Source organism: Myripristis murdjan, chromosome 4 (assembly GCF_902150065.1).
Source record: "Myripristis murdjan chromosome 4, fMyrMur1.1, whole genome shotgun sequence".
Classification (NCBI taxonomy): Eukaryota; Metazoa; Chordata; class Actinopteri; order Holocentriformes; family Holocentridae; genus Myripristis; species Myripristis murdjan.
In genome coordinates this window covers 35,369,583-35,441,671 of record NC_043983.1, presented here as the reverse complement: position 1 = coordinate 35,441,671, position 72,089 = coordinate 35,369,583, and the positions used below count along the sequence as shown (strand labels likewise).

The following is a 72,089-nucleotide window of genomic DNA, read 5'->3' as shown; positions in this document are numbered from 1 at the left end:
CATGTTTCAAACATTTGTGTTTCCAGAGGTTCCTGCCACAGAGCAGAGTCTGCAGTGTCCAGCTGTCTGTCCATGAAGAGTGACTGGTCTAAAGAACATCCTCCACACTTCAGTGCTGAACCTGGACCTCCAGACACAAAGTAAGACAGCTGTTAGACTGTGAGTCTGATGGAATATGATGACATGAGATTATATAGCAGAGCAAGTAGTGAGGAGATCAAGAAAAGAGACTGCAAAGAGAGAAATGACTGCTCCCTGCTCTGCAATCCAGCTGTTCAACCAAAACACATCTGGCTCTGTGCTGTTTTCCACAAACTATGATGCTGTTTGATGTTTTGCACCAAAACACCTGAGAACATTTCCACGTGTACCTGCACTCACAAGTTCTTCACACACCTGAGTCTGAAGTTTAGATTCACATTGACTGACAGAGAAATCTGATCCTGTGCTGCTCAGACTGATGTGCATGTGATGCACCATGGCTCACGTCTCTCACACACACACACACACACACACACACACACACACACACACACACACACACAGTGCGGTAGTGAGCAGTGGTGGCCAAAGTCCACAAGCCCATGGCTCGAGTTCAAGTGGAGATCCTCCTGGTCAAATGTTACTGCTCTGCCAGTGGAAGTTGCTCAGTCAAATGTTTTACTTGAGTTAAAGTAATCTCTTTTAAAAATACTGAATTATTCAAAAGTACATTTTCATTTCAACATCAAGGTTCAAGGTAAAAAACACAAGGTTCAACACATTGCTGTATTATTTTCACAATGCATTTACAGAACCTGAGAACTCTGAAAAAAATATTGTTTCTAACTTTGGCTAAATTTTAGCTTTTTTTTTAACCTCTGACCTCCAGCTGTGTGAATGAAAATGGGTTCTCTGGGCAGCCACGGCTCTCCCCTTTGTAGACACGCCCACCTTCTGCTAATCCCATGCAGTTTGGGCCCCAAAGCCTGCAGTCCACATGTGTTCTTGCGGCCTGTTGTAAAATGGTGTGTTTGTGCAGACTGGGGCCTAAACAGTCTTGGAGCTGCATCAGTTGGCTTTGACTGGAAAGCTGAGACTCTTGAACGCTGTAGAAAATGACCTCTAGTGACCTCTAGGAGAATCACAGCCTCATCAAACTTTACAGACACAAACTAGAGAGCGAGGCCGTTCAGAGGAGCTCTGCTTCTCCAGCTGGACTGACAGTAAGGGCCAGTTTCTGACACATTTACACAACGAGGATAAGAGGATACTTAAGAATCTCAATATGTATTGATCAGCTCCCAGGTGTTATGATAGTATCGATCAGGAGATAAGCATATTGTCCCAGCCTGAGTGTTGTAATACCTGACTTCTGGTCCTGGAACCAGACATGAGCACTGGAACCCAGCATGAAAACCCACCTGGATGTGGAGGGGATTCAGACATTTGTTATGGGGTCTTCACTGGAGTTGTAACCATGGTGACTAATCTCAGGGTTAAGTCAAGGGGGTGTGGTCTTCTTTTGCTTGTTGAAAGCTTGTTGCAGTGAGTTTCCTCCTCACGCTGTATTGTGGAGATTTTTTGCTTTTGTTGTTGGTTGGCTTTTCTTTTACGGACTGACAATTATAAAAAAAAACAAAAAAAAAAAACATGAGCTGTCAAGCTCTTGGATTGCTGTATTTGTCATAATCTGCTGCAGAAACTCAAAGTGGATGTCATGCTGCTTACATGGATATTTAGTCTTGTAAATACTATCTTAATTGCGTTAATATTAGAATATTGCAATCCATGTAAATGTAGCCACAGAAAATGACATGAGACCACTTATGACATTTTATAAAAGATTTTAAGATTTCAGTTAAAACATAATGTTATCTCAACATAACAAACTGCTTTCATCTCCACAGGGACAGGAAGAGGAGTCGAGGTGATGTGAAGGAGCAGCTGTCCTGCTGTGCTTTGTGTCAGGAGCTCCTGAGGGATCCAGTCTCCACCAGCTGTGGACACTGGTTCTGCAGACAGTGCATCACCTCATACTGGGACCAGTCTGATCCATCAGGAGACTCTGCCTGTCCCCAGTGTGGAAAAAGATCCAGAACAAGACCCGGACTGCAGACACTCAGTCAAGCCAGCACAGTGGACGGCGGACTACAGGAGGTTTTAGACGAGCATAAGACCAGTCTGAGGAGGAGATGTGAATTTGTGACAGAAGGAACTGCTGCAGCAGGAACTGGAACCCCCCTCAACAGGATCTACACTGAGCTCTACATCACACAGGGACGGAGGGAAGGGGTTAATACCCAACATGAGGTGTGGCAGCTGGAGACAACATCCAAGATGGAGACCCTCCATGACACTCCAATCAAGTGCCAGGACATCTTTAAACCCTTACCTGGCCAAGACACACACATCAGAGTAGTTGTGACGCAGGGCGTTGCCGGGATTGGAAAAACCTTCTCAGTGCAGAAGTTCACTCTGGACTGGGCAGAGGGCTTGGAAAACCAACATGTCAGTCTTGTGGTTCTGCTTTCGTTCCGGGAGCTGAACTTGATCAAAGATGAGCGCTACAGTCTTCTCCAGCTGCTCCGTGTTTTCCATCCAACATTACAGACGGTCACAGCAGAGAAGCTCGCCGTCTGTAAAGTCGTGTTCATCTTTGATGGCCTGGATGAAAGCAGGTTTTTATTGGATTTCCAGAACAATGAGGTCGTGTCTGATGTCACACAGACATCATCAGTAGACGTGCTATTGACAAACCTCATCAAGGGGAGTCTGCTTCCCTCGGCTCTCCTCTGGATAACTTCCAGACCTGCGGCGGCCAATCAGATCCCTCCTACATGTGTCAACAGGGTAACAGAAGTGCGAGGGTTCACTGACCCCCAGAAGGAGGAGTACTTCAGGAGGAGATCCAGTGATGAGGAGCTGTGCAGCAGAATCATCTCACACATCAAGGCGTCCAGGAGCCTCCACATCATGTGCCACATCCCAGTCTTCTGCTGGATCACTGCTACAGTTCTGGAGCACATGTTGACTACAGACCAGAGAGGAGAGCTGCCCAAGAGCCTGACTGAGATGTACTCACACTTCCTCCTGGTTCAGACACAGAGGAAGAAGCACAAGTACAATGAGAGTCAAGACAGGAGTCAGCAGGAGCTGATGGAGACTGACAGGGAAGTTCTTCTGAAGCTGGGCAGGCTGGCGTTTGAACATCTGGAGAAAGGCAACCTGATGTTCTACCAAGAAGACCTGGAGGAGTGTGGTCTTGATGTCAGAGAGGCCTCGTTGTACTCAGGAGTGTGCACAGAGATCTTCAAAACCGAGTGTGTGCTCTTCCAGAGAAAAGTCTACTGCTTTGTTCATCTGAGCATTCAGGAGTTTCTCGCTGCAGTCTACATGTTCCACTGCTACACCAACAGGAACACAGAGGTACTGGCCAGAGTCATGAGAACATGCAAGAATAAAGGTGTTGACAATAAGCCATCATTGGATGTCTTCCTGAAGACAGTCATGTCTAAAGCCCTGCAGAGCAATAATGGTCACCTGGACCTCTTTGTCCGTTTCCTTCATGGCCTCTCACTGGAGTCCATCCAGAGGCTCTTAGGAGGCCTGCTGGGTTGGACAGAGAGCAGACCAGAAGACATCCAGAGAGTCATCAGCAACCTGAAGGACACCAACACTAACTCACCGGACAGAAGCATCAACATCTTCCACTGTTTGATGGAGATGAACGACCTCTCAGTACATCAGGACATCCAAGAGTTCCTCAAGTCAGAGAACAGATCAGAGAAGGAACTCTCTGCGATCCACTGCTCAGCTCTGGCCTACATGCTGCAGATGTCAGAGGAGGTTCTGGATGTGTTTGACCTGAAGGCGTACAACACATCATTTGAGGGACGACAGAGACTGATCCCAGCTGTAAGGAACTGCAGAAAGGCTCGGTTAGTCCTGATGTGAAATCAACATTATACAAACAGTGTAGAGCTGCTTCCATACCTGACACCATCAGAAATACAATAAAGATATGTAGTTCTCTAAATATTCAGGATAAAGGATTGATTCTGTGAGAAAAAATATACTTCAGGCAGTCCAGGGTAAAAAGGAGGCAGCATGATGGTGATGCCCACAGCAGCTCACCTCTACAATACTTCAAAATCAGAAGCAGGTATTTGCTGTGTAATTGAACTTGAGCATCAGGTTTCTTCTGTATCTGAAGGAAACTGAATCAGGTCAACTGGACTTAGTTATATGTCTAGAAGATGTTTTGCCCCTTATCCAAGTGGCTTCTTCAGTTCACGCTGCTCACTAGACCAGACTGGTAGTCAGACTACCAGTCTAGTCGAGTGAACAATGATGTTACTGCTCAGGCAACAATGGAAAAATAAACAAGACTTGTAACAAATAATCTGGAATCCTCCTCACCTGAAGAGCAGAGAGTGAAGGAGCTCAGGAGACTTAATATACCTGTGTGAGCTGAGGGTGCTGCAGCACCTCTGCTTTTTCTGCGATGGCAACTGCAATGGCAATACAAATTAAAAATAAAAAAAGGGCTATTAATTATTTTATTATTATCTCGCTATATGCAAGAAATATGAAATGACAAGTTCATTGGCTATGATCTGTCTGCTGAGTGACAACGGCCTGATGGAAATTATATTTGACGACTCTTAAGTTTTATGAAACTCATTAAAGCGAGTCGTTTAATGTTTTGGAAGTCATTCCATTAAGCTGAGAGGGATTCCACATCTGTCAGCATCACAGGCTGCTGTGAGCCTTCTGTAACTAGCAGTGTTAGACATAGGCCTAGTTTTGGAATTAAGTCGGTGATCAGTCAAAACAGTATGTTTATTTTCTATTTGACAGAAATATCGGAGGAAAGGAGATGAGATGAAAAAGTGGCTTGCTCCAAAATGAGAAATGTAGAGAATGAAAACCAAACCTTTAAAGATGAATGGACGGAGCAATGCATGTTCATTCTGCCTGCATCCACTTCTAAACCATTGTGTCTCATATGTTGTGAAACTGGCGATAATACCGTATTGATCTAAATATAAGACAACCCTGATTTTAAGACGACCCCTCTTTTTCAAGACCCTTTTTTGGAAATATACTTTTTATATGGACATTCTGCGACACCAGCCAGTTTCGGAGGTAACTTCAGAAAGCGTCCAACTGACAGCCGGAGCGGCATGTCAGCTGGCTGCTACATTAAACCGGGTGGCGGCGCACACAGTGCGGTGCTGCGGCCGGCCCACCTGATGCCGGCTGGTGCCTCGGTCAGGTTTGCCGGATCTGACAGGTGCGCGGCGCACACAGACTGCCATATATACCTTTCATCATAAATCAACTTTTGTTTATACGCGGTTGCAGCAGCACAATGGACAGCTACACAGACAAGATGGTTGATTATTGATTGCGCAATGCGGCCATTCGCTGGTAATCGCGCTGCGCGCATTAAACGATTTTGCGGAGGCAGGAGGAAAGTTGTATGATTTACGTTGTACGCACGTTCGCGCGCTGCGTGCGTGACCGTTCATGTGCTTGTGCATGAACGCCCATACCATGCTGGAGCACAGCACACCCCTTCCAACCGTGCCAGAGCGAGGGAAGTGGAACATATGCAAGTACAACACGTGTATTTGCTTAGATCCCCAATATTAGACGAGGGTGGTTTTTCAGGGCATTTTCAATGGAAAAAATATCGTCTTATATTCAGATCAATACGGTAATAATAATAAAAAAAAGTGGACGGTTAAGCGTCACTATGAGACCAAACATGGGTCGTTTGAGGAAACGTACCCGCAGAAGTGATGATATAGAAATGTGGGGAAAAAAAAAAAGTGCATAGGCTACGTTGTTGATTTTATTGACATCAGGGTTCACTATTTAGACCAGGGCCACTCAGCTTCAGACGGCTCAGGGACCACGCAGCAAAATTCAGCTGTGTCCAAGGGCCGCAAGCTAAACATGTCTGTCCTATTTTGGACCTCACTGAATAAAAGATTGTCCTGCAATGATTAATGATGAAATGATCAAGTTACAACAAAATGAGGCTTCATTCCCAAAATGTGAACAGAATGGGCAGCTTGCTCAGAGGTTCATACTGAAATTAGGCCATAATCACACTCCCTTGGAACATTATAAAATAAACAGACTTCATTCACAAAATGTTGGTGATAGAAATTAATTGTCCACAGACTGAAACTCAGTAAGTAAAAAGAATAACAATATTTTTATTATATGACAGTGGCGGGCCGCATAAAAATGATGTACGGGCCACACGTGGCCCCGGGCCCCGGGCCGCAGGTTGAGTAGCCATTATAAAATTCGGACCTTTGCTGGGAGGAAATTTTAGTAACTGGACCTCTTTGAATTTTAATTGAATACCCCTGTTCTAAAACTTTTCCTGATATCCTGTGATTATATTTCTCCGGAAACAGGAAATGAAGTTAAAACACACTACACTGACTCTCCTCCTTTCCTTGCAAAGTTCCGTATAATTACTGTGGCTGCTTCTACGTGTAGTATTTTGGTGTTCAAATTTACAGTCCGGTGTGTAAAACGTTCTAAAATTAGTGTTTATGTTGTTATTAACCAAGGTGTAAATTATCCTAGTTATTCAAGTTAATGAAAAAACATGAATGTCACGAACCGTAGTTTGACGTCAGTATATAGACTGACTTTCTCTCAGTACCCCCCATCTCTGACTGACTTCCAGCGTCCCTGCCTGTGACTGATAAACAACCGACCTGATAAACAGTCATTAGTAATATGGATCTGATGAGCAAGCAGGCTGAGGCCAATAACAGAGCAGCAACACTGATGCCATAAGATATTACCATATCCCAAATCCCACATGATATCTAATCTCTTATCACAGTATCCATATTATATCAATATACTGATGGGCCCACCTCTACTGCCACCACCTGGTCAGTCTTTTGAAATGCTCATAACTTTGGCCCTGATTGGTCAAGAGACTGGGTGCTGGTGTCATGTGATGCAGAAGCTCTTGTTCTACAGTGTTACTATTACCCCTTTTCCACCAAAAAGCACCTGGTGGTAGTTCGGAGCTGGTGCTAGAGCCGGTGCTTAACTGGTGCCAACAAAGAACCGGTTTGCTTTTCCATCGGCCAAGAGCCAAGCGGAGCCAAGTCAGAGCCACGTCATGACGTCAGCGCGAAACGTGATCACGTGGGTGTGCGAGACGCTCGCTCGGAATCACAATAACAAACAGCAATTATTGACGTGTATTATTGAGCTGTACATTTATAGCTTTCACTGCTCCCGTTTGAGTCTGTAAGCCCGCCCACCAATGACGTGGTGGGCCGCGTCATCGGTTCTTTCTCTGGCTCACATTTAGCCCCTGCTCCAAGTTGGTGCTTGCTTGGAGCCGATTTGGAACCGGTTTGGCCGGTGCTTGGGCGGTGGAAAACCAAAGAACTGGTGCTAAGTTAGGCACGGACTCCGAACCAGCCCTGGAACCGGTTTGGTGGAAAAGGGGTATATCAGAAGACGGGAGACTGAAGGCATGTGAGGACTTTTCACTGAGCTATTCATTTGTTATTTATGGACGTACCTATGGCTGTTTTCACGTCTACCGTATTTAGCACTGAATTTGATTGATTTTGGACCTTTTATCATTTCTTGCTTTCATTATCTGTTTATTTGTGTTTTTAATATTTTGATGTCTTTTCATTTCAGGTGTTATATTTATCTTTTAATTTCCTCTGATGGTTTTGTAAACAACTTGGGAACTTTGCTTTAAAGGTTTAGTATAAATATAAATTAGTATTATCAGTATTATTATTAATATAATTGTTATAATAACTATTTCATTGGTTTGTCCTTCCTCTTTGAATATTTTGAACAAATCTCTGACTGATAAATATCCAAAACACTGGAAATTATAGCTACATATTTTATTCTTTATTCAGATTGAGTGACTGCTGGTTGACAGGGAGCTGCTGTGCTTCTCTGGCCTCGGCTCTGAAGTCCAACCCCCATCTGACAGAGCTGGACCTGAGTAAGAACCACCACCTGCAGGATTCAGGAGTGGAGCTGCTGTCTGCTGGACTGAAGAGTCCAAACTGCAGACTGAAGACTCTCAGGTCAGACTGCACTTTTTAATGATGACATAAGTATATGGATATTGTTTGAATCATATAGTAGCACTAAATGCCTATAAGACTGATATTGCTGTGAAGTATATGTTGTGCTTTTTTAAAGTCAGGGCTGCTGGTTATTTTAGTTTGGTCAGGATGCATGCGTGCTTTGTGAGGTTTGACAAGTAACTAACAACCGGCAGAGAGAGAGAGAGAGAGAGAGAGAGAGAGAGAGAGAGAGAGAGAGAGAGAGAGAGAGAGAGAGAGAGAGAGAGAGAGAGAGAGAGAGAGAGAGAGAGAGAGAGAGAGAGAGAGAGAGAGAGAGAGAGAGAGAGAGAGAGAGAGAGAGAGAGAGAGAGAGAGAGAGAGAGAGAGAGAGAGAATCCGGCGTCTTCTCCTCTATGTCCTCCACAGTGAGGTCGAGCTCGGTCCGCATCTTTTTCTTCCTCGCGGAGAAGTTAAGGCCACCATGAGGAAAAGCTTGTCTTCCCCCACGTGGTAACCCACTCCAAGGGCCTTATTGTCTCTGTCCCGTAGTTAGTTGGGTAACACAATAGTCTCTGGTTTAGAAGGAACAACGCCTTGCCTCTTGCCATTTTGACCAGACTGCACCCAAGGCTTGAGGTGAAACCCACCGGTTGCGAGTATGGCCTCAACCCCCATAAGGATCTCGCTGAGTCTCTGGGGGTCATTGTGAGACACCAAGATGTTGTCGACATAGGCACTGTCCACAATGGCATGTCTCTCCTCCACTTTGTCGGCGAACTGTGCTAGATGGGCAGTCTCTCTCATGGCCACCTAGTCGATACAACCGGCCGGTTTATCGCCCATGTTCACCTCCTGATCCTCTAACCACACCGAGTTATACATCTTGGACACGTTTCCAATCGCCGCGTGCTCCCCTTCCCGGAAACGGAGCAGCACCGCCCGGATGGGATTCAAGACATCTGGGCCCTTCAGCAGAATGCCATTCAGGCTGACACCCCTGTATTCCTGGCTGCTGTCCCAAACCAGTCTCACCAGAGTGGAGACAGAGTGTGGGTTGGGTGCTGTCAGATGGTTCACCCACCACACTGCTCCCTTCCAACTGTCCATGACGGCTCTGGAAAGCTTGACCGCGCCCCCCCTGGTGACCATGTCGTGCACCTGCCTCGTGTAGGCCTCCTTCCACATCGAATCCCTATCGAGGCGCTTCTCCGACTTCAAAAACATTGCCTACACAGCTTTGCGGTTGTTGGGCAGGGTAGCAGGGTTCTCCTTCCTGGGGTATTTGGCATCCCAGTGGGGTTTGTCACTGTGGTTGTCACTCAACTTGAAGGTCAGTTCTCCCCTGATGATTTCTAGCTCTCTCTCGTCAGCGAGAGACATCTCCTTCCCCCCAGGGGCGCACTTTCCACAATGACATCCATCGCACAAGGGGTCGCAGGCGGCACCAATACTGTCCCACTGCAGCCACTTGACGATCTCAGCGTTGCACGCAGCCGTGGTTCCGACTACCATGCTGCTCTTTAGCTCTGGGCAATTACGGAGAACCTCAACCTTCCTGGACTTCCCTCTCATGGAGCAAGCAAAGTGAGTCGACGAGTGACGCGCAGTCACCTCAACGTCCTCGAACAGGTCTGGGTGCACGCCACTGACGGTTTTGCCAAGTGGACCGTCCCACAAGACCAAGTCACCACACCTCATCATCCGTTGGGGAGCAATCAGTATAAGTAGCTCAACCTTCTCCGGGCAGGTCAGCTCTCCCGGTTTAACAACACCAGGGAAGAACTTCTCTGGGAGCTCCGAGTCCACTGTATGATCCATTCTGGCGATCTCCTCCAGTCCATAGCAGATCATCTCATGGAGTCTCCAAGTCCCCTTCTTGGTAGCCACTTTTATACTCACGAAATACCTCTTTGTCTCCACCTTTGCCTCCATACCACTCACACCATAAACGACCAGCGTCATTGGTTCACCAGCCAACCCAAGCCTCGCCGCTGCTTGGTGAGTGATATAGTTGGTATCCGAGGCTAGATCCGACCCAGTCGCCCCTCTTGGTCGTAACGTCCACCAACATCATGAGGACCGGGTGCTCCTTCGGTTCACTCTCGTCCACCAGACCCTTGCCAGCACAAACTGTAGAGGGCACTTTATTAGTGCAGGCCTTACGAACAGCTTCCAGCTGCTCCGGGGTCAGACCTATGCTGGCAAACAAAGCCTCTTGTTCTTTGGTCGGACTACAGGGTTCTCTCTTCTTCTCCCCCTTGGTCTCCCCTCTGTCCCTTTTGGCTGGTTGTTTAAGGCACAAGAAGAAATGGTGGTCTGGAGGGGCGTCACCTCTTTTGCATTCTTCGTTGCGACACAGAAAGTTTTTATTGCAGGGACCGTCACTCCCATGGAGGTCCGGGCATTTCAGGCAAGCTTTAGTCCTTTTTACTTGAGCCCTCCGCTCTGAGGGGTTGGCCTTCTTAAATGTCTTGCAGCGGTATAAACGTCCAGCATGCCCCTCTTCACCACACATGTTGCAAGGCTCTTGCAAAGGTTCTCCCCTCACCTCGCTGGCCGTGGCTTTGGTAAACGAATGCTTCTCTTGCCTTCGGTCCCCTGGCCTTTCCTTTGCCTTCTCGCGGGGACTCTGTTCACTCGCTCTGGCGGAGTTTGGCCGTCTGGTGATCTGTAACTGCTCCAGCTGCACCAGAACCATCTTCTGATCTCTCAGGAACTGCCATAGTTTGTCAAACTGGTTACGGGGGTTGACATTGCTGGCCGCGTCGCACCGGTATAAAAACCACCTCTTCTTCATACTGTCTGGCAGCTTGCTCTCAAGTGACCAAATCACCAACTGATTTTTTATGGCATCTTCACAACCCAGGTCTATAAGGTCCAACAGCGCCCTTTCTACTGCAGTGCCTCCCTTGGGTGGTTGTTGCACACAGCTGGTAATTCCTGTAGCTCCAGTACGATGTCATCTGCTATTTGTGACATGTCCCCATAACGGTCCTCCAAAACCCGGAAAGCTTCGCTCGCAGTACGGCAATGGGATAGTTCGCGTTTCACCAAGTCGTCAATACTGTCCAGCAGGTGAAAGAGCCTGCACTCCAGGGAGCCTGTGGGTTCTGCTAATGCCTGAAGGGTCCCCCAATTACTCTTCCAGCGCCAATAGCTCCTCCTGTCCCCAGAGAATTTCGGTAGGCTTAGGGGTGCGAGTGCAATCCTAGGTCCGGTTGTCCCCTGGGAGGTGGCAAACATGCTCCATCTGGGACCGCCGCTATCTGGTAGCTCAGCATGTAGTCCTTGCTGTTGCTGCAGTGTGCTAGAGAAGCTGGGTCCGAACGTTGGGTTCATGGAACACCGTGGTGAATGTCTCTGTGGTGGTGCTTGGGGAGATTCCAACAGGATGCTTGTGCCTTGTGCTCCATCAGGTCAGTCCACATTACCATCCAGCGCGCTGCCATTAACTGCACCGGTTTGGTTGGTGGCCAGGTTCACACCTGCACTTTGCACACCAACATCACGTGCCATACTGCTGTCCCTAACACCATCAGAGGGACCACTGGGTTTATCAGTGGTGGTCGTTCCTCCACCGTCCACATCGCTGTTACCATCGCCTCCGCCATCAGCGTCTCCCTCGTCCGCCTCACTGCTAGCAAGGATACCAAGGTTGCCACCCGATGACCTTTCACACTTGAGCATGTGGTTGGTAAGTGCACCTATAGTCATTCTTTTCTTCTCCTTGTAGCTCTTGAGGCAGGCCCGCATGGCATTAACCTCCTTTTCCAGGACGTAGCGATCCCAGTCCTGTACAAACTTCTCCAATGCATCCATTCTGCTCTCCACTGCAGTGCGCACCAAATCATATTGTTCACTGGTTACTTCACGCTTCTGGAGCACTTCGGCCTGACCAAACACTTCCTTGAAATCATCCACTAGACTGCCAAACTGATCTGATGCACAGCGGGACCACAATGTCTTTTTGAGCTTCATGTCTGTGTCATACTTTGTGCGGCAATCTTGCAGCCTTTTACTCACATCAGCTACATCTGCTGCAAATCCTCTAGCATCCTCCTCTTCCATAACAGCAGTGTAATCAAAACTGATGTTACAGATCTCTTCATAACTGTCCTTGAGTGCTTTCAGTTCAGATCTTAGGTCATATTCAGTCAAAAGGTCAATGTTAAAATCAATAGCATTGGCCCTCCTATTGAAAACCCCTTGTGCATAGGATCTCTTTTTCTTTAACTCCCCACAGTCTGCTATACTGACGTTCCCGGCGCCCCTCTTTGTTGCGCTCATTGGTTTGATGACGTACTTCCGGTAGTGTCGTACGGATCCAAAATGGCAATAGATTGACTTCCGGTCAGCCTTGCGGCTAGTTAACAAACTAACAGAGTTCATTTTTGGCGATCGGCTTATCCTTGGCCATTGCACAAACAGTCTCCAACACAGTCACCCAAAGCACAGTCACTGCCCAAACAATGTCTTTCATGATGGCTTGATTTGAGTACGAAGTGTTGTAGATGGGTGACTTCAAAAAGGCGAACCTCAAAAAGGTTATGCCCAACTTTTTCCAGCATGTCACATGTCCCATGAGGGGTGATAACACTCTGGACCACTGTTACGCTCCATTCAAGAACGGATACAAAGCCATATCCATGCCGGCTTTTGGTAAGGCTGACCACGATGCCATTTTACTCATTCCAAAATGTAAACAAAGGCTAAGACAGGAACCTCAGGTATCGCGAGAGGTCAGGCGCTGGTCCGCCCAATCAGAGGCCACACTACAGGACGCACTGAGTGATGTAGACTGGGACATGCTTCGGGCGAGCTCGGATGATGTCAACAAGTTTACGGAAGTGGCTACGTGCTTTATATCCAAGCTGTTAGATGATACCATTCCTATGGTGACTGTGAAGGTTTTTCCTAATCAGAAACCGTGGGTGGATAAGTCTATCTGCGTGAAAGCATGCACCGCTGCCAAAAACAAGGGACTCATCACCATAGATATGTCACCGTACAAAGCGGCAGCCTACAAGCTCAGACAAGCGGTGAAAGCGGCTAAGAGTCGATACAGGGATAAGGTGGAGGAACAACTGTGCGACCGCGACAGTGGATGAGTGAACACCTCGGCTGTTGTGGACTCCTCACTGGTGGAAGAGCTTAACACCTTTTTCACTCGCTTTGAGGCTGGTGGCGCTAGCGCTAGCTCTGGGGCTAGCGCAATCAAAGCAGGCGGCCTGACCGGTGAGGAGAACCGCCCACTCTCGCTCTCGGAGCACGACGTAAGGAGAGCTCTGAGACGAGTGAACAGCAGGAAGGCAGCCGGCCCAGACGGCATACCCCGGGAGTCTGCTAAAATCCTGCGCTAACCAGCTAGCTCCGGTGTTCACATCCATCTTTAATCTGTCCCTGGCCCACTCTGTTGTTCCCACCTGCCTTAAAAAATCCACCATAATCCCTGTGCGCAAAAAGACCAACCCAGCCGGTCTAAATGACTACCGCCCTGTAGCTCTGACCTCCGTGGTGGTGAAGTGCTTTGAAAGACTCATCAAAGACTTCATCTGTTCATCACTGCCGGACTCCCTGGACCCCTTCAGTTCCCCTATCGCCCCAATAGGAGTACTGATGATGCCATCACCCATGTCCTCCACTCCACCTTCTCTCACCTGGACACCGGTAAGGGGAATTATGTGAGTCTGCTGTTTATTGATTACAGCTCAGCGTTTAACACCATAGTTCCCCACAGACTGGTCACCAAGCTGAGTCCCTCACTCTGCTCCTGGGTTGGAGCCCACACCTCCAGCTCCCGTACCTTCCACACTGGTGCCCCCCAAGGCTGCATACTGAGCCCTCTGCTATACTCCCTGTACACCCATGACTGCACAACGACACACCAATCCAACATCATTGTGAAATTCGCGGATGACACAGTGGTGGTAGACCTGATCTCTAATAACAACGAGACGGCCTATCTGGAGGAGATGGAGCTGCTGTTTTCATGGTGTAAGGACAACAAATTGGACCTGAATGTCGCCAAGACCAAGGAGGTGGTGGTCGACTTCAGGCGAGAGAGGCAGAGGATCCACTATGCACCGCTCAGGATCTACGGGACCCCGGTGGAGAGAGTGAGCAGCTACAGGTACCTTGGGGTTCACATCTCTGAGGACCTGACCTGGACCACACACACCTCCACCCTGGTGAAGAAGGCTAGGCAGCGGTTGTACCACCTCAGGCGGCTGAGGAAATTTAAGATCTCCACCATGCTGCTGAAAACCTTGTACGCCACCACAGTGGGGTCTGGACTTTCTGGGAGCATCACCGCCTGGTAGGGCAGCTGCAGCTCCAGGACAGGAAGGCCCTGCACAGAGTGATCCGATGTGCTGAATGCATCACTAGAACAGCAGGGCTCATCAACTCTATTTGTCCAAAGGCCAGAATTTTTTTTAGGAAGACACTGTGGGGACCAGACTTTACAATAACAACATATTCATTTATTTAAGATAATTAGCCTATTATTGTTTAGTATTTTCACTTTCTTACAAAATGAATACCTGTATCAGTGTGAGCAGGCTGCTAGAAAACATGGAAAATCCATAATAATAACTAGATACTGAAGTAGAAAACGCTCTCAGAGCGCAAGGAGTCACTGAGGAGTGACTCTTCAAATCTGGAATTATGGAAATGGAATAACTGACAGGAAGTTTGAATCACCTTTAACCGGTGTTGACTCTGTTATGCAGCGCCCTGATTGGAGGAAAATGTTGAGCCCATGCTTGCATGAAGATACAGCACAAGACTCATTCCATTCCTAAAAGACAGGAAGTGGTTTGAGTTTCACCTGTCAGGCTGCTGCTCTTCAGTGACAAGCAGCCAATCAGACGCAGCTCTGTGAGGGAGGCCTGCCATAGATCTGCACTCTTCCTGTCTTATAGTTTATTTTTTATTCTCCATTCAGACTGAGTGACTGCTGCTTGACAGAGAGCTGCTGTGCTTCTCTGGCCTCGGCTCTGAAGTCCAACCCCCATCTGACAGAGCTGGACCTGAGTGGGAACTGTCTGGAGGATTCAGGAGTGGAGCTGCTGTCTGCTCTGGTGGAGAGTCCAAACTGCAGCCTGAAGACTCTCAGGTCAGTAGAGGGGTGGAGTCAGTCCTCTGAGGTCAGCAGAGGGGTGGAGTCAGTCCTCTGAGGTCAGCAGAGGGGTGGAGTCAGTCCTAGAGGGGTGGAGTCAGTCCAGGCGGAGCAGCTTGGTTGCTTGGTTCTTGTGCTGGACACAGTCAGTGCAGGCAGCATTTCCTGGGAAATGTCCAAAGTGCTCAGTGGCCTCAGGACTGGACAGAAAGACAGAGAGAGATCAGCCAATCAGAGCAGCCACAGTGTGTTGGGGTCATGTGCTTGAGTTGACCTGCAGATGATGATGATGATGATGATGATGAAGAGGATGATGGTTTTGTGTTCATCCCTACAGGCTGGAACATGTAGAAGACTGGACTCCAGCTGACAGCCTGAGAGGACGTGAGTACTGAGACAGTATGAGCAAGCAAACACACACACACACACACACACACACACACACACACACACACACACACACACACACACATGAAGTACAAGGTATGATGAGGGTATGATAAGGGTAGGGGGCAGGTAAGGACAGAGGGTAGAGAAAAAGAGAGGGAGATATAAGAGAAAAAAAACCTGAAGGAGAAAAAAAGGTCTCATTTGTTTAATTTTTGATATGTATTTGTTTTTCTCTATAAGCCTGGTATTTTGGGTGGATATGAAATCTGCCTTACAAACTAAAAAAAAAAAAGCATTAAAAACAAAAAACTAAACAAGCAAATTCTCTTTATCCCTATAAAGCCACATGTGTCATTTTTAATACATGATCTTTTCAGCCTTGTACATCATTGGTGTCATATTTTTTTTTCTTGAAAAACCTGATGGGCCAAATCAGACACTTGTAATGCACGGACAATCCACCGGGGACAGTATTTCATGCACCAGAGCGCTTTCAGGGACACCTCCAAAAAGGCTACTCGCAAGAAGTGAAAAACAGGTGTGCATGGAAGGAGAACTTTTCCAATTTTGACAAGGTTAGGGAAGAAAACACATGCAAATTTTTACTGAAATATCAATAGGCACAGTTACCGAGTTGATGCAATGTGAAATTACTTAATATTTCATAACGTTTTTATTTGTAAAATGTGTTGAAAATGGCTGTCTTAAATTTAACACAGCAGGTATATTGAGGTCATTTTCACCAAATTATTCAATGGTTGTTTTATGGCATTTCATGCATTATACATATCATCAAGCAACATACAGTCTTTTTATTAGTCAAGTAAACAGGGCTTAAAGTAGGTTAGGGTTAGCGTGGCGCCGGATTTCCGCCTTGATGGACATTCTGGTATTTTTTATTCATTTATTTATTCATTTATTCATTTATTTATTCATTTTAATTTTATTTTTGTGACAACAATTTGGCATAAGTTAGCATTTAATGAATGATCTTCTGATTTTCAGCGAAGCACATGGGTCGATCCACCAATAGTATAGTGTTATCAAACTCAGCTGGCCAATAAGAGCTGAGCAGGGAGGGTCTAAGAACAGCATGCCTTGTGCGTTTTGTGCAGCAGGTGGATGCGGCAGTCTGCCTTCCGGTAGAGTAGATCTGGTGTTGAGCTAAGCAACGTTGAAGTAGAGTGGAGTAGGGAAGAGAGATGGAAGCAAAATACATTCAGTGTTTCCCCTGTCATTCTATTGGCAGGGCGCGGCGCCCACCCCCCGACACGCTAAATTAATTTTCAAAGTAGAAAATAAATAAAATCATAACAGAAATAATTTAACGTCACGTTTCTGTACCCACACTCATCCATATGCAGACAGAGAGACAGGAGATCAGAGGAGAATCACACCTGTACCCACGTAAGTGAAATAAATAATTAGTGTTGCGTTGGCTGCAGCCTCCTGAAAACAGCTGAAAATATTGGCGTTTTTTAAACGCACGGCGCGACAGCCTGAGTCACCCACCAGAGGCAAAGATGAGTGCGTTTGCACTCCTCCGGTCCCGGTCCAAGTCAAATGGACACCCACACGGGCATTTAAAGCACTGCTGCCGCTGTTACTCACGACCAGAGCCTATTCTATTAATATAGATTGATATAATATAGATGGGTCATTGAGTACAAATAATATTGAGCAACTTATTTAATTAATATTGTCCCCACTCTCCACCCTCCAAAATGTTTGTGTACCTCCAAAATTTTGTTGTTGTTTTTTGTTTATTCAAAAAAAGAAAAAACTTCATGCACAATTGTCTGATGTGTCAAATATGACACAAATTGAAACTCATAGTTGGGAATTGATATTTGACAAAAAAAAAAAAAAAAAAGTTTTGGTGGTTTTGTTAGACCAATAATGGCTCCAGTTTCAAAGAATTTGAATTTTCTGTCAATTATTTGATGGTTCAGGCTTTACAGGGTTAAAAATGAATTAAAACCAAACTCAAAGTGAAAACACAAAGTGTAAAATGACATTAAAATTAAAAACTAATGAAAAATGCAAAACTATAATAACCTTATAAGAGTCAAGAGAGTGTGAGTGAATGATCCTTTCTGAGGTGTGTTGTGTGTCTTCTCCCAATCAGATGCCTGTGATCTCACACTGGATCCAAACACAGCGCACAGAAACCTCCGTCTGTCTGAGGACAACAGGAAGGTGACGAGGGAGAGCTGGCAGTTGTATCCTGATCACCCAGACAGATTTGACCAGCAGCCTCAGGTTCTGTGTAGAGAAGGTCTGACTGGGCGATGTTACTGGGAGGTCCAGTGGAGAGGATGGGTTTCTATAGCAGTGACTTACAGAGGAATCACAAGAAGTGGTGATGACTCTGAGCTTGGAAACAATAAACACTCGTGGAGTCTGTGGTGCCATGGTAACAGCTACTCTGTCAGACACAACCGTGAGCTCACCAGTGTCTCTGTCCGTCCCCGTAGATCTCACAGAGTAGCAGTGTATCTGGACTGCTCTGCTGGGACTCTGTCCTTCTACAGAGTCTCTTCTTACAAACTGACACTCCTGCACACCTTCAGCTCCACCTTCACTGAGCCGCTTCATCCTGCATTTCGTTTGTGGTCAGCTGGTTCTTCTATTGTGGTTGAGCTGCCAATTTCTCAGAAACAAACACTGACCTGAAAGTGTTTAGAACATTTTTGGCTGATTTGTGGTTTATTGTTTTTTTTTTTTTTTTTTTTTTATTGTATCAGGCATTTTGGTGGATAATTGTTAACTGAATGAATGGACAGGCTTGTAAATATAATAAGTCATTATTGTTAAGACAAATGGTATGTATTAATTTATTTAAGTTGCATTTCATTTCTGTCATGCGTTTCATTGCATTTCATTTCCGTATAGCTGGTTACTATGGTTACTGTTACCATGGCGTGTTTGTAAGCATGCGCAGTTGCGCATGGTTGGCTTTAAAAATGGCGTTCAGTCATGCTTCACATTCATACACAACCCTTCGTCAGAAGCGCACATCACCGTCGGTAGGTAAACTCACTAAACTTGCTTCCCAATAGCAGCTGACTGCTCTCGCAGTCAGCAGCTGATTTCTTCGGTTGAGCCTGTTCGATCATGAGTGTTACCATCCTGTGTGGTATTGTGTCAGCACTTGTTTGTTCACGGACGCTTGGTTCATTCATGGCAAACGGTGTTTGATTTTGCCACGGTGTCTCTACAGGACCGTGTGCACATGCTCCGTGAGTGCAAATGATTATGGGAAATGTAGTTCTTTTGAACCTGCTGCATTATGTGTGTAGATGTGAGAGATATACACTGCAGTACAGGCTTGTTATAGATAGATAGATAGATTTACTTTATTGATCCCAGTCTGGGAAATTCTTAAAAGTCTGGGAAATTCTTAATTCTTGGATTGGGTTGTTATTATTGTTACTCCACATTTAACTTGCTTCTTTATCACCATCATCATCATCATAACAACAACAACAACAACAATAATTACAAATAGTACATTGCAATAGTTTATTAATAATATATTGCAATATTTAGTCAAGTTTATTTTCTTACTTTACTTAATCCATATATTGAGATGTTTGATACTTAGATTATTTTCTGTAAAGATTTAAACTCTTGAATTACAATGCAGTGCCACTAAAGCATGTGATTGATTGATTGCTTAGTGTGGCATAATAACTTGCTTCTTCGCATTTATGTTCTTTCAAATAAGTGAATGATACTGCCTAGTACTGCACTCCAAGAGAATGTATTGTGATTTTTCTTTTTCCTTATTTTTCCTAGGGTTATAACCTGTGTATTTGTTGAGCAATAAAACAACAAAAAGCAGTACGAGTTAAAGCTTTTGTGTGCTGCCTGACTGCCCATTCGGAGGGCTAAATTTAAAAAGTCCGAACAATTATAATATTTGTATATTCAAATCTTAATGTTGTGCAAAAGTTTAATTTAAACCTCCTCCTCCACTGATTGATTGAATTCAACTACTTGCTCTGAAGACCAAGTCCCGTGTCGGCGTGGTTCCACATTTACCTGACGAGGTGAGGAGACCGTACCGAGGCTGTAGAGCCGGCGCTAAGCTGGAGGCTAAGCGACTGGAGAAGAAGTGGCGATACAAACCTACGGTACCTTCGGTAATCATGAGGAATGTGAACTCAATGTGCCCAACAAGATCGACGAGCTGGCTGCGCTGTTGAAAAATGTCAAGATCTACAGAGAGTGCAGTTTGTTGTGCTTTACTGAAACGTGGCTAATGACTAGCATCCCAGACGCTAACGTGGAGCTACCCGGCTTCAGCACAGTCAGGTCGGACCGATACTGCTGAAAAACTGCGAATTTCCTTCGGGATGAATAAAGTATCTATCTATCTATCTATCAATTAACAGCCGTGAGAATGACAGCACCTTGCACACTGGAGAGCTGTGACTTGAGCCCCTCTCCTTTTGTGCCCCTCCCTTCACCTGTTGATCTCCAAGTCACATTAACATGTTTAACGCTCTATACCTGATGTTTTACTTTCAACACATTTGTATTTCATTTTGGACGGTGCACATTAATAAACACATGACTGTAAATGTGTCAGAGGCTTTTCTCACCTGCAGCCCCTGGCCAGGTGGTACACAGGTTTCCTAAAACTGAAGACGCTGGGTGGGTGTGTGTGGACACTATTTAGGTACCAGGACTTCATAAAGCAAGGACACAATAAGGTGCATTACAGTTTTTTTTAAATTGCTAAAACAAAACTTTCCTCCATTTTCTCAAAACTCTAAACACAACACACTTTTCTAAAGCTACATACACAAAACCACACCTTCTCTTTTCAAAACTCAAACTTTCAAATCAAATCAAACTTTATTTGTAGAGCACTTTTCATACATGGAATGTAGCACAAAGTGCTTTACATGTTAAAAACACCCCCCTCCCCACCCCAACCTCTAGACCTCCACCCCACGATTCTCTCTTACATACACACACACACACACACTCGCACACACACACACATACACACACACACACACACACACACACACATACACATATACACACATAATGTTTGTTAAGCTGAGTACAGAGGAACCAGGTCAGGAAGCGCTGCCATCTGCGCTGGGGGCTGCCCACGGCCCAGGCCAGGAGGCCACAGCTCAGGGGCCCACCAAACCACAGGTAGGCAGAGGACCCATGGCGCTGCAGTGGGGCACCGCCACAGAGCCACAGAGCCCCCACCCACCCCAGCCGGTGTGCCCCACGAGCAGAGACACCCCAGCCCCAGCGCAGCTAACCCTAACCCTAACCCTAACTCCACTGAGGAAACACTGGATATATGGGATAAAAATATGAAAACATATAAAATAAGAATATAAAAAGTATATATAGAAATAACGACATATAAAGTAAAAATATATAAGAACATTAATAAAAGCTAAAATAGGCATGTGTAAACATATAAGAACATTTAGTTAAGAGCCAAAACAAAAGGTATAGGGTATAAAATAAACATTAAATAAAAGTCAGGTTAAAAAGGTTAAAAAAAAGAGTATATTAAGAGCATGAGGTAAAAGCCAAATTAAATAGGTGGGTCTTGAGCCTATTTTTAAAAATATCAACATTCTCTGCTGCCCTCAGGTCCTCCGGCAGGCTGTTCCACAATCGGGGGCCATAAAACTGAAAAGATGCCTCACCGTGTGTTCGTGTTTTTACTCTGGGAATACATAACAGGCCGGTGTCGGAGGACCTGAGGGTCCGCGAGGGTTCATAACGTAAAAGCAATTCAGAAAGATAAGAAGGCCCAAGACCCCTAAGACATTTAAAAACTATTAAGAGAACCTTAAAATCGATCCTGAAACATACAGGGAGCCAATGCAGTGATTCTAAAACTGGTGTAATATGCGCCTGCCTTCTGGTCCTCGTCAGCACTCGTGCAGCTGAGTTCTGTAGAAGTTGTAAATTTGTGATGTTTCTTTTAGGAAGACCAGAAAGCAGGGCATTGCAATAGTCAATACGACTGGAAATAAAAGCATGCATCAGCATCTCTGTATTTGCCCGAGAGAGAAACGGGCGGACTCTGGCTATATTCTTTAAATGATAAAATCCTGTTTTTGTAACATTTTTAATGTGTGGAATAAAATTGAGCTCAGAGTCAAAAATGACGCCCAGATTTTTTACGTGATTGGATGGGTTTAAAGACAGTGTTTGTAATTTTGGTAAAAGTTTCACTCTCTGGGCCTCAGGACCGATGATTAAGACTTCAGTTTTGTCCTGGTTGAGCTGCAGGAAGTTTTCTGCCATCCAGGATTTGATGTCTAAAATACAGTTAAAAAGGGCATCAAGTGGCCCAGTGTCATCAGGAGACATGGAAATATACAGCTGTGTGTCATCAGCATAGCTGTGGAAATTGATCCCATGTCTCCTGATGACACTGCCAAGTGGGAGCATATATAAATTAAAAAGAATGGGGCCTAAAATTGATCCTTGGGGCACACCACATTTTATCTCATGTATTCTTGAGTAGCATGTATCCAAGCTTACCATGAATTTTCTTGCTGTGAGATAGGAAGTGAACCACTTAAGAACAGTGCCAGAGAGGCCAACCAGATGTCTGAGTCTATTTAAAAGAATAGTGTGATCTACTGTATCGAAAGCAGCGCTTAGATCCAGTAGCACAAGGACTGAAAGCTTGTGTGTGTCCAAATTGCACCTGAGGTCATTAACCATTTTCAACTGTGCAGTCACTGTACTGTGATTCATCCTAAAACCAGACTGAAATTCCTCAAAGATTGAGTGGTTAATTAAAAAATTATTCAACTGAATAAAAACAATTTTTTCTAAAATTTTACTTAAAAATGGTAAGTTGGATACAGGTCTGTAATTATTAAGAATGCTGGGATCCAAATTGTTCTTCTTCAGAAGAGGCCTCACTACAGCTGTTTTAAAAGCTGCAGGGAAGACGCCTGTCTGAAGAGAAGAATTGACAATGTTTAAGAGCTCAACTTCAAAGAATCCATAAAATGTTTTAAAAAGTGATGTTGGGATCGGGTCTAAGAGGCAGGTTGTTGGTTTGACTTGGGAACTTACTCTACCAAGCATGTCAGCATCAACCAGGACAAAACTGTCCAGTGTTTCCTCGGGGTAAAACAGACATTCAACTGAATTAAAATTAGTATTTTGATTACCTAAAATTGTGGATCTGATTAAATCAATTTTACCTCTGAAGTGGACCACAAAGTCCTCGCAAAGAGAGTTTGTTGGAGTGTGCTGGAACTTGCTGGAATCCGGATTGATTAAACGATCGATGGTGTGAAAGAGGATTTTGGGATTGTTGTTGTGAAATGAGATTATTCTGCTAAAATGGACATTTCTTGCGTCTCTCAGAGCTTTATTATATATTTTTAATTGCTCACGGTATATCTGGTAGTTTACTGTTAATTTGTTTTTCCTCCATTTTCTCTCTGCCACCCTGCAGTTTCTCTTCAGTTTTTTGATTTCTTCATTTCTCCACGGTGTAGTATGTTTAGTTGGGACTTTTTTTAAAACCGGTGGAGCAACACTGTCGATGGCTGTCTTTAATTTACTGTTAAAATCATCAACAATAAAATCACAGGGTGCAGGTAAAGAAACTGGAGGATGTTTGTCTAAAATGTCAATAAAATTTGCAGCCACTTCAGAGGTAATATAGCGCTTCCTGACAGTTCTCACTGTTGTCTCCCGCTGAATAAAACCGGTGATATTAAAAAACACGCAGTAATGGTCGGACACAGCCAAGTCAACAACAGAGGACACACCAGCTGAGAGGCCATGGCTAATGACCAGATCCAGGGTGTGTCCCCTGTTGTGAGTCGGCTGTGTGACGTGTTGAGTAAAATCCATGCAGCTGAGGAGGTTTAAAAACTCTTTGGACATGTGATCTGATGGATTGTCTATGTGTAAATTAAAATCACCGGATATAATGATAAAATTGTAAGTGGCATGGATTATTGATAAAAATTCTGAGAAATCACTGATAAAAGCAGCATCATATTTCACACCAAAACAGCTGCTCAAAGCCTGCAAAAATTTAAACACTATGCGCATCATTACACTCTACAACAAAACAACTGAAAACACAATGTTCAGTGTGTGAGAATGTTCTTTTTATGTTTTTTCACAACTGCCAAAGCACATTTTTAGAAACCTTACAATATCTGTTCTCAAAATATATTACTGTAGAGTATTGGGCATTCATAGATTTGTGTGTTTCATATGAACAGTATGTACACTACTGTACTGTATCACAACTCAGTGCAAACACTACAGAGGATCCATTACACACAATACTCATTGAAAACACAATGTTCAGGTTTTTTTCTTTTTATTTATGGAACTATACCACACACACACACACCACAATCATTGTACGGCATCATGTCGTCGAGCTGGGTTGGACCACAGGACCTCATCTACATCACAGGCAATATTGTCCCTTGCCAGGCAACATGGGAAGAACGCCCTGGCATTGCAGATCCAGCCTTGGAAGGCCTCCACAGGCACGTCATCACAGGCCAGGTCCATAGCCCTGAGAAGGGTCTCTCTTGTGTAAGGTTGGCGGTCATACACCTTCCACCTCCATGACGAGAAAAACTCTAGAGAAACAAACATGCATTACAGTACTGACTTGTATGTACTCTGCTGTGAAAAAAAACAACAACAAAAAAACAAAACAAAAACAAACATGCATTCAATAGAAACATCACTGGACATGTTTTGCAATATAGCAAGGATACTGAGATGAAACCAATTGTCCTCCACTATACTGTAAAAATATCCTGTAGTGACCAACACAGCAATACAGTACAGTACCTGTTGTGTTCTCTGAATGCCTGGATAATGGTGGCCACTGAGAACCTACTCAAGTTGGGACGGACTCTTAGTCCTGCTTCAGCCTTTGTCATGCCATGGACAATGACATGGTCAATGACTGTTGCTCTCATCTCGTCTGTAGTGACAGTGCGAGTTTGTCTTGCTCTCCCTCCTTGGCCTGCTCCTCTCCCTCCTCTGACTCAAACTCCTTCCTCTGACTCTGCCTCTGTGCATTGTGGTGTACGTTTGGAACCTTCAGCAAACTGTGCACTCCGAACTGGCTTTTATAGGTGTGGTCACATCATTTGCAACAAGTGTCTTCAATTTTGAGCTGTTATGTTTAATGAATGAAGCCAGGTGTGTTCATTGTGTGGCAAACATTTTGCATCACATGAGCTTTAATTTGAGAATTTGAGCAGAGTTTTTTGCAACTGCAAAATCTTAAATGGGTTTGCCCCATCTTATCTTTCAGATCTCCTTATACCCTACATTCCATCGCGGGCTCTCTGCTCTCAAAATGCAGGGCTGCTTTGCTTACCTAGGGTTAAGAAGAAGTCAGCAGGTGGCCAGGCCTTTTCCTATCGTGCCCCACTGCTTTGGAATGACCTCCCTGCTGACGTCAGGCAGTCTGAATCTGTTGATTCTTTCAAATCTAGATTAAAAACTCATCTCTTCAGCCTAACTTATGGTTGAACAGTTAGTGGTACGGTGGGCTGGTTCTCTGTCTCAATGAAGTAACCCAAGCACTCACCTGCCGACGGGATTATTGCTCTCACGGAGGTAATTGTCTTCTGCAGATAATTAATGTTCCACCTTTGTCTCTGTGTGAGTGTGTGTGAATGGTTGATGTGTGTTTGTCTGAGTGCGTGCTCCGTCTATTTCAGATCCAGGTCGTCATGGTGTAGGTGGCTGTGTGGCCCGGGTCCCTGGCTGCTCTGGTGCATCCGGCTTCCCTTGGCGTCATCATCCCTCATCCGCCACCTATCTATCCTCATACATTTTATTGTTTGTTATCTGTGTTTACAACATCTATTGCACGTCTGTCCGTCTTGGGGAGGGATCCCTCCTCTGTTGCTCCCCTGAGGTTTCTTCCTATTTTTCTCCCTGTTAAAGGTTTTTTTTTAGGGAGTTGTTCCTCATCCGATGTGAGGGTCTAAGGACAGAGGATATTGTATTTTTCTGTAAAGCCCTTTGAGACAAATTTGTAATTTGTGATTCTGGGCTATATAAATAAATAAAATTGAATTGAATTGAACTGAACTTGTGTTTTAGCAAGACAAAATGTGTTAAGATTTATGAGAAAAGGAGGATTGCGTTTTGTGAATTGTGTCTTCATGTGAAATGTGTTTATGGTTTTGGCAAATGGGGACTAGTTTTATTAAATAAATAACTAAATAAATGTAGAAATAAATAAATAAAAGTAGAAAAAAATAAATATATAAATAAATAAATGTAGAAATACACAAATGAATAAATGAGTTTGGTGTAAGTGTAGTCCTCCTTACAGTCCGGTGGCAGGCTGAGGGCTTCCTGCTGCTGGGGGCTGTGGGACAGAGCCAGACGGCTGAGAGCCACCCGGAGCTCACGGGAAGCTGCGGAGTCCGTGCAGACAGTGAGGGCCTGCTGTCGGCTGGATCTCTCTCTCTGTGGCCCAGACCCGTGTTCAAGGACGGGCTTGAGGGGGCTGGACCCGCCCTGGTCATCAGCTGGGCCCGGCCTGAACGAAAAGAGACGAAAAGGTTTTTTTTTTTTTTTTTTTTTCCTTGACACGAAAGTTGTACGACTGTCTCTAAGTGCTATTTTCTCTGTCTCTTTAAATTAAATCCCCATCACATTAAATCTCCGTGATGACTCCCGGGCTATTCTGCATCTTATTGGCTCACCTGATATTACTTTAACCAATCGAACTCCTCTGGCCTAAATCCTGACCAATCACAGCCAAGGAACGCACCGTTCATGTTTCGCGTGCCGCGCGAGGAAGAGAGATTTAACGGTTAGTCTGTTTAAAAACTTAGGTCGGAGTGAATTAATTACAGATATGGATGCCAAACATTTTTTAAATTATTTTAGCGAGAACAATGCCGGCCGCTTCGCTGTGAGTGAGCCCTGAAGAGGCAGGAAGAAACATCTGAAGTCGGTTGGCTCTAATAGTCCAGTAATTTTAGGCCAAAATTGGGGTCAACCTAGGACAAATTGCAAGAGAAGCAAACTCAACTGATTTTGGATCCTCAGATTGTCCTGAGTGAGGGAAAAAAAGTCCCAAGAAATCCCATTGGTGGAAAGTTTTGAAAATCACCTATTTATGACCACATATTACCAAAAAACACTGTTTTTAACACACGGGAAAGGAGTTCAAAATTTGACTTTCAGATATCACTATAAAAATTCACAAGATGATTACACACACAAAGACAAGAAAAAATTATTATTATTATTCTTTTTTCACATGCATATCACACATTATCTGATTTGATATGCGCTAATAAGGAATATAAGGAATAAATGCCAGAAGAGACATTTAAACAGTAAATTAAAAGGTTACTATAGCTATAGCTAGGCTATATAGTAACCTTGAATTAAAAGGTTACTATATAACAGTGGATTAAAAGGTTACTATATATATAGTAACCTTTTAATTTACTGTTTAAATATCTGTTCTGGCATTTATTCCTTATATTCCTTATTAGCGCATATCAAATCAGATAATGTGTGATATGCATGTGAAAACAGAATAATTCAAAGAACTTGTAATTGACTTTTTTTCTTGTCTTTGTGTGTGTAATCATCTTGTGAATTTTTATAGTGATATCTGAAAGTCAAATTTTGAACCCCTTTCCCCTGTGTGTTAAAAACAGTGTTTTTTGCTAATATGTGGCCATAAATAGGTGATTTTCAAAACTTTCCACCAATGGGGTTTCTTGGGACTTTTTTCCCCTCACTCAGGACAAACTGAGGATACAAAATCAGTTGAGTTTGCTTCTCTTGCAATTTGTCCTAGGGTTTTTCATAAAATGACTGGACTATAACACCAGATTACGGTGACGGTCTGGACTTGCTTTAGTTTTCTGTCTGCTAGCTAGCTAGTAGCTCCAGACTCCACAAAGCTGCACTCTGATGTTAGCTATGAAATGACTGCGAGGCTGAAGAGACTGAAGCTGGAGGAGGATTACAAAGCTTCTTCATACCCTGAGCTGACCTGCGAGCCTCCAGGCACAAGGCTACGGCTCTCTCTCTCTCTCTCTCTCTCTCTCTCTCTCTCTCTCTCTCTCTCTCTCTCTCTCTCTCTCTCTCTCTCTCGGTTGATCACAGGATAGAAATAACTGGTTGTGTGCAAGTTTAGAAATGGATATTTTGCTGACTTATTGTTCATTATTTTTCAAATGCTGCAAATCCTGTGTTGTTGAGAGATACAGGTGAATCTGTAGATTGGCGTGATGTGACTGTTGAGTAAACCCTGTTGAGATGAATGTGAACCGCTGTGTCATACATGATACAGGCCATGTTGGCGTCATCACTGCTATTATTTTTTGTAATAATGCGATTATACATCTATTACCAACAAAATAAAATGTATAATCAAATTGTATTCATACTGTGGGCATTTCGCTCTCAAAATATCAAAGTTTTTTGCTAGTAGGCCTATTCTCTCCGTTTCAGTGGAAATCCATGAGATCTGACGGTAACTAGTCCTTGTCAGCCAGCCAACTTGAGCTTATCATGTTTTCTAGGCATCATGATTTCCGAAAACTGAATAAATTCCACACATAGCAACACAAAACTGCTTTGCTTTGTTGTAACTAGAATATCCGCTGGAAAAAATGTTGCTTTTCATGGACTGATAGTTATACTTCTGCCGACTTCTCAGTCATTTTTAATCTGACAGTTGCCATGACAGCAACTCACCAACACAGCTGATTTTTATCACAACCAACTTATAGGCTATTAACAGTTATATTTAAATACAGGCTACTGCTTTCCAGGGTTGGAGCCAGAACAAACATCTGTCTTTTCATAAACTCACCGGCAGATGTTTTATTTCAGCTGGGGGTGTGTCACTCCAATTTAACGTCAGCTCCGATTAATGTGGCTAAGCAGCAAAAGTAAGGACAGTAAGCAGTCACATTAAGGCTGAACAGAGTTATAGAATCACCTTTTCAGGCTGTTATCAATTTACCTCTGAAATAAAGACCACAGTTTTCACAGATGTGTTGATTTATTAAATGTTCATTTCAATGTACAGATGCAAACAAATTGACAAATTAATTAAATCAATGGCCTAGGAAACTCATAAAAACTAAACAAATTAATAATGATTAATAGGCTCATTAATAACTGATAACATTAACACATTAATAACAAGAACAAAGTTACAGCTGCACATCTCTGTGGAAAATCTTCCAGGTACTGTCCGTGGTGCTGAATCTGCCTCAGCAGGTACTGTCCGTGGTGCTGACTCATTTCATTCGCATTTCATTCTCTTTATCATAGAAATTATCATAGGGGGCGTAGCACAATCAGGGGAAAAAAAAATTCAGAGAGTAATTCCTGGAGGGTACATGAAAAAATTGCTGTCTGGCACGACTGTACCTCCTTCTGTCTCTCTTACGCTCCTTTGAAACTTGCCTTACAGTGTTGAGCCCTCAGCATGTTGATATGTTTTAAATAATGCTATTAAAAGCAATAATCCTCTAACCAAATTTCTTTGCTCACTCTTCTATTTCCACTACAGTCATCAAAGTAGCTTTACAAGAACTGGAAACTCAAAATAAGCTTTAAAACTAGACGAAATTGAATAATCCAACTACATCAAACTATTCTTCAAAAAATATTATTGTCGTGTCAAGTCGCAAGTTGATGGACTGACTGCCGCTCTGCTGGGAGCAGGATGCGGACCAAACCACTTTGAGGCATAGGGGGGGTCGTAACTTTTAACACTTAAAAACGCACTGTTTTACATTTATAATTAGCACCTCTTTATTAGTGTTAACAATAAAACTCTTTATTAGTGTTGACTATAAAGAGGTGGGGCAGCTTTATGAATGGAGGGGTCTTGTCCCCACTGACCCCCCGGGATTTCCGCCTATAAGCACAGTGATGCAGGTGAGAGGTGCTGAATTCTCCCATGAGCCCGATGAGGACGTGAACGCAGCACAAGTGAAAGTGAAACTAGATGTGAAGGTTTGGACGAGCCGCGACCAGGAGGCTCATCATCATCATTAATGTTGGACTGTCCCACTGTCCTGATATAGAAGAGCTGCACACGTTCAGACGTCAAGAGAGGATTTCTGTTTCATCTCTGCGTTCAAGTCCAAGAAGAAAGAAAGAAAGAAACTTCTGCTTCTGCTGTGAGTCGCTACTTTTTTCCTACGTCATTTTCAAGCTGCATTTTTCACTGTTGAGTTCATCTGTTAGAAATAAATGTAAAAAGTAAAGCAGTGATCATTTTTTTTTGTGGTGATGAAAAAAAAATCTCATCAGGCGGTAATAACAAATGTTAGCCAGTTCTATACGTCAGACAGCACATTTTTAAAGCCGTTTAATTCCGTTTATTCCACAGGAAATACAGACTGATCTGTATGTATGAACCCCGCCACTGGAAAATTGACAAATTAATAAATGAATTCATAATTTTAAAAAAATGCAAATCTATTAATAGTTTTCAAACTGGGCAGGGCCCCCTGTGTCCCCAGGGCCCTGAACAGGCCTGTGGCTTTTTCTTTTTCCAGCCTGAACAGGAAGCGAAGTGTTTCCTGTTTGTCAGGGAGAGAACAGGCCTCTGTTCCCTCAACACAGAAAAGAGAATAAGGGCCAAACCTGTGGCGCCTTAACAAGAAAGCATCATCTGCTTTGAAGCTTTGATGGAAAGAAGTTTGTGTTTTTCTGCTGAGGCTCTGTTCTCTGAGAACAACAACAAGAAAAAGACATGAAGGGAACACGGTGTGCCACCAAAACTACTGAAAGAAAGATTTGCAGGTTTCATGATGACACCAGGATTTGCTGGTGAGCGCAGCGTCTGGAACGCAGCCTCTGGATTGGACAGAAACAGGGAAGCATGTCCATGAGCTTTGCTGCATTCACACTCTTTCATTTGTGCATTCCTAAAGGGAATTTGTGCTTCACAAATTATTTGTGAATCTGCATTAATTTGTGCAGATCACAGCGTCTCCCGGCTCCTTTACAGAGACCAAACGTTGCAGGCATAAAACTTGTCACCATGACAAATTCAAATTAAAATGTCAAATTTCACTGTAAGGTTCAGGCCTCAGTGTGTGTGTGTTTCAGTGTGTGTATTATTAACCCTCTGTCACCTGCGTAAATTCACTTCATTACTTTCTGAGACATGGGGGGGATAATTTTTTTTTTCTCCTTTTAGACATGTTCGAAATAAATTCAATTCATTCATTCATTCATTCATAATGAGCAAATCAACAAAAAAATTACGGCAAATAATCAGCAAGACTTTAATAAAAAAAAAAATTACATGAGATCCATATGAAGAATGACCAAAAAATAATAATAAAATCAAAAATACATACATTTTCAAAACAACAGTATTTGAAAAGAAGAAGAAAAAACAACAAAAAACTACATATAAAATAAATATAAATATAAATATACACTTAATATAAAATAACAACAAAATAACTGACGTTTCCACAAAAAGATGTTGAAACACACATTATTTATGTGCAGCTGCACTGACTCCATTTAATACAGTTAATGCCTGTTGTCCAATAGGAAACTAGAACATCAACCCATATATCATCCCTCTGGTGTGTGTGTGTGTGTGTGTGTGTGTGTGAAGATGAGTGACCATGTGGAGGAAGAGGAGGGCAGAGCAGAGTCTGCAGTGTCCAGCTGTCTGTCCATGAAGAGCGACTGGTCTAAAGGAGATCCTCCTGTCTTCAGTGCTGAACCTGGACCTTCAGACTCAAAGTAAGACAGCTGTTAGAGAGCAGTGTGTGTTCACTGTTTTCTTGTGAAATCTGTTTGTGGTGCATGGAGAAAGTAGACGTGACACCAAAACTGATGCTTCAGATCATGAGCCACATCCGCTCTTTTAGCTGGACCCCCCTCACAAAAAAAGGCTGAGACCAAATCATGAGCTGCTGGGAGCAACTGGGAAAGCTGGGAGCACCAGTGCTGCCAGTGGAAAAGTTAGTCTGGAGCCCTGATCTACAAGAACTAATAACATGTTTCAAACATTTGTGTTTCCAGAGGTTCCTGCCACAGAGCAGAGTCTGCAGTGTCCAGCTGTCTGTCCATGAAGAGCGACTGGTCTAAAGATCGACCTCTAGAGTTCAGTGCTGAACCTGGACCTTCAGACACAAAGTAAGACAGCTGTCAGACTGTGAGCCTGATGGAATATGATGACATGAGATTATATAGCAGAGGAAGTAGTGAGGAGATCAAGAAAAGAGCCTGTAAAGAGAGAAATGACTGCTCCCTGCTCTGCAATCCAGCTGTTCAACCAAAACACATCTGGCTCTGTGCTGTTTTCCACAAACTATGATGCTGTTTGATGTTTTGCACCAAAACACCTGAGAACATTTCCACGTGCACCTGCACTCACAAGTTCTTCACACACCTGAGTCTGAAGTTTAGATTCACATTGACTGACAGAGAAATCTGATCCTGCTGCTCAGACTGATGTGCATGTGATGCACCATGGCTCACGTCAAACCCCCCCCCCCCCCCCCCCAACACACACACACACACACACACACACTGTTTCTTGGGAGGTCTTGGAGTTGCATCAGTTGGCTTTGACTGGAAAGCTGAGACTAGAGGTGTACAGCCATTGCACTATTTGTATTTGGGTTCGGATTCGGGCTTTTAAAACGAACTGGTAACACTTTACAATAAAAGTACAACAATTAACATTAGTTAATGCTGTAATAAACATTAAACAACAGGTAGTAAACATTAAGTAACAGTTAACTAAATGCTAACTAATGTGTCTAAGAATCATTTACTAATGCTGTTCATGCTAAGGTATTAATGTATATGTTATTTAAGGGTTATTGTAGATTTTATTAACATTAGTAAATGCCATAATAATCATTAACTAACAGTTAATTAACCATTACGGCATTAACTAACATAAACTAACGTTAATTGTTTTACACTTATTGTAAAGTGTTACCAAAAACCTTCGGATTCTTTATTCGGATTTGGGAGGAAACCGGAAGTGGGCGCACTAGAGACTTCCACCGAGCTAGCCGGCTAACTTCCGGTTAAGCTCTTAGCTAACAAGAACGGGAATAAAATAATTTAATCGTGCAGCTCTTCTAGACTTTCCAAATGTAATTGGACTGAATGGATCAAATTCTGTTGTGGAACGAGTTGTTACGCGGGGGTTGTGACACTCAAAAAAATGTATCCACCATTTTATAGCCGCTTCTTTTCCCGTCTTCTTATTGTCTATTAAATTAACTAAATTAAATTAAATAAACTAAATTGTCTTTTAAATTAACTTAATTAACGTTAGGTTCCAGATTCAACTTACCTGCTGTGTTGCTGCAGTTGCTGCCTGCTCATGTTATTTGCTGCTGCTCCTCTGCGATGACGTAAGGGACTGAGCCTGAGGGCTCTCACCAAACCCAAACTGTGGCAGTGTCTCAGATGGATAACAGAATAACAGTGATAACTTCACTGGAGTCGTAACAGTGGTGACTAATCTCAGGGTCAGGGGGGTGACGTCCTCTTTTGCTTGTTGAAAGCTTGTTGCAGTGAGTTTCCTCCTCATGCTGTATTGTGGAGATTTTTGCTTTTGTTGTTAGTCAACTTTTCTTTTACGGATTGACAATAAAAAAAAAATTAAAAAAAACATGAGCTGTCAAGCTCTTGGATTGCTGTATTTGTCATAATCTGCTGCAGAAACTCAAAGTAGATGTCATGCTGCTTACATGGACATTTAGTCTTGTAAATAATATCTTAATTGCATTAATATTAGAATATTGCAATCCATGTAAATGTAGTCACAGAAAGTGACATAAGAGACATTTTATAAAAGATATGAAGATTTCAGTTAAAACGTAATGTTGTCTAAACGTAAACAAACTGCTTTCATCTCCACAGGGACAGGAAGAGGAGTCGAGGTGATGTGAAGGAGCAGCTGTCCTGCTGTGCTTTGTGTCAGGAGCTCCTGAGGGATCCAGTCTCCACCAGCTGTGGACACTGGTTCTGCAGACGGTGTATCACCTCATACTGGGACCAGTCTGATCCATCAGGAGATCCTGCCTGTCCCCATTGTGGAAAAAGATCCAGAACAAGACCTGGACTGCAGACACCCAGTCAAACCAGCACAGTGGACGGCGGTCTGCAGGAGGTTTTAGACGAGCATAAGATCAGTCTGAGGAGGAGATGTGAATTTGTGACAGAAGGAACTGCTGCAGCAGGAAGTGGAACCCCCCTCAACAGGATCTACACTGAGCTCTACATCACACAGGGACGGAGGGAAGAGGTTAATACCCAACATGAGGTGTGGCAGCTGGAGACAACATCCAAGATGGAGACCCTGAGTGACACTCCAATCAAGTGCCAGGACATCTTTAAACCCTTACCTGGCCAAGACACACACATCAGAGTAGTTGTGACGCAGGGCGTTGCTGGGATTGGAAAAACCTTCTCAGTGCAGAAGTTCACTCTGGACTGGGCAGAGGGCTTGGAAAACCAACATGTCAGTCTTGTGGTTCTGCTTTCGTTCCGGGAGCTGAACTTGATCAAAGATGAGCGCTACAGTCTTCTCCAGCTGCTCCGTGTTTTCCATCCAACATTACAGACGGTCACAGCAGAGCAGCTCGCCGTCTGTAAAGTCGTGTTCATCTTTGACGGCCTGGATGAAAGCAGGTTTTTATGGGATTTCCAGAACAATGAGGTCGTGTCTGATGTCACACAGACATCATCAGTAGACGTGCTATTGACAAACCTCATCAAGGGGAATCTGCTTCCCTCGGCTCTCCTCTGGATAACTTCCAGACCTGCGGCGGCCAATCAGATCCCTCCTACATGTGTCAACAGGGTAACAGAAGTCCGAGGGTTCACTGACCTCCAGAAGGAGGAGTACTTCAGGAGGAGATCCAGTGATGAGGAGCTGTGCAGCAGAATCATCTCACACATCAAGGCGTCCAGGAGCCTCCACATTATGTGCCACATCCCAGTCTTCTGCTGGATCACTGCTACAGTTCTGGAGCACATGTTGACTACAGACCAGAGAGGAGAGCTGCCCAAGAGCCTGACTGACATGTACTCACACTTCCTGCTGGTTCAGACACAGAGGAAGAAGCACAAGTACGATGAGAGTCAAGACAGGAGTCAGCAGAAGCTGATGGATACTGACAGGGAAGTTCTTCTGAAGCTGGGCAGGCTGGCATTTGAACATCTGGAGAAAGGCAACCTGATGTTCTACCAAGAAGATCTGGAGGAGTGTGGTCTTGATATCACAGAGGCCTCGGTGTACTCAGGAGTGTGCACAGAGATCTTCAAAAGCGAGTGTGTGCTCTTCCAGAGAAAAGTCTACTGCTTTGTTCATCTGAGCATTCAGGAGTTTCTGGCTGCAGTCTACATCTTCCACTGCTACACCAACAGGAACACAGAGGTACTGGCCAGAGTCATGAGAACACGCAAGAATAAAGGTGTTGACAATGAGCCATCATTGGATATCTTCCTGAAGACAGTCATGTCTAAAGCCCTGCAGAGCAAAAATGGTCACCTGGACCTCTTGGTCCGTTTCCTTCATGGCCTCTCACTGGAGTCGATCCAGAGGCTCTTAGGAGGCCTGCTGGGTTGGACAGAGAGCAGACCAGAAGACATCCAGAGAGTCATCAGCAACCTGAAAGACACCAACAGTCACTCTCCGGACAGAAGCATCAACATCTTCCACTGTTTGATGGAGATGAACGATCTCTCAGTACATCAGGACATCCAAGAGTTCCTCAAGTCAGATAAGAGATCAGAGAAGGAACTCTCTGCGATCCACTGCTCAGCTCTGGCCTACATGCTGCAGATGTCAGAGGAGGTTCTGGATGAGTTTGACCTGAAGGCATACAACACATCATTGGAGGGACGACGGAGGCTGATCCCAGCTGTGAGGAACTGCAGGAAGGCTCGGTTAGTCCTGATGTGAAATCAACATTATACAAACAGTGTAGAGCTGCTTCCATACCTGACACCGTCAGTAATACAATAAAGATATGTAGTTCTCTAAATATTCAGGATAAAGGATTGATTCTGTCAGAAAAAATATACTTCAGGCAGTCCAGGGTAAAAACAAGGCAACATGATGGTGATGCCCATAGCAGCTCACCTCTAAAATACTTCAAAATCAGAAGCAAGTTTTTGCTGTGTAACTGAACTTGAGCATCAGGTTTCTACTACTTGGTTTCTCCTGTATCTGAAGGAAACTGAATCAGGTCAACTGGACTTAGTTATATATCTAGAAAACGTTTTGCCCCTTATCCAAGTGGCTTCTGGTCACTAGACCAGACTGGTAGTCAGACTACCAGTCTGGTCTAGTGACCAATGATGTTACTGCTCAGGCAACAATGGAAAAATAAACATGACTTGTAACAAATAATCTGGAATGAACTACTCACTCAGACACAGTCAGGAACAAAAAACAAAGAGATCCTCCTCACCTGAAGAGCAGAGAGTGAAGGAGCTCAGGAGACTTAATACGCCTGTGTGAGCTCCTGTCTTCAATTAACACACCTGTGACCACCGCCGTGGGAAGTGGGGGTGCTGAGGGTGCTGCAGCACCCCTGCTTTTCTGCGATGGCAACTGCAATGGCAATACAAATTAAAAATAAAAAAATGGCGATTAATTATTTTATTATTATCTCGCTATATGCAAGAAATATGAAATGACAAGTTCATTGGCTGTGATCTGTCTGCTGAGTGACAACGGCCTGATGGAAATTATGTTTGACAATTCTTAATTTTTACGAAACTCATTAAAGCGAGTCGTTTAATGTTTTGGAAGTCATTCCATTAAGCTGAGAGGGATTACACATCTGTCAGCATCAGAGGCTGCTGTGAGCCTTCTGTAACTAGCAGTGTTAGACATAGGCCTAGTTTTGGAATTAAGTCAGTGATCAGTCAAAACAGTATGTTTATTTTCTATTTGACAGAAATAGCGGAGGAAAGGAGATGAGACGAGAAAATGGCTTGCTCCAAAATGAGAAATGTAGAGAGTGAAAACCAAACTTTTAAAGATGAATGGATGGGGCAATGCATGCTCATTTTGCCTGCATCCACTTCTAAACCATTGTGTCTCATATACTGTGAAACTGGCGATAATAATAAAAAAAAAAGGGTTAAGTGTCACTATGAGACCAAACACGGGTCGTTTGAGGAAACGCACCTGCAGAAGTCCGCGATGATATAGAAATGTGCATAGGCTACGTTGTTGATTTTATTGACATCAGGGTTCACTATTTAGACCAGGGCCACTCAGCCTCAGACAGCTCAAGGACCACGCAGCAAAATTCAGCTGTGTCTGAGGGCTGCAAGCTAAATATGTCTGACCTATTTTGGATATTTAAACAATAATTTTGTCCCAGGCTACATGACTAGTCTTAAAAATTACTGAAACCGACAGAAAACAGCTCCATTTCCCTTTCAAGGCCAAACCTCACTGAATAAAAGATTAATTTTGTCATGCAATGATTAATGATGAAATGATCAAGTTATAACAAAATGAGGCTTTATTCCCAAAATGTGAACAGAATGGGCAGCTTGCTCAGAGGTTCTTATTGAAATTAGGCCATATCACACTCCCTTGGACCATTATAAAATAAACAGGCTTCATTCACAAAATGTTGGTGATAGAAATGAATTGTCCACAGACTGAAACTCAGTAAGTAAATAGAATAACAATATATTTATCATATGACAGTGGCGGGCTGCATAAAAATGATGCAAAGGCCACATGCGGCCGCGGGTTGAGTAGCCATTATAAAATTCGGACCATTGCTGGGAGGAAATTTTAGTAACTGGACCTCTCTGAATTTTAATTGAATACCCCTGTTCTAAAACTTTTCCCGATATCCCGTGATTATATTTCTCCGGAAACAGGAAATGGTGTTAAAACACACTACACTGACTCTCCTCCTTTCCTTGCAAAGTTCTGTATAATTACTGTGGCTGCTTCTACGTGTAGTATTTTGGTATTCACATTTACATTCCGGTGTGTAAAACGTTCTAAAATTAGTGTTTATGTTGTTATTAGCCTAGGTGTAAATTATCCTAGTCATTCAAGTTAATGCAAAAAACATGAATGTAACGAAAGGTAGTATGACGTCAGTATATAGATCGACTTTCTCTCAGCACCCCCATCTCTGACTGACTTCCAGCATCCCTGCCTGTGAATGATAAACAACCGACCTGATAAACAGTCATTAGTAATATGGATATGATGAGCGAGCAGGCTGAGGCCAATAACAGAGCAGAGAGGAGCATCTAATAAGTTGAGAAAACTCCGCAGCCTTTAAAAGCAGGAGAGGACAACACTGATGCCAGAAGATGTTACCATATCCCAAATCCCACATGATATCTGATCTCATATCACACTATCCATATTATATCAATATATTGATGGGCCCACCTCTACTGCCACCACCTGGTCAATCTTTTGAAATGCTCATAACTTTGGCCCTGATTGGTCAAGAGACTGGGTGCTGGTGTCATGTGTCATGTGACTGGAGGGGAAGGGGTGATTCCATGAGGCTGGATCAAGTCTGACAGTTCCTGAATTCCCAGTACTGGGCGTCAGGTTCTGTCGACGGTCTTGGTCTCATGGTTTCACACTTGGGGCTCTAGTTTCCCGGCGCAGCGCGGGGTGGCGCAGTGAGGCGAACCCCGCGCAGAGCTAGTTTCGACCGGCGAAACGGCAGAGGCGGACAGTGTCCAAGTTTCGCAGACGGACTTGCGCGGAGATGGGAGTGGTGGCGCAGCGGGGGGAGGTGCCGACAGATTCAACTTGGCGCATTGACAGTTTCGTGCCAAAAGGCTTCGCCGAGGTGCGCCAAAAGCTCGCCTCCTGAAACCACGTCTACTTTCTGCGCAAGGCGGAGCGGAGCCGGCGCAGTGGAAGTTTGGCTGACTGGCGCACATCACCAAAACCTCACAGTCAGCACAAACGGTGCCAATCTCCTTTGATCTGACATCAGCTGTGACGGGACAGTTGATATGGAGATATATGTATGTGCTGATTGTGATCGTAGCATTGAATAGTGTTTTTTTAGGTATTTATTGCATCGTTCATGTGCCTGACATTCCAGAAGCCTGCCTGTGAGGTTTTGGTGACGTGTCCGCGCTGCTCGCCGGTCTCCGCTCCGCGCCTGTCTCCTGAGCTCCGCTCCGCCTGCGGCAATAGACCTCCATGCCAGCTGTGTAAACTTTCATTACGCCTTCACGCAGCGCATTTTAAAGGCAAGGACAGGGGCTCATTTGATTGGTTAAATGTGAATCGGCTGTGTCAAACCCACTCCACGCCTTCTCTCCTCCCTTGCGCCGGTAGGAGGGATGGCGGAGTACTTGCGCCACCGAGCACGGCGTGCCAAACTTGGAAAATCCGCCTGGCCAAACCCAGTTGGCGAAGCGCATCTGCGCTACGCCCTCGCCTCGCCAGGTCTGCGAAACTAGAGCCCTAACTCTGAACCTCGGTCGGAGCGTGTGTTCTTCAGGTTAGGTTATTTTCCACTGCTGTTTAACTGTTATTACTTCTGTTTAACTGTTAATACTTCTGTTGAAATTGTTCATATTCCTATCTTTTTATAATCCTTGTTCATAGTGTCTATATTGCTTACTGCTATTTATCATGTGTATACTGTATATTTCTTCTAAATTTGCACATTGACCTACCTCTATGCACATTTTATACACCCATGCACACGTTTTTTTTTCTGTTTTTTTTTTTTGTTGCACATTGCTTTTTGCACACTGGGTTGTACTTAGGTTATTCTGTTGTACTCAGATCTTATTCTGTTATACTTAGATCTTATTCTTTATTTCTATTTTTTTATTTACTTAATTTGTAATCTGTGGATACTGCTGAAGAAAATGTGAATTTCCTGTGGGATGAATAGTATCTACCTACCTACGTACCTACCTGATGCAGAAGCTCTTGTTCTCCAGTTTTACTCTGAGAAGATGGTAGACTGAAGGCATCTGAGGACTTTTCACTGAGCCATTCATTTGTTATTTATGGACGTACCTATGGCTGTTTTCATGTCTACCGTATTTAGCACTAAATTTGAATTATTCTGGACCTTTGATCATTTCTTGCTTTCATTGTCTGTTTATTTGTGTTTTTAATATTTTGATGTCTTTTCATTTCAGGTGTTATCTTTATCTTTTCATTTACTCTGATGGTTTTGTAAAGCACTCTGGTACTTTGCTTTAAAGGTGTAATATAAATATAAATTAGTATTATCAGTATTGTTATTAATGTAATTGTTATAATAATTATTTCATTGATTTGTCCTTCCTTTTTGAATATTTTGGAAAATCTCTGATTGATAAATTTCCAAAACACTGGAAATTATAGCTACATATTTTATTCTTTATTCAGATTGAGTGACTGCTGGTTGACAGGGAGCTGCTGTGCTTCTCTGGCCTCGGCTCTGAAGTCCAACCCCCATCTGACAGAGCTGGACCTGAGTAAGAACCTCCAGCTGAAGGATTCAGGAGTGGAGCTGCTGTCTGCTGGACTGGAGAGTCCAAACTGCAGACTGAAGACTCTCAGGTCAGACTGCACTTTTTAATGATGACATAAATATATGCATATTGTTTGAATCATATAGTAGCACTAAATGTCTCTAAGGCTGATATTGCTGTGGAGTATATGTTGTGGTTTTTTAAAGTCGGGGCTGCTGGTTATTTTAGTTTTTGTGAGGATGGTTGGTCAGGTTCTGTATCTTGGATTCATGTGTGCTTTGTGAGGTTTGACAAATAACTAACAACCATCTGTGTGTGAGAGAGAGAGAGAGAGAGAGAGAGAAACCTTATTCTTAATTTAGATTTTTGTGTTTTTGTGTGTTTGAAACTCGGTTTCTGTCAGAGCCACATGACTTCTATCAAAAAGAGCTGCTGAGCTGTCGGTTCCAGATCTCTGCTGTGATGTGTGGAAGAAAATCAAACACATCAGGGCTCATCAACTCCATTTGTCCAAAGGCCAGAATTTTTTTAGGCAGACACTCTGGGGATCAGACTGTACAATAACAACATATTCATTTATTTAGGAATAATTAGCCTCTTGTTGTTTAGTATTTTCACTTTCTTACAAAATGAATACCAGTATCAGTGTGAGCAGGCTGCTAGAAAACACGGCAAATCCATAATAATAACTAGACAGTGAAGTAGAAAAAGCTCTCAGAGCGCAAAGAGCCAGTTCACTGAGGAGTGACGCTTCAAAATGACTCTGTTATGCAGCGCCCTGATTGGAGGAAAATGTTGAGCCCATGCTTGCATGAAGATGCAGCACAAGACTCATTCCATTCCTAAAACACAGAAAGTGGTTTGAGCTTCACCTGTCAGGCTGCTGCTCTTCAGAGACAAGCAGCCAATCAGACGCAGCTCTGTGAGGGAGGCCTGCCACAGATCTGCACTCTTCTTGTCTTAAAGTTGTATTTTTTATTCTCCATTCAGACTGAGTGGCTGCAGCTTGACAAGGAGCTGCTGTGATTCTCTGGCCTCGGCTCTGAAGTCCAACTCCCATCTGACAGAGCTGGACCTGAGTGAGAACTGTCTGGAGGATTCAGGAGTGAGGCTGCTGTCTGCTCTGGTGGAGAGTCCAAACTGCAGCCTGAAGACTCTCAGGTCAGTAGAGGGGTGGAGTCAGTCCTGTGAGGTCAGTAGAGGGGTGGAGTCAGTCCTGTGAGGTCAGTAGAGGGGTGGAATCAGTCCTTTCAGTTCAGTAGAAGGGTGGAGTCAGTCCTCCGAGGTCAGTAGAGGGGTGGAGTCAGTCCTCTGAGGTCAGTAGAGGGGTGGAGTCAGTCCTAGAGGGGTGGAGTCAGTCCAGGCGGAGCAGCTTGGTTGCTCGGTTCTTGTGCTGGACACAGTCAGTGCAGGCAGCATTTCCTGGGAAATGTCCAAAGTGCTCAGTGGCCTCAGGACTGGACAGAAAGACAGAGAGAGATCAGCCAATCAGAGCAGCCACAGTGTGTTGGGGTCATGTGCTCGAGTTGACCTGCAGATGATGATGATGATGACGAAGAGGATGATGGTTTTGTGTTCATCCCTACAGGCTGGAACATGTAAAAGACTGGATTTCAGCTGGCAGCCTGAGAGGATGTGAGTACTGATCAAGCAAGCACACACACACACACACACACACACACATGAAGTACAAATCCAAACAAGGCTTTAGAGAAAATGTGAGCGAGCTGAAACTATATGTGTGTGTGTTTCCAAAAGCAGCTAAAATCAGCTGACATGACAGAGAAACCTGGGTGCCCTGGTAGCTCACGTGCTGCAGAGATCCAACTTGTCCAGGCTGAGTCCTGACTGCAGCGTCCTGGGTTTACGATACGATACGATACGATACGATACGATACGATACGATACGATACGATACAACTTTGTTGTCGGTGGTGCTGAAATTGGTTGTATGACAGCACCTGCATGCAGACATAAGCACATAAAGCAACAGAAAGCAACATAGAGCACAGAAAGTGTCAAGCACATGCAGCACATAGACCAGACACAAATGTACTATACATACAGTTCATAGCAGACACATGCAAGACAGAAGCATAATCAACATTTTCTCCTCATCAGTGGTTCAGAGTTTGGTTTAGTTTTAGGACTGACTGATGTACAAATGACTTCTTCAGTCTGACCTTGCTGAAGCCCGGTACTCTATATCTTCTTCGTGAGGGCATAAGCTCATATTCCCCATTTAACGGATGTCTACAGTTAGAGGTGATGTTCCTTGCTAGCCTCAGCACACTGTTGTTATAGGAGGATTCATAGAGTTTCTCAAGTGGTTGGCCAACAATCTTAGAGCAGATGTTCAGTTGCTGCATCAGTTGTGATTTTAAGGCAACAGACAAACATCCATACCAGGTGGTACTACAGTACTGGAGGGCACTCATAATGACAGATGTAAAGAACAAAAGAAGGATCTCTCTACTTGTCCCGAAGGATCTCAAGCGACAGAGAAAGTATATTCTTTGTTTTGTTTTCTTACAAATGGTTTCAGCCTGATCCTTCCAAGACAGCAGGTGGTCAATAACTACACCAAGGTATGGATATGAGCTTATTTGCTCTATGTTTTCACCATGAATGTTAACAGGGGAGTTGTGATTTTCTGGTGCTTTATCAAAACAATCTCTTTAGTCTTTTTTGTATTAATCAAGAGAGAATTGTTGTCACTCCATTTGACCACTCTATCGACTCTTTGTTGGTGTGTTCCAGGGTCACTGCTGCAGTTTAGTAGGGAGATCAGAACTGTATCATCGGAGTGTTTTAGGATGTAATGTTCGGATGAGTCAGAGTGACCCACCTGAGAACAGTCTGATAAACTCTCCTCCGTACGACAGTTGTCAGTGTAGAGGGTGAAGTACAGCTGAACTCACGCAGCCCTGGGGAGCACAAACATTTGTTGTTATTGCTGATGAGACGGTATTGTTCACCGATACCATTTGAACCCTCTCTGAAAGAAAGGAGGCATTAGATATGGGTTCACTTCTAGCTTCATCATCTTTGACACAAGAATATCAGATTGTATTGTGTTAAAGGCTGATGAGAGGTCTAGAAAGAGAGCCCTAGCATAGTTAGTGTTAGACCTGTCCAAGTGTTTTGTAATAAGGTGAGCTAGCGTGGCAACTGCATCCTCTGTGCTGCGTCCTTTCTTATAGGCAAACTGACATGGGTCAACTTTATCCTGTGTACTTATAATAAGATGCTGTAGCAATATCTTCTCAAGTGACTTCATAACCACTGAGGTGAGGGCTATTGGTGGCTAAGGAAATTGCGAATTTCCTTCGGGATGAATAAAGTATCTATCTATCTCCATCTATCTAATCCTTATGTTCCTTGGGACATTGGATTTTTGGTAGTGGTTTGATATAAGAGGTCTTCCAGCACTGAGGCACTGTGAGTGTATCTAGAGAGACTTGAAATAGAGGTTGCCACACTGGTGCTAGCTCAGAGTAGAAATTCTTCAGGACAAAAGCACTACACTGATCTGGCCCTGCAGCTTTCCTTGTGTTGATACACTGAAACACTTTCCTGACATCCTCCTCAGTAATGATAATTCTATCTGATGGGGCAGGTGTTACGCCTTTAAGAAGTTCAGCACATTTATCAGAGCCATCTAAGGTCTCAAATCTGGTAAACCCAACATTCAGTATGTTAGCAAGATCAAGTTCATTGTCTGTCACAATAAGCTTGGTTGGGGAGGACATCCCAGTCAGACTTCGTAGTATCCCAAGCCTTTTTGTGATTTTTAGTTTTAGTTTTAAATGTGTCCTCAAGACATTGCCTATGTGCCGATTTTGCTTCCTTCATTTTGGTTTGTAACTTTTTCTCTGTCAGTTTCAGTGTAGCTAAATCCTTATTCTTAAAGGCTCTCTTCCTTGCATTTATAATTTCCTTTATTTCCTTTGTCACATATGATTTGTTATTTGGGTAGATTTTAATATCTTTTGTTGGGATAACCAACTCCAGACAAAAGTTAATGTAGTGATTAATGACAATAATGGTATCATTTAATGAGTAACCCCAGATTTTTTTTTTTTTTTTTTTTTTTTTTTTTTTGAATCCCACCTCAGGCCCTTTGCTGCAGGGCAGCCCCTCTCTCTACCCGGCCTTTCCTGTCTCTTTCTACTGTGTCCAATCAAAACTACACTGACAAAAACAAACTTTAAAGTTACAGAGAAAAATTTTCCTCTGTGTTGATTTATCTCATACATAAGCCTGGTATTTTTTTTTCCTTTATTAGTGAAAGAAAGGTGAACAAGTTGAGTGCAGAGAGTGACAACATTAGAAAACATATTAGAAAAGGAGAAGACAGGACTGTACAGATGTGGAAAGAAAGAAAGAACCAGACAGGAACTCAAACAAAACAACACAGAACATATGAAGAAGAAAAAAAAATTAAGAAAGCAAATCAATTGTAGGGTAACACTTTATAATAAGTACACACTATTAAGCATTAGTTAAGTTGAATAAATATTGAATTCATCATTTATAACGCATGCATAATCATTAGTATGTAGTTTATAAACACAGTTATAAATGTTTTACTCATAATTTACAAGCACAGTAGTTATGGATTAGTAAACACTGAATTCATCATTTAAAAGCATGTTTCTGACGTAAATACTCATTAGTATGTGGTTTATAATCACAGTTATAAATGTTTTACTTTTCATTAATAAGCTCATCTATATAAATGATGGATTCTTAACTATGCTTAACTAATGCTTAATACTGAAAGTGTTACCCAATTGTAGTTTACTTTTGATGTGTATGTGTGTGTGTGTGTGTGTGTGTGTGTGTGTAAGGGGGGGTGTATGATGAGGGTAGGGGGCAGGCTAGGACAGAGAGGGGTAGAGAAAAAGAGAGGGAGATATAAGAGAAAAAAACCTGAAGAAGAAAAAAATGTCTCATGTTTAATTTTTGATATGTATTTGTTTTTCTCTGTAAGCCTGGTATTTTGGGTGGATATGAAATCCAAAAATGAGCATTAAAAACAATAAACTAACCAAGCAAATCCTCTTTAAAAATGAATTAAAACTAAACTCAAATTGAAAACACAAAGCATAAAATGACATTAAAAATAAAAACCATAATAACCTTATAAGAGCCAAGAGAGTGTGAGTGAATGATGCTTTCTGAGGTGTGTTGTGTGTCTTCTCCCCATCAGATGCCTGTGATCTCACACTGGATCCAAACACAGCATACAGAAACCTCCGTCTGTCAGAGGACAACAGGAAGGCGACGTGGGAGAGACAGCAGCAGTCGTATCCTGATCACCCAGACAGATTTGACCAGAAGCTTCAGGTTCTGTGTAGAGAAGGTCTGACTGGGCGATGTTACTGGGAGGTCCAGTGGAGAGGAGTGGTTTCTATAGCAGTGACTTACAGAGGAATCAGAAGAAGTGGTGATGACTCTCAGCTTGGAGAGAATAATCAGTCCTGGAGTCTGACGTGCTCTGATGATAATAACAGCTACTATGCCGTTCACAACAGGAAGGACACCAGGATCTCTGTCCGTCCCAGTGGATCTAACAGAGTAGCAGTGTATCTGGACTGCTCTGCTGGGACTCTGTCCTTCTACAGAGTCTCTTCTGACAGACTGAGACTCCTGCACACCTTCAGCTCCACCTTCACTGAGCCGCTCCTCCCTGGGTTTTGTTTGTGGTCAGATTTTTCTTCTATTGTGGTTGAGCTGCCAGTTTGTCTGAAACAAACTCTGACCTGAAAGAGTTTAGAACATGTTTGGCTGATTTGTGGTTTATGGTTGATTTATTTGTTTTATTGTATCAGGCATCTTGGTGGATAATTGTTAATTGACTGTAAACGTGTCAGAGGCTTTTCTCATCTGCAGCCCCTGGCCAGGTGCTACAAAGGTTTCCTAAAACTGAAGACACTGGGTGGGTGTGTGTGTGTGTGTGTGGAAATTATTTATCCATCAGGACTTCATAAAGCGAGGAGACAATAAGGTGCATTAATGCATGAATGCAGTAAAGCTAATGGGCGTGGAAGGTGCAGGAGTAAGCAGGGCCAGCAGGGGGAGCTGGACTGAGGACAGCAGGGAGACAGAGCCGGGCTGCCAACCTGCAGACAGACCATGCAGCAACACACACACACACACACACACAGAAAAGGTCAGCAACACAGAACACCTGCAGGTAGAGACCAAAGAGAAGAAGAAGAAGAAGCAGAGAGAGTGTGGAGGAACATCTAAAGCAGCAGAGACTAAACTAAAAGAAGACAGGAGAGACTGAGCCTCCCTCACAGTTGAAGCTGCGGAGTCCGTGCGGACAGTGAGGGCCTGCTGTGGGCTGGATCTCTCTCTCTGTGGCCCAGACCCGTGTTCAAGGACGGGCTTGAGGGGGCTGGACCCGCCCTGGTCATCAGCTGGGCCCGGCCTGAACGAAAAGAGAAGAAAAGATTTTTTTATTTTATTTTTTTTTTTTTTTTCCTTGACACGAAAGTTGTACTACTGTCTCTTTAAGTGGTATTTTCTCTGTGTCTTTAAATTAAATCTCCATCACATTAAATCTCTGCGATGACTCCCGGGCTATTCTGCATCTTATTGGCTTACCTGATATTACTTTAACCAATCAAACTCCTCTGGCCTAAAACCTGACCAATCACAGCCAAGGAACGCACCGTTCATGTTCGCGTGCCGCGCGAGGAAGAGAGATTTAACGGTTAGTCTGTTTAAAAACTTGGTCGGAGTGAATTAATTACAGATATGGATGCCAAATAATTTTTAAATGATTTTAGCGAGAACAATGCCGGCCGCTTCGCTGTGAGTGAGCCCTGAAGAGGCAGGAAGAAACATCTGAAGTCGGTTGGCTCTAACGCAACATTACGGTGACGGTCTGGACTTGCTTTAGTTTTCTGTCTGCTAGCTAGCTCGTAGCTCCAGACTCCACAAAGCTGCACTCTGACGTCAGCTATGAAATGACTGCGAGGCTGAAGAAGGGCCCTTGCCTGACAGGGGCCCCAAAAAATAGGTAAAAACTAATATAAAATTATTAAACCATCATCGAGTAAATAATTTTTTTTTTTTTTCATGGGGCCCAAAATTCCTGGCAGCACCCCTGCTTCCAGGCAGAAGGTAGGCTACGGTTATCTACTCTCTCTCTCTCTCTCTCTCTCTCTCTCTCTCTCTCTCTCTCTCTCTCTCTCTCTCTCTCTCTCTCTCTCTCTCTATTACACAGGATAGAAATAACTGGTTGTTTGGAAATGGATATTTTGCTGACTTATTGTTCATTATTTTTTAAATGCTGCAAATCCTGTGTTGACAGATACAGGTGAATCTGTAGATTGGCGTGATGTGACTGTGGAGTAAACCCTGGTGAGATGCAGCAGGTGAATGTGAACCGCTGTGTCAAACATGATACAGGCCATGTTGGCGTCATCACTGTTATTATTTTTTGTAATAATGCGATTATACATCTATTACCAACAAAATAAAATGTATAATCAAATTGTATTCATACTGTGGGCATTTCGCTCTCAAAATATCAACGTTTTTTGCTAGTATTCTCTCCGTTTCAGTGGAAATCCATGAGATCTGACGGTAACTAGTCCTTGTCAGCCAGCCAACTTGAGCTTATCATGTTTTCTAGGCATCATGATTTCCTAAAACCGAATAAATCCCACACATAGCAACACAAAACTGCTTTGCTCTGTTGTAACTAGAATATCCGCTGGAAAAAATGTTGCTTTTCATGGACTGATAGTTATACTTCTGCCGACTTCTCAGTCATTTTTAATCTGACAGTTGCCATGACAGCAACTCACCAACACAGCTGATTTTTATTGACAACCAACTTATATGAACAGTTATATTTAAATACAGGCTACTGCTTTCCAGTGTCGGTGCCAGAACAAACATCTGTCTTTTCATAAACTCACTGGCAGATGTTTTATTTCAGCTGAGGGTGTGTCCCTCCAATTTAACATCAACTCCGATTAATGTGGCTAAGCAGCAAAAGTAAGGACAGTAAGCAGTCACATTAAGGCTGAACAGAGTTATAGAATCACCTTTTCAGGCTGTTATCAATTTACCTCTGAAATAAAGACCACAGTTTTCACAGATGTGTTGATTTATTAAATGTTCATTTCAATGTACAGATGCAAACAAATTGACAAATTAATTAAATCAATGGCCTAGGAAACTCATAAAGACTAAACAAATTAATAACGATTAATAGGCTCATTAATAACTGATAACATTAACACTTTAATAACAAGAACAAAGTTACAGCTGCACATCTCCGTGGAAAATCTTCCAGGTACTGTCCATGGTGCTGAATCTGCCTCAGCAGGTAATGTCTGTGGTGCTGACTCATTTCATTCGCATTTCATTCTCTTTATCATAGAAATTATCATAGGGGGCGTAGCACGGGGGGCAATAAATAGCAAAATTTCGTAACTTTTTAACACTTAAAAACACACTGTTTTACATTTATAATTAGCACCTCTTTATTAGTGTTAACAATAAAACTCTTTATTAGTGTTAACAATAAAGAGGTGGGGCAGCTTTATGAATGGAGGGGTCTTGTCCCCACTGACCCCCCCCGGGATTTCCGCCTATAAGCACAGTGATGCAGGTGAGAGGTGCTGAATTCTCCCATGAGCCCGATGAGGACGTGAACGCAGCACAAGTGAAAGTGAAACTAGATGTGAAGGTTTGGACGAGCCGCGACCAGGAGGCTCATCATCATCATTAATGTTGGACTGTCCCACTGTCCTGATATAGAAGAGCTGCACACGTTCGGACGTCAAGAGAGGATTTCTGTTTCATCTCTGCGTTCAAGTCCAAGAAGAAAGAAAGAAAGAAACTTCTGCTTCTGCTGTGAGTCGCTACTTTTTTCCTACGTCATTTTCAAGCTGCATTTTTCACTGTTGAGTTCATCTGTTAGAAATAAATGTAAAAAGTAAAGCAGTGATCATTTTCTTTGTGGTGATGAAAAAAAAATCTCATCAGGCGGTAATAACAAATGTTAGCCAGTTCTATACGTCAGACAGCACGTTTTTAAAGCCGTTTAATTCCGTTTATTCCACAGGAAATACAGACTGATGTGTATGTATGAACCCCGCCACTGGAAAATTGACAAATTAATAAATGAATTCATAATTTAAAAAAATGCAATTCTATTAATAGTTTTCAAACTGAGCAGGCCCCCCTGTGTCCCCAGGGCCCTGAACAGGCCTGTGGCTTTTTCTTTTTCCAGCCTAAACAGGAAGCAAAGTGTTTCCTGTTTGTCAGGGAGAGAACAGGCCTCTGTTCCCTCAACACAGAAAAGAGAATAAGGGCCAAACCTGTGGCTCCTTAACAAGAAAGCATCATCTGCTTTGAAGCTTTGATGGAAAGGAGTTTGTGTTTTTCTGCTGAGGCTCTGTTCTCTGAGAACAACAACAAGAAAAAGACATGAAGGGAACACGGTGCGCCACCAAAACTACTGAAAGAAAGATTTGCAGGTTTCATGACGACACCAGGATTTGCTGGTGAGCGCAGCGTCTGGAACGCAGCCTCTGGATTGGACAGAAACAGGGAAACATGTCCATGATCTTTGCTGCATTCACACTCTTTCATTTTTTGCATTCCTAAAGGGAATTTGTGCTTCACAAATTATTTGTGAATCTGCATTAATTTGTGCAGATCATCAGCGGCTCCCGGCTCCTTTACAGAGACCAAACGCTGCAGGCATAAAACTTGTCACCATGACAAATTCAAATTAAAATGTCAAATTTCACTGTAAGGTTCAGGCCTCAGTGTGTGTGTGTGTGTATTATTAACCCTCTGTCACCTGCGTAAATTCACTTCATTACTTTCTGAGACATGGGGGGGATAATTTTTTTTTTCCTTTTAGACATGTTCGAAATAAATTCAATTCATTCATTCATAATGAGCAAATCAACAAAAAAAATTCGGCAAATAATTAGCAAGACTTTAATAAAAAAAAATTACATGAGATCCATATGAAGAATGACCAAAAAATAATAATAAAATCAAAAATACATACATTTTCAAAACAACAGTGTTTGAAAAGAAGAAGAAAAAACAACAAAAAACTACATATAAAATAAATATAAATATAAATATACACTTAATATAAAATAACAACAAAATAACTGACGTTTCCACAAAAAGATGTTGAAACACACATTATTTATGTGCAGCTGCGCTGACTCCATTTAATACAGTTAATGCCTGTTGTCCAATAGGAAACTAGAACATCAACCCATATATCTTCCCTCTGGTGTGTGTGTGTGTGTGTGTGTGTGTGTGTGTGTGTGTGTGTGTGTGTGTGAAGATGAGTGACCATGTGGAGGAAGAGGAGGGCAGAGCAGAGTCTGCAGTGTCCAGCTGTCTGTCCATGAAGAGTGACTGGTCTAAAGGAGATCCTCCTGTCTTCAGTGCTGAACCTGGACCTTCAGACACAAAGTAAGACAGCTGTTATAGTGCAGTGTGTTTTCACTGTTTTCTTGTGAAATCTGTTTGTGGTGTATGGAGAAAGTAGACGTGACTCCAAAACTGATACTTCAGATTATGAGCCACATCCGCTCTTTTAGCTGGACCCCCCCCTCACAAAAAAAGGCTGCGACCAAATCATGAGCTGCTGGGAGCGACTGGGAAAGCTGGGAGCACCAGTGCTGCCAGTGGAAAAGTTAGTCTGGAGCCCTGATTTACAAGAACTAATAACATGTTTCAAACATTTGTGTTTCCAGAGGTTCCTGCCACAGAGCAGAGTCTGCAGTGTCCAGCTGTCCGTCCATGAAGAGTGACTGGTCTAAAGATCGACCTCCAGCCTTCAGTGCTGAACCTGGACCTCCAGACACAAAGTAAGACAGCTGTCAGACTGTGAGCCTGATGGAATATGATGACATGAGATTATATAGCAGAGGAAGTAGTGAGGAGATCAAGAAAAGAGCCTGTAAAGAGAGAAATGACTGCTCCCTGCTCTGCAATCCAGCTGTTCAACCAAAACACATCTGGCTCTGTGCTGTTTTCCACAAACTATGATGCTGTTTGATGTTTTGCACCAAAACACCTGAGAACATTTCCACGTGCACCTGCACTCACAAGTTCTTCACACACCTGAGTCTGAAGTTTAGATTCACATTGACTGACAGAGAAATCTGATCCTGCTGCTCAGACTGATGTGCATGTGATGCACCATGGCTCACGTCACACACACACACACACACACACACACACACACACACATGTTAGCATGGAGGTGCTTCACCGTAAGCAGCGGTAGCCAAAGTCCAGATGACTTGAGTTAAAGTGTAGATCCTCCTGGTCAGATATTACTGCACTGTCAGTGGAAGCTGCTCAGTCAAATGTTTTACTTGAGTTAAAGTAATCTCTTTTAAAAATACTTAATTATTCAAAAGTACATTTTCATTTCCTGCATCAAGGTTCAAGGTAAAAACCACATTTCTGTATTATTTTCACATTGCATTTTTAGAACCTGAGAACTCTGGAAAAAATATTGTTTCTAACTTTGGCTAAATTTGAGCTTTTTTTAACCTCTGACCTCCAGCTGTGTGAATGAAAATGGGTTCTCTGGGCAGCCACAGCTCTCCCCTTTGCAGACACGCCCACCTTCTGCTAATCCCATGCAGTTTGGGCCCCAAAGCCTGCAGTCCACATGTGTTCTTGTGGCCTGTTGTAAAATGGTGTGTTTGTGCAGACTGGGGCCTAAACAGTCTTGGAGCTGCATCAGTTGGCTTTGACTGGAAAGCTGAGACTCTTGTGGATTCAATGAGCCACATTTGATTCCTGTGTGATGATGTTGGCCCCCACAGCAGCCATTTCACTGCAGGCAGAGCATTTTGTCCAACTGGACGTTGCTGTAGAAAATGACCTCTAGTGACCTCTAGGAGAATCACAGCCTCATCAAACTTTCTGACACATTTACACAACGAGGATAAGAGGATACTTAAGAATCACAATATGTATCGATCAGCTCCCAGGTGTCATGATAGTATCGGATCAGGAGATAAGCATATTGTCCTGGCCTGAGTGTTGTAATACCTGACTTCTGGTCTTGGAAGCAGACAGGAGCACTGGAACCCAGCATGAAAACCCACTTGGATGTGGAGGGGATTCATACATTTGTTATGGGGTCTTCACTGGAGTCGTAGCCATGGTGACTAATCTCAGGGTTAAGTCAAATTGGTGTCAGCCTCTTTTGCTTGTTGAAAGCTTGTTGCAGCGAGTTTCCTCCTCACACCGTGCTGTGGAGATTTTTGGCTTTTGTTGTTGGTCAACTTTTCTTTTACGGACTGACAATAAATAAAAGATAAAATTAAAAAAAAAAAATATGAGCTGTCAAGCTCTTGGATTGCTGTATTTGTCATAATCTGCTGCAAAAACTCAGTGGATATCATGCTGCTTACATGGACATTTAGTCTTGTAAATACTATCTTAATTGCATTAATATTAGAATATTGCAATCCATGTAAATGTAGTCACAGAAAATGACATAAGAGATAACTTATGACATTTTATAAAAGATTTTAAGATTTCAGTTAAAACATAATGTTATCTAAACATAACAAACTGCTTTCATCTCCACAGGGACAGGAAGAGGAGTCGAGGTGATGTGAAGGAGCAGCTGTCCTGCTGTGCTTTGTGTCAGGAGCTCCTGAGGGATCCAGTCTCCACCAGCTGTGGACACTGGTTCTGCAGACGGTGCATCACCTCATACTGGGACCAGTCTGATCCATCAGGAGACTCTGCCTGTCCCCAGTGTGGAAAAACATCCAGAACAAGACCTGGACTGCAGACACCCAGTCAAACCAGCCCAGAGGATGGCGGTCTGCAGGAGGTTTTAGACAAGCATAAGATCAGTCTGAGGAGGAGATGTGAATTTGTGACAGAAGGAACTGCTGCAACAGGAACTGGAACCCCCCTCAACAGGATCTACACTAAGTTCTACATCACACAGGGACGGAGGGAAGAGGTTAATACCCAACATGAGGTGTGGCAGCTGGAGACAACATCCAAGATGGCGACCCTCCATGACACTCCAATCAGGTGCCAGGACATCTTTAAACCCTTACCTGGCCAAGACACACACATCAGAGTAGTTGTGACACAGGGTGTTGCTGGGATTGGAAAAACCTTCTCAGTGCAGAAGTTCACTCTGGACTGGGCAGAGGGCTTGGAAAACCAACATGTCAGTCTTGTGGTTCTGCTTTCGTTCCGGGAGCTGAACTTGATCAAAGATGAGCGCTACAGTCTTCTCCAGCTGCTCCGTGTTTTCCATCCAACATTACAGACGGTCACAGCAGAGAAGCTGGCCGTCTGTAAAGTCATGTTCATCTTTGACGGCCTGGATGAAAGCAGGTTTTTATTGGATTTCCAGAACAATGAGGTCGTGTCTGATGTCACACAGACATCATCAGTAGACGTGCTGTTGACAAACCTCATCAAGGGGAATCTGCTTCCCTCGGCTCTCCTCTGGATAACTTCCAGACCTGCGGCGGCCAATCAGATCCCTCCTACATGTGTCGACAGGGTAACAGAAGTCCAAGGGTTCACTGACCTCCAGAAGGAGGAGTACTTCAGGAGGAGATCCAGGGATAAGAAGCTGTGCAGCAGAATCATCTCACACATCAAGGCACACATCAGGCTCCACATCATGTGCCACATCCCAGTCTTCTGCTGGATCACTGCTACAGTTCTGGAGCACATGTTGACTACAGACCAGAGAGGAGAGCTGCCCAAGAGCCTGACTGAGATGTACTCACACTTCCTGCGGGTTCAGACACAGAGGAAGAAGCACAAGTACGATGAGAGACATGACAGGAGTCAGCAGGAGCTGATGGACACTGACAGGGAAGTTCTTCTAAAGCTGGGCAGGCTGGCATTTGAACATTTTGAGAAAAGCAACCTGATGTTCTACCAAGAAGACCTGGAGGAGTGTGGTCTTGATGTCAGAGAGGCCTCGGTGTACTCAGGAGTGTGCACAGAGATCTTCAAAAGCGAGTGTGTGCTCTTCCAGAGAAAAGTCTACTGCTTTGTTCATCTGAGCATTCAGGAGTTTCTGGCTGCAGTCTACATCTTTTACTGCTACACCAACAGCAACACAGAGGTACTGGCCAGAGTCATGAGGAGAGAATGTGATGACAAAAAGCTATCGTTGGATATCTTCCTGATGAAAGTCATGTCTAAAGCCCTGCGGAGCAAAAATGGTCACCTGGACCTCTTTGTCCGTTTCCTTCATGGCCTCTCACTGGAGTCCAACCAGAGGCTCTTAGGAGGCCTGCTAGGGTCCAACCAGAGGCTCTTAGGAGGTCTGCTGGGTCGGACAGAGAGCAGACCAGAAGACATCCAGACAGCCATCACAAATCTTAAGATAAGACGAGTTACAGATATCTCTCCTGACAGAAGCATCAACATCTTCCACTGTTTGATGGAGATGAACGATCTCTCAGTACATCAAGACATCCAAGAGTTCCTCAAGTCAGATAAGAGATCAAAGAACGAACTCTCTGAGATCCACTGCTCAGCTCTGGCCTACATGCTGCAGATGTCAGAGGAGGTTCTGGATGAGTTTGACCTGAAGGAGTACAACGCATCAGATGAGGGACGACAGAGACTGATCCCAGCTGTGAGGAACTGCAGGAAGGCTCGGTTAGTCCTGATGTCAAATCAACATTATACAAACAGTGTAGAGCTGCTTCCATACCTGACACCATCAGAAATACAATAAAGATATATAGTTCTCTATTCAGTATAAAGGATTGATTCTGTCAAATATATATATATATATATATATATATATATATATATATATATGTATATACAGTTGTGCTCATGAGTTTACATACCCTGGAAGAATTTATGATTTTTTGGCCAATTTTCAGAGAATATGAATGATAAGAGAACAACTTTTCTTTCACACATGGTTAGTGGTCGGGTGAAGCCATTTATTTTGAAACAGCTGTGTTTGCGCTTTTTAAACCATAATGACAACAGAAACTACCCAAATGACCCACTTGTTAATACTGTGTATTTCCACCTTTAACATCAATGATAGCTTGAAGTCTTTTGGTGTAGTTATGGATGAGGCTCCGTACTTTCTCAGACGGTAAAGCTTCCCATTCTTGTTGGCAAAAAGCCTCCAGTTCCTGTAGATTCTTAGGCTGCCTTGCATGAACTGCACGTTTGAGATCTCCCCAGAGTGGCTCAATGATATTGAGGTCAGGAGACTGAGATGGCCACTCCAGAACCTTCACTTTATTCTGCTGAAGCCAATGACAGGTCAGCTTGGCCTTGTGCTTTGGATCGTTGTCATGTTGGAACATCCAAGTATGTCCAATGCGCAGCTTCCTGGCTAAAGACTGCAAATTTTCCTCCAGTATTTTCTGATAACATGCTGCATTCATCCTGCCATCAATTTTGACCAAGTGTCCTGTGCCTTTGTAGCTCACACATCCCCAAAACATCAGCGATCCACCTCCGTGTTTTACAGTAGGAATGGTGTACCGTTCATCATAGGCCTTGTTGACTCCTCTCCAAATGTAACGTTTATGGTTATGGCCAAAAAGTTCAATTTTGGTCTCATCACTCCAAATAACTTTGTTCCAGAAGTTTTGAGGTTTGTCTCGTTTGTCTCTGTGCTGTTTGGCATATTGTAAGTGGGATGCTTTGTGACATTTGCATAGGAATGGCTTTCTTCTGGCGACCATGCAACCCATTTTTCTTCAAGTGCCTCCTTATTGTGCATCTTGAAACAGCCACACCACTTTTTTTCAGAGTCCTGTATTTCACCTGAAGTTATTTGGGGGGTTTTCTTTGCATCCTGAACAATTTTCCTGGCAGTTGTGGCTGAAGTTTGTGTTGGTCTATCTGATCGTGGTTTGGTTTCAACAGAACCCCTCATTTTCCACTTCTTAATTAAAGTTTGAACACTGCTAATTGGCATTCTCAGTTCCTTGGATATCTTTTTATATCCCTTTCCTGTTTTATACAGTTCAATTACCTTTTCCCGCAGATCCTTTGACAATTCTTTTGCTTTCCCATGACTCAGAATCCAGAGGCGTCAGTGCAGCAATGGATGAATACATACACACACACACTGATTACAAGCCAACAGGTCACAGGTGAGGATGGTTACCTTTAGTAGCCATTCAAACCTGTTTGTGTCAATTTGCGTGCGTGTTATCAGGCCTAAATCTCCAGGGTATGTAAACTTTTGATCAGGGTCATTTGGGTAGTTTCTTTATGATTTAAAAAGAGTAAAGACAGTTGTTTGACAATTAATGGCTTCACCCGACCACTAACCATGAGAGAAAGAAAAGTTTTTCTCTTATTATTGATATTCTCTGAAATATGGCCAAAAAATCATAAATTCTGCCAGGGTATGTAAACTTTTGAGCACAACTGTATACAGTATATACCTCAGGCAGTCTAGGGTAAAAAGGAGGCAACATGATGGTGATGCCCATAGCAGCTCACCCCTACAATACTTCAAAATCAGAAGCAAGTTTTTGCTGTGTAATTGAACTTGAGCATCAGGTTTCTACTGCTTGGTTTCTTCTGTATCTGAAGGAAACTGAATCAGGCACACTGGACTTAGTTATATGTCTAGAAGACGTTTTGCCCCTTATCCAAGTGGCTTCATCAGTTCATGCTGTTCACCAGACCAGACTGGTAGTCTGACTACCAGTCTAGACCAGACTGGTACAGACCAGACCACTAGACCAGTCTAGTGAACAATGATGTTATTGCTCAGGCAACAATGGAAAAATAAACATGTTATAATAGTTTAGGATTTTTCATTAGTTTTTATTTTTATTTAGTTGTAACTCTTTGTTTTCAGTTTCATTTTAGTTTTAATCAGTTTTAAAGCTTGTTTGCTAGTTTAGTTTAGTTTTTATTTTTTGAAAATGCTTAGTTTTAGTTTAGCTTTTATTGGTATTAGTCTTAGTTTTAGTCTTTTTTGGTAATAAGGGATATTTGTCAAGGGTGAGGACTTTTAGATTCATGGGAGTTTTTCCCCTTCAGAAAAGTTCCACATATTTTATCATGTTCCACTACAAGGCACTTCTTGTCTGAGACACAGTCATATTCAAAATAATCCCAAATAGGACTCAGGTGCTTTCTCCCTACTTTCACCGCCATGCTGTCCGGCGGATTGCTGCCTGATGTGCCTGCCCTCTGCTGGCGTAAAACTGGCACAGCTTAAAAAAAAAGATGGACAGGGGATAGATGTTCACCCAAAATACTAGGCTTGTGTATGAAATACACTGACAAAGACAAAAACTAAGCAAATTTTCTCTATCATTTTAGTTTGTTTTAGTTAGTTTTGTAAACACACAATACAGTTTCAATTAGCTGTCGTTTTTTTTGCAAAGCCTCATTTTTATCTTTATTTCAGTTAACAAAAATATTTTTTACACATTTAGTTTTCATTATTTCGTTAGTTTTCATTAACGATAATAACCTTGCTTGTAACAAATAATCTGGAATGAACTTCTCATTCAGACGTACTGAGGAACAAAGAACAAAGGGATCCTCCTCACCTGAGGAGCAGAGAGTGAAGGAGCTCAGGAGACTAAATAAACCTGTGTGAGCTCCTGTTTTCAATTAACACACCTGACTGAGAAACAACTGAGCTGATAAACAGTCATTAGAAATATGGATATGATGAACGAGCAGGCTGAGGCCAACAGAGCAGCGAGGAGCGTCTAATAAGTTGAGAAAACTGCATCCCTTTACTGTAATGCAGCCTTTAAAAGCAGGAGAGGATGACACTGATGCCAGAAGATATTACCATATCCCAAATCCCACATGATATCTGATCTCATATCATACTATCCATATTATATCAATATATTGATGGGCCCACCTCTACTGCCACCACCTGGTCAATCTTTTTATTTATTCATTAATTTTTTTAAATGTTATTTTTATTTTGGAAAAGCTTCCCTTATACATCGTCTCATCTGGTATTAAACACTCTAATATTCGACTCACACAACAACAGCTCAGAATTTTTCAAGTCGTAACTTTTCAAGTCTTGCTTTTCCAGATATTTCCTTTTATGGCCCAACAAACTGCTTACATTTGAACCTGGAAGCTTTCCACTCCTAGTTTGAGGAGAGTTGTAGGGGACAAAAAAATAAACCAATAACTACATGAATAAATAAAAAAGGGAAAAACAAAACATATGTATATCAGTACACTTATATACACCTACATACATACATACATACATACATGACGTGTACACCTTTACATAGATACACAAATATACATCCAACACTCATTTGTCCGTACAAACACACTGTGGAATCAATTAAAATCTGATCTTATTGGTTTAATGTATTCAGTCCACTTGGTTCCAGTTCCAGAAGATATGGAAGTGATTGGCGTCATTTATCTTCTCCAGCAACTACCACCATCTCCAAAAGGCCTTTTTTGGAAGAGAGTCCTAAAAGAGGCCTTTTTTGGAAGAGAGTCCTAAAAGATGAATTCCCGCACACTGCGTTTATTGCGAAACGTCGCAATAAACTCCTCATTTCTGGAAGTTGGCCAGTGTGCGGGAATTCATCTTTTATTGCTTTGGACTGTTTTGTCCTTTTCCGACGCACCTGCCCGAGGAATAGATGTGCGGAGCTTTTTGTTGTTTTGGAAGAGAGTCCTAAAAATGGTACAATATTTTTGCAGCAGAGCTCTGGCCATGCAGTCCAACTGGTTGAATTCCACTGCACTTCACAGATTCTCTGCCAACTGTCGTCCCAAATCTGAAAATGAGCCTCCCTCTCCCATTTCTTTGTTACATAAAGCATATTTTCAGACCGACACTGGAGAATATTGTAACTGGAGATCATTGTCTGTGTTTTTAATATTTTGATGTCTTTTCATCTCAGGTGTTATCTTTATCTTTTCATTTACTCTGATGGTTTTGTAAAGCACTTTGGAACTTTGCTTCAAAGGTGTAATATAAATATAAATTGGTATTATCAGTATTATTTTTAATATAATTTTTATAATAACAATTTCATTGGTTTGTCCTGCCTTTTTGAATATTTTGAAAATCTCTGACTGATAAATATCCAAAACACTGGAAATTATAGCTACATATTTTATTTTTCATTCAGATTGAGCCACTGCAGGTTGACAGACAGCTGCTGGGCTTCTCTGGCCTCGGCTCTGAAGTCCAACCCCTATCTGACAGAGCTGGACCTGAGTGAGAACCACGACCTGCAGGATTCAGGAGTGGAGCTGCTGTCTGCTGGACTGGAGAGTCCAAACTGCAGACTGAAGACTCTCAGGTCAGACTGCACTTTTTAATGATGACATAAATATATGTTTGAATCATGTAGTAGCAATAAATGTCTGTGAGGCTGATATTGCTGTGAAGTATATGTTGTGCTTTTTTAAAGTCGGGGCTGCTGCTTATTTTGGTTTTTGTGAGGATGGTTGGTCAGGTTCTTTATCATGGATGCATGCGTGCTTTGTGAGGTTTGACAAGTAAATAACAACTGTCGCATGTGTCAGGAGAGAGAGAGAGAGAGAGAGAGAGAGAGAGAGAGAGAGAGAGAGAGAAACCTTATTTTTGTGTGTTTGAAACACGGTTTCTGTCAGGAGCCACATGACTTCTATCAAAAAGAGCTGCCCTGCGTTCCAAATCGCATACTTATACTTTTTACTTTTAGTATGTACTGCTTGTGCGGGACGTTAAGAGGTACCGGCTAGAAATAGTCGGGCTCACCTCCACGCACAGCTTGGGCTCTGGAACCCAGCTCCTTGAGAGGGGCTGGGTTCCAGCCCCTCTCAAGGAGGGCCAAATGGCAGTGTAGAGTACCCGGCCTTCTTGGAGTCCCTGGGAGGGGTTTTGGATAGTGCTCCAACTGGGGACTCCACTGTTCTACTGGGGGACTTCAGCTCCCACTTGGGTGACGACAGTGATACCTGGAGTGGGGTGATTGGGAGGAACGGCCTCCCCGATCTGAACCCGAGTGGTGTCTTGTTATTGGACTTCTGTGCTAGTCACAGCTTGTCTATAACGAACACCATGTTCGAGCATAGGCGTGTCCATAAGTGCACGTGGCACCAGGACACCCTAGGTCGGAGGTCGATGATCGACTTTGTTGTCATTTCATTCGATCTCCGGCCGTATGTCTTGGACACTTGGGTGAAGAGAGGGGCTGAGCTGTCAACTGATCACCACCTGGTGGTGAGTTGGATCCGCTGACGGAGGGGGAAGCTTGACAGGCCTGGCAGGCCCAAACGTATTATGAGGGTCTGTTGGGAACGTTTGGCCGAACCCTCTGTTGGGGAGGTCTTCAACTCCCACCTCCAGGAGAGCTTCTCACGGCTCCCGAAGAAGGCTGGGGACATTGAGTCCAAATGGACCATGTTCTCGGCCTCCATTGTTGATGCAGCTGTTCAGAGCTGTGGCCGCAAGGTCTCTGGTGCCTGGCGTGGCGGCAATCCCAGAACCCGGTGGTGGACACCGGAAGTAAGGGATGCCGTCAAGCTGAAGAAGGAGTCCTACAGGTCTATGTTGGCCTGTGGGACTCCTGAGGCAACTGACGGGTACCGGCAGGCCAGGCATGCCGCGGCTCAGGCAGTGGCGGAGGCAAAAACTCGGAGCTGGGAGGAGTTCGGGGAGGCCATGGAGGAGGACTATCGGTAAACTGTCGGGTGCCTCAGGAGTGGGAAACAGTACACTGCCGACACTGTTTACAATGCAGGTGGTGAGCTGTTGACCTCGGCTGAGGATATTGTCGGGTGGTGGAAGGAATACTTTGAGGATCTCCTCAATCCCACCGCCATGTCTTCCATTGAGGAAGCAGAGGCTGAGGACCCAGAGGTGGAATCGTCCATCACCCAAGCTGAGGTCACTGAGGTGGTTTGTAAGCTCCTCAGTGGCAGGGCAGCGGGGGTGGATGACATCTGCCCTGAGTATCTCAAGTCTCTGGATGTTGTGGGGCTGTCTTGGCTGACACGCCTCTGCAACATCGTGTGGCAGTTGGGGACAGTACCTCTGGAGTGGCAGACTGGGGTGGTGGTCCCTCTTTTTAAAAAGGGGGACCGGAGGGTGTGTTACAAATATAGGGGGATCACACTTCTCAGCCTACTCGGGAAGGTCTACGCCAGGGTTCTGGAGAGGAGGATTCGGCCGATAGTCGAACCTCGGATCCAGGAGGAACAATGCAGTTTTCGTCCTGGCCGTGGAACACTGGACTAGCTCTATACCCTCTGGAGGGTGCTCGAGGGCTCATGGGAGTTTGCCCAACCAGTCCACATGTGCCTTGTGGATCTGGAGAAGGCATATGACCGTGTCCCTCGTGGTACCCTGTGGGAGGCGCTCCGGGAGTATGGGGTCCAAGGCCCTTTGCTAAGGGCTGTTCGGTCCCTGTATGACCAGAGCAGGAGCTTGGTTCGCATTGCCGGCAATAAGTTGGACCTGTTCCCAGTGCATGTTGGACTCCGGCAGGGCTGCCCTTTATCACCGGTTCTGTTCATAATCTTTATGGACAGAATTTCTAGGTGCAGCCGGGGGCTCGAGGGAGTCCTGTTTGGGAGTCACAGGATTTCATCGCTGCTTTTCGCGGATGATGTTGTCCTGTTGGCTCCTTCGAAGTAGGACCTTCAGCAGGCACTGGGGCGGTTCGCAGCCGAGTGTGAAGCGGCTGGGATGAGAATCAGCACCTCCAAGTCCGAGGCCATGGTTCTCGACCAGAAAAAGGTGGCATGCCTGCTCCAGGTTGGTGGAGAAGTCCTGCCTCAATTGGAGGAGTTCAAGTATCTGGGGGTCTTGTTCACGAGTGAGGGAAAGATGGAGCGTGAGATCGACAGGCGGATCGGTGCAGCCTCCGCAGTGATGCAGTCGGTGTACCGGTCCGTCGTGGTGAAGAAGGAGCTGAGCTGAAAGTCAAAGCTCTCGATTTACCAGTCGATCTACGTTCCTACCCTCACCTATGGCCATGAGCTTTAGGTAATGACCGAAAGGACAATATCGCAGATACAAGTGGCCGAAATGAGTTTCCTTCGCAGGGTGGCCGGGGAGTCACCTGGGAGGAGCTGGAGTAGAGCCGCTGCTCCTCCGCATCAAGAGGAACCAGTTGAGGTGTTTCGGATATGTTTCGGATGCCATCTGGAGGAGGCCCCGGGAAAGACCCAGGACATGCTGGAGGGACTATGTCTCTCGGCTGGCCTGGGAACGCCTTGATGTTCCTCCTGAGGAGCTGGCAGACGTGTCTGGGGAGAGGGAAGTCTGGGTGTCTCTGCTTAGACTGCTGCCCCCGCGGCCCGGCCCCGGCTAAGCGGCAGACGACGACGACCCACCCCCACCCCCGCGCCCACTGTGGGGATCAGACTTTCAAATAACAACATATTCATTTATTTAGGAATAATTATCCTATTATTCTTTAGTATTTTCGCTTTCTTACAAAATGAATACCTGTATCAGTGTGAGCAGGCTGCTAGAAAACATGGCAAATCCATAATAATAACTAGATATTGAAGTAGAAAAAGCTGTCAGAGCTCAAGGAGCCAGTTCACTGAGGAGTGACGCTTCAAATCTGGAACTATGGAAATGGAATAACTGACAGGAAGTTTGAATCACCTTTAACCGGTGTGGAGTCAGTTATGCAGCGCCCTGATTGGAGGAAAATGTTGAGCCCATGCTTGCATGAAGATGCAGCACAAGACTCATTCCATTCCTAAAAGACAGGAAGTGGTTTGAGCTTCACCTGTCAGGCTGCTGCTCTTCAGTGACAAGCAGCCAGTCAGACGCAGCTCTGTGACTGAGGCCTGCCACAGATCTGCACTCTTCTTGTCTTATAGTTTATTTTTTATTCTTTATTCAGATTGAGTGGCTGCAGCTTGACAGAGAGCTGCTGTGATTCTCTGGCCTCGGCTCTGAAGTCCAACCCCCATCTGACAGAGCTGGACCTGAGTGACAACTGTCTGGAGGATTCAGGAGTGAGGCTGCTGTCTGCTCTGGTGGAGAGTCCAAACTGCAGCCTGAAGACTCTCAGGTCAGTAGAGGGGTGGAGTCAGTCCTCTCAGGTCAGTAGAGGGGTGGAGTCAGTCCTCTCAGGTCAGTAGAGGGGTGGAGTCAGTCCTAGAGGGGTGGAGTCAGTCCAGGCGGAGCAGCTTGGTTGCTTGGTTCTTGTGCTGGACACAGTCAGTGCAGGCAGCATTTCCTGGGAAATATCCAAAGTGCTCAGTGGCTTCAGGACTGGACAGAAAGACAGAGAGAGATCAGCCAATCAGAGCAGCCACAGTGTGTTGGGATCATGTGCTTGAGTTGACCTGCAGGTGATGATGATGATGATGAAGAGGATGATGGTTTTGTGTTCATCCCTACAGGCTGGAACATGTAAAGGACTGGATTCCAGCTGGCAGCCTGAGAGGACGTGAGTACTGAGCAGGGGCGGCTGGCCCTTAGTGGGCGATAGTGCATCGCCCTCCTAAAGCCAAATGAAAAAAAGAAAGAAAAAAGATTTAATTTTGCCGGTCTAGGTCTTAATATTATTGTCCAATCAGCAGTCCGAATATTGCTGTGACAACAGCAGCCTGAATGTCACTTTCCAACCAGCAGCCCCACCCCCTTGGGGCGATCTCAGTCAGATTGAAAATAGACTCATAGACTCTCATAGACTTACATGGTGAGATTTTTTTTTCACATTTTGGACCCTACAATTAATTTCTATGGGCCCAGGGAGGGCTTGCCCCAACGTGATTTCGTCATACGCACCGTTGCGTGCGCGGACGATACGTGCAGCATGCGGATGCATCAGGCGGGAGACAGCAAGATGAACATGGCTAGGAACTGCAGCAACTCCATCATTTCATTCTGTTAACAGTGATTTCATGGGCAAACTAGTAGATGACAAAGTATCTGTACGGTGGAAGTGTTTTTATTGTGGAGCCAAATTTATTTGAGGCATTTACTGTACTGACCCGCATAAAAGACGACCCTGATTTTAAGACGACCTCTCTTTTTCAAGACCCTTTTTTGGAAAAATACTTTTTATATGGACAAAATCTTGTTTGAATAAAAAAGCCACTAGTCGGCATTAGGTGGGCTGGCTGTGGCACCGGCCGGTACCGTGCCCAGCCGGTTAGGTCTGCCGGATCTGACAGGTGAGCGGATGCGGACTGCCATATATACCTTTCATTATACATCAACTTTTTTTATACGCGGCTGCAGCAGCACAATGGACAATGACACAGACAACATGGTTGATTATTGACTGCACAATCCGGCCATTCGCCGGTAATCACGGCATCAGGCGAGCCTACCTACAGTACAATACATGTATATTTGCTTAGACCCCCAATATTAGACGAGGGCATTTTTTTCAGGGCATTTTCAATGGAAAAAAATGTCATCTTATGTTCGGATGAATACGGTAAGTTGATATAGCTGTACAAAAATACTACCGTGTGTACAATTCATGTCTGGTGTTGCCATCTAGTGGTTGAACAGGAAAACCACATTAAACAATGCAATGTAACACTGTAAAGTTAGCTATCTGACTTTTATTTATTATTATTTTACCCATTGAATGGGTCATCTTAGCCATCATCGCAATAGTTGCCCCCCCTGAGAAATTTGTCACTGGTACTGAGACAGTATGAGCACGCACACACAGGGCAGCCCCTCTCTCTCCCCGGCCTTTCCTGTCTCTCTCTCCTGAGTCCAATCAAAGCTACACTGACAAAAACAAACTTTAAAATTACAGAGAAAAATGAGTTTTCCTCTGTGTCGATTTATCTCATACATAAGCCTGGTATTTTTTTCCTTTATTAGTGAAAGAAAGGTGAACAAGTTGAGCGCAGATGTGACAACATTAGAAAACATGTTAGAAAAGGAAAAGACAGGACTGTACAAATGTGGAGAGAAAGAAAGAACCAGACAGTAACTCAAACAAAACAGCACAGAAAATAATAAGAAGAAAAATTTAAAAAATTAAGAAAGCATTTCAATTGTAGTTTACTTTTAATGTGTGTGTGTGTGTGTGTGTGTGTGTGTGTGTGTGTAAGGGGGGGGGGGGGGGGGGGGGGGGGGGGGGGGGGGGGGGGGTTATAGATGATGAAAGTAGGGGGTAGGTAAGGACAGAGAGAGGTAGAGAAAAAGAGAGGGAGATATAAGAAAAAGACCTGAAGGAGAAAAATGAGAAAAAATGTCTCATTTGTTTAATTTTTGATATGTATTTGTTTTTCTCTGTAAGCCTGGTATTTTGGATGGATATGAAATCTGCCTTACAAACTAAACAAAATATAAGCATTAAAAACAAAAAACTAAACAATCATCCTCTTTAAAAATTGTGTTGTGTGTCTTCTCCCCATCAGATGCCTGTGATCTCACACTGGATCCAAACACAGCGCACAGAAAGCTCAGTCTGTCTAAGGGCAACAGGAAGGTGCTGAAGGTGAGAGAGAAGCAGTTGTATCCTGATCACCCAGACAGATTTGACCAGGCGCCTCAGGTTCTGTGTAGAGAAGGTCTGACTGGGCGATGTTACTGGGAGGTCCAGTGGAGACGACACGTTTATATATCAGTGACTTACAGAGGAATCACAAGAAGTGGTGCTGACTCTCTGCTTGGAGAGAACAAACAGTCCTGGAGTCTGTGGTGCTGTGATGACAGCTACACTGCCTGTCACAACAGGAATCTCACCATCATCTCTGTCTGTCCCCGTGGATCTCACAGAGTAGCAGTGGATCTGGACTGCTCTGCTGGGACTTTGTCCTTCTACAGAGTCTCTTCTGACAGACTGACACTCCTGCACACCTTCAGCTCCACCTTCACTGAGCCGCTCCATCCTGCATTTCATTTGTGGTCAGCTGGTTCTTCTATTGAGGTTGAGCTGCCAGTTTCTCAGAAACAAACACTGACCTGAAAGAGTTTAGAACATGTGTGGCTGATTTGTGGTTTATGGTTGATTTTTTTTTTTTCTTTATTGTATCAGGCATCTTGGTGGATAATTGTTAACTAATTGATTGGACAGGCTTGTAAATATAATAAGTCAGAATAATGTTTGTATATTCAAATCTTAATGTTGTGCAAAAGTGTCACTTTTGCCTCCTCCTCCACTGATTGATTTTTTTTGTATTTCTAGTCACTAAACACAGACGTGAGAATGAAGTTCTATGTTTTTTAATCCTGTAGATGAAAATGAAATTATGGACCTCCTAAAGAATTGTAAAAATAAAACATCAACCGACTTGAATGATATTGATATGACAATAATCAAGAGGGTTGCAGATGGAATTGTAAAGCCATTAACACACATTTGTAACTTGTCCTTTCAATCCGGCAAATTTCCCAACAAAATGAAAACTCCCTCAATTTTCCAAGATATTAGAGAAGCCATTCGCTGCTAGATTAGACAGATTTATTGAAAAACATAATTTGCTGATAGATAGCCAACATGGATTTAGAAGAAATAGATCAACTTCTTTGGCATTAATTGAACTAATTGAGGAAATAACAAATTGTATTGATTAAAAAAAAAGTTTGCAGTGGGAATTTTCATTGATTTAAAAAAGCTTTTGACACCATTGATAACACTATATTAATAAACAAGATGGAGAGATATGGCATTAGGGGAATTGTACTGAACTGGCTGAGAAGTTATTTAAAAAACAGTCAGCATCTTTGACATTAAGATGTTTAACAGTCTGTACCTGATGTTTTACTTTCAACAGAGTTGTATTTCATTTTGGACAGTGCACATTAATAAACACATGACTGTAAACGTGTCAGAGGCTTTTCTCACCTTCAGCCCTTGGCCAGGTGTTACACAGGTTTCCTAAAACTGAAGACTCTGGGTGGGTGTGTGTGTGGACATTATTTAGCCTCCAGGACTTCATAAAGGAGACAATAAGGTGCATTATGCATGAATGCAGTAAAGCTTATGGCCATGATAGTGCAGGAGTAAGCAGGGCCAGCAGGGGGAGCTGGACTGAGGACAGCAGGAGACAGAGCCGGGCTGCCAACCTACAGAGCAGGAGCCACGTCCATGCAGCAACACACACGCACCACCATCATTCACACACACACTCATGGAGAAAAAGGTTAGCAACACAGAACACCTGCAGGTAGAGACCAAAGAGAAGCAGAGAGATGTGGAAGAACATCTGAAGCAGCACAGACTGCAATAAACGCAGGCAGGAGACACTGAGCCTCCCTCACAGTTGATGACTGTACACGGTGTATTTGAATTGTGTGATTGTCCTCTTTGATTGGATCAAAAAAGTAAATATTCCTCTTTTTCCCTTGTTTATGTTTGTGTGCTACGGAGCACACCAGGCCTCGTTTTACTACATTGTGCACTAGAAATGTTTGAGTGTAAACCAGATACAGTTTGACTCTCTTTTTGAATAAATGAGTTTGGTGTAAGTGTAGTCCTCCTTACAGTCCGGTGGCAGGCTGAGGGCTTCCTGCTGCTGGGGGCTGTGGGACAGAGCCAGACGGCTGAGAGCCACCCGGAGCTCACGGGAAGCTGCAGAGTCCGTGCGGACAGTGAGGGCCTGCTGTCGGCTGGATCTCTCTCTCTGTGGCCCAGACCCGTGTTCAAGGACGGGCTTGAGGGGGCTGGACCCGCCCTGGTCATCAGCTGGGCCCGGCCTGAACGAAAAGAGACGAAAAGATTTTTTTTTTTTTTTTTTTTTTTTTTCCCCTTGACACGAAACGTTGTACTACTGTCTCTTTAATTTAAATCTGTTCTCTCTGTGTCTCTTTAAGTTAAATCTCCATCACATTAAATCTCTATGATGACTCCCGGGCTATTCTGCATCTTATTGGCTCACCTGATATTACTTTAACCAATCGAACTCCTCTGGCCTAAATCCTGACCAATCACAGCCAAGGAACGCACCGTTCATGTTCGCGTGCCGCGTGAGGAAGAGAGATTTAACGGTTAGTCTGTTAAAAACTTGGTCGGAGTGAATTAATTACAGATATGGATGCCAAACTATTTTAAAATTATTTTAGCGAGAACAATGCCAGCCGCTTCGCTGTGAGTGAGCCCTGAAGAGGCAGGAAGAAACATCTGAAGTCGGTTGGCTCTAATGCCAGATTACGGTGACGGTCTGGACTTGCTTTAGTTTTCTGTCTGCTAGCTAGCTAGTGGCTCCAGACTCCACAAAGCTGCACTCTGACGTCAGCTATGAAATGACTGCGAGGCTGAAGAGACTGAAGCTGGAGGTGGATTACAAAGCTTCTTCATACCCTGAGCTGACCTGCTAGCTTCCAGGCAAAAGGTAGGCTACGGTTATCTACTCTCTCTCTCTCTCTCTCTCTCTCTCTCTCTCGGTCGATCACAGGATAGAAATAACTGGTTGTGTGCAATTTCAGAAATGGATATTTTGCTGATTGTATTGTTCATTATTGTTCTTTATTTTTCAAATGCTGCAAATCCTGTGTTGTTGACAGATACAGGTGAATCTGTTGATTGACGTGACTGTGGAGTAAATCCTGTTGAGATGCAGCAGGTGAATGTGAACCGCTGTGTCATACATGATACAGGCCATGTTGGCGTCATCACTGTTTTTATTATTTGTAATAATGCGATTATACCACTATTACCAACAAAATAAAATGTATAATCAAAATGTATTCATACTGTGGGCATTTCGCTCCCAAAATATAAAAGTTTTTTGCTAATATTCTCTACGTTTCAGTGGAAACACATGAGATCTGACGGTAACTAGTCCTTGCCAGCCAACTTGAGCTTATCATGTTTTCTAGACATCATCCCAAACTGAATAAGTACCACATATAGCAACACAAAACTGCTCTGCTAGCTCAATCATGTTGGAACTAGAATATCCGCTGGAAAAAAAAAAAAATTCATGGACTGATAGTTATACTTCTGCCGACTTCTCAGTCATTTTTAATCTGACAGTTGCCGTGACAGCGACTCACCAACACAGCTGATTTTTATCGACAACCAACTTATATTAAGAGTTATATTTAAATATAGGCTACTGCTTTCCAGTGTCGGTGCCAGAACAAACATCTGTCTTTTCATAAACTCACTGGCAGATGTTTTATTTCAGCTGGGGGTGTGTCACTCAAATTTAACGTCAGCTCCGATTAATGTGGCTAAGCAGCAAAAGTAAGGACAGTAAGCAGTCACATTAAGGCTGAACAGAGTTATATAATCACCTTTTCAGGCTGTTATCAATTTACCTCTGAAATAAAGACCACAGTTTTCACAGATGTGTTGATTTATTAAATGTTCATTTCAATGTACAGATGCAAACAAATTGACAAATTAATTAAATCAATGGCCTAGGAAACTCATAAAGACTAAACAAATTAATTATGATTAATTGGTTAATTAATAACTGATAACATTAACACATTAATAACAAGAACAAAGTTACAGCTGCACATCTCTGTGGGAAATCTTACAGGCGCTGTCCATGGTGCTGAATCTGCCTCAGCAGGTGCTGTCCGTGGTGCTGAATCTGCCTCAGCAGGTACTGTCCGTGGTGCTGAATCTGCCTCAGCAGGTACTGTCCGTGGTGCTGAATCTGCCTCAGCAGGGACTGTCCGTGGTGCTGAATCTGCCTCAGCAGGTACTGTCCATGGTGCTGAATCTGCCTCAGCAGGTGCTGTCCGTGGTGCTGACTCTGCTGAGGCATTTCATTCTCTTAGACGCGCACCCCCCGGCAGTGGGAACGGAATTTTCTATATTAATTCACTGTTGGGCCTTCAACATTAGTTCACTCATGTTGAAACAACATCACAATATCAACGTTGATTCAGTTTGCAAAATCAAAACCAAATTCAACATTGATTCACCCATGAGTTATGATGTTGATTCAGTGTTGAATAAATGTTAAAATGCCAGCTGGGAAGACATTGAAACAACATCACGATATCAACGTTGATTCGCTTTGCAAAATCAACACTTAATTCAATATTAATTCACTGTTGTGCCTTCACTCATGTTGAAACATAAGACATTGAAACAACATCACAATACCAACATTGATTCGCTTTGCAAAATCAAAACCAAATTCAACATTGATTCACCCATGAGTTATGATGTTGATTCAGTGTTGAATAAATGTTAAAATGCCAGCTGGGATATTTTACTACCAAAAAAGAGTGTGTTTTTAATGTTAAAGACTAAAATGTTAATGACTAAAATGCACACAAATGAAATAGAAATTACCTTAAATTAATTGAGGTAACAAATAACAACACTATTTATTTGACGATTACGTTGTTATACAATAAAGATGAAAATGATATGTTATTAATGATTGAACAAAAATGACAAGAGGATGCATCAGTAATTATTTCACCTGAGGGTTGATGTTGGGTCAAGGCACGCACACATTTAACTTAAAAGATTGTTAACCATTGTACGTACAGGCTATTCATGTTAACTTACAAATGACGATGTTTAGGACGCTGCAGTCTCTGGCATCAGTGTCTCATCCGCAACGACAGAGCAACGACAGATCTTTTGTAGCACAGAGGAGATATGTTGCTCAAAGTAACATGGAAGGGCGCAAGGAAGTAATTTTGCCTCGGACGCCAACATAGGCAGAGCCGCCACTGGGTACAGGGTTTGAAGCTGAAGGCAGCTGGCGCCCCCTGCTGGCTGATCAGCTGTAACACACTGTATTCACTCAGTCACGCTTCACTGCATGAACGGCTGTCAGGTCACATGACCAGGAAGTCTGCAGGTGGTCAGCTGACCAGGAAGTGAAGGAAGAGTCTGGAAAGTGAAGCTGGACAGAGAGACAGGAGAGGCGTGAAGGCTGCCCCGTCCCAACCCAGAGCTCACTGAGGGGACCGGGACACACCCATGTTGTCTGTCTCCATCCTGACCTCAGTGAAGGAAAACTGTGTGTGTGTGTGTGTGTGTGTGTGTGTGTGTGTGTCGTCTGTCCCACCGTGTCCCTGCACACTGAGACGGGACGAGCTCAGTGTGTTTAAAAGCAAACGGCACATGTAGCCCGGCTTCTGGTTATTTATTCAGACGTGTTGATGTATTTCAGCCTGTTTCAGTTCATCCTGTCATTTTCTTCATTGTTTTCATTTTAACACGCTGCCACTCTGGTTTCACACACTTCCTCACATGTCCTCTCTTTTACTATTTTATTATATTTGATCTTGCACTATTAATCATTCAGTTTCTTTTTTTCTACTTGTTGGAGTTTCATTTGTTTGCTAATTTATTTTTTGCTTTTCATATCTTGTTTATTTTATTACTGCTTTTATTTTGCTATTTTGATTTGAATCTATTTCCTCCTGGTCTTCGTGGTGCCTCTGCTGTTTCCTCACTGCAGAGTTATGATGCCGTTTTCTTAAACTATTTTTTATTCTTTTATATTGTGGAGGTGGTTGGGTATGGCTTTGTTGTTTTACTGTGTGAAGGACATTGTGTCCCGTGTGTTTGTGTTAAAATGCTGCATGGAGAAAGTCTGACTGATGGAATTCTGGAAAGGCCAAAAAAGACGATCACAAATCAACATGAAGAGGAACAGAAGAAGAAGAAGAAGAAGAAGAAGAAGAAGTTGTGCCAGAAATCAAAAGAAGAAGAAGAAGCAGGCGTGATGGGCGGAGTGGTTTGATTTGTTGTCTCTTGGCTGATTTGCAGGACGGAGTGCAGACGGGTGTGAGGAGCCGGACGTCCCGGGCCGGCCGGCAGGTGCTGCTGCTCACCACACACACGCTGCTCGAGTGTGTGTGTGTGTGTGTGTGTGTGTGTGTACTGAGCTGTTGTGTAACTGATTTTCTATTTACGGTTATCAGTCTGTGAGAGGGCTTTCCCCTGCAGTGTGTGTGTGTGTGTGTGTGTGTGTGTGTGTGTGTGTGTGTGTGTGTGTGTGTGTGTTAAGCTGTTCCAGAGTTTTCCCGGTCCGCCTCTAATCCTGCTGCTTAGCCCACTGACCTGAGAGCTGCCTCCTCCTTCCTGCCAGCATGGAGAACAGTCTGGAGCTGTGAC

The 72,089-nt window shown here is 43.6% G+C and overlaps 2 protein-coding genes and 1 pseudogene across 2 annotated transcripts; all 3 read left to right on the top strand.

The window, feature by feature from the left end:
* The first annotated feature begins 2,229 nt into the window (after positions 1 to 2,229).
* LOC115358351 (protein NLRC3-like) lies at positions 2,230 to 3,942 on the top strand (annotated as a pseudogene).
* Positions 3,943 to 29,767: 25,825 nt separating this feature from the next.
* Positions 29,768 to 41,630, top strand: LOC115357404 (protein NLRC3-like). Its single transcript, XM_030048801.1, has 7 exons — positions 29,768 to 29,774; positions 31,235 to 31,365; positions 31,648 to 31,761; positions 33,511 to 35,541; positions 40,004 to 40,177; positions 41,080 to 41,208; positions 41,627 to 41,630. Exons 2-7 carry the CDS (start codon positions 31,235 to 31,237, stop codon positions 41,628 to 41,630), a joined length of 2,583 nt encoding a protein of 860 aa, XP_029904661.1. The 5' UTR covers positions 29,768 to 29,774.
* A 7,094-nt stretch (positions 41,631 to 48,724) lies between these two features.
* LOC115357403 (NLR family CARD domain-containing protein 3-like) lies at positions 48,725 to 64,094 on the top strand. The gene is made up of 6 exons (XM_030048800.1): positions 48,725 to 48,808; positions 52,751 to 54,390; positions 54,424 to 54,774; positions 59,250 to 59,423; positions 62,970 to 63,140; positions 63,475 to 64,094. Exons 1-6 carry the CDS (start codon positions 48,725 to 48,727, stop codon positions 63,530 to 63,532), a joined length of 2,478 nt encoding a protein of 825 aa, XP_029904660.1. The 3' UTR covers positions 63,533 to 64,094.
* The last annotated feature ends 7,995 nt before the right edge of the window (positions 64,095 to 72,089 follow it).

What these genes read in the sequence shown, in the direction of transcription:
- LOC115357404 (XM_030048801.1), top strand. Translation starts at nt 31,235, where the DNA reads ATGAGTGACCATGTGGAGGAAGAGGAGGGCAGAGCAGAGTCTGCAGTG. An exon ending in CCTGGACCTTCAGACTCAAA is followed by an intron (nt 31,366 to 31,647) that starts GTAAGACAGCTG and finishes TTGTGTTTCCAG; the next exon opens with AGGTTCCTGCCACAGAGCAG. An exon ending in TGCAGACTGAAGACTCTCAG is followed by an intron (nt 40,178 to 41,079) that starts GTCAGACTGCAC and finishes TTCTCCATTCAG; the next exon opens with ACTGAGTGGCTGCAGCTTGA.
- LOC115357403 (XM_030048800.1), top strand. Translation starts at nt 48,725, where the DNA reads ATGCAGGTGAGAGGTGCTGAATTCTCCCATGAGCCCGATGAGGACGTG. An exon ending in AAGTGAAACTAGATGTGAAG is followed by an intron (nt 48,809 to 52,750) that starts GTTTGGACGAGC and finishes GTGAAGGAGCAG; the next exon opens with CTGTCCTGCTGTGCTTTGTG. An exon ending in TGCAGCCTGAAGACTCTCAG is followed by an intron (nt 63,141 to 63,474) that starts GTCAGTAGAGGG and finishes TCATCCCTACAG; the next exon opens with GCTGGAACATGTAAAGGACT.